Below are 59752 nucleotides of genomic sequence, written 5' to 3'. Positions count from 1 at the left end.
GGCCTGGTCTATACCCACTGTAATTTTGCGGTTTTGGAGGAAGCTTTGGATGTAGTTTACGATTTGACCTTTAAGTCCTATTTTTTTAAGTTTTTGGATTAATCCGTTATGCCATACCATATCAAAGGCTTTAGAGAAGTCCAGAAAGATGCCTGTTGTGTATTGTTTGTTTAGTTGACCGGTTTTAATATCCTGTTCGAGACGAGCGAGGTTATCTAGGGTGGAGCGGCCAGGAGTGAAACCGCTTTGATCTGAGTTTATTATGTTATTTTGAGATAGATAGTGTTGAAGTCTATTTTTGGCCATGGATTCCATTACTTTGCAAAGGTTGGAAGTAAGAGAGATTGGTCTATAAGAGTTAGCTTGGTTGGTTGGTTTACCGGGTTTGGGAATAGGTATGATTAGCGCCTCTTTCCAGGGGGTTGGTACATGGCCTTTTATGTAGATTAGGTTATATAGTTTGAGTAGTGTCTGGAGTAATTTAGGGGGGAGTTTTTTTAATATTTGGTAGGAGGTTAGGTCTAGTCCTGGGGCTGTTCCCTTTTTCCTATTTTGGAGTACATAATTGAGTTCTTCTATTGTGTACGGCTGATTTATTTCTAGGGCGTCATTATTTGGGTCTTGGCTAGGTTTGGTTTCTGTTTTAAGTTTTAGTTGGAATTTGTCACTGAAATTGTTATTACTGCTTGTGGCCGAAAAGTGGTTTGCTAGGTTGTCTGCTTTTTCGCTAGGGGTTGTTGAGTTATTTATGTTAGGTGTCTTTTGGTGACGTTTTAGGCCTCTAACGGCGTGGATTTTACGCCAGACCGTTCTGGCGTCTGTACGGTTGTTTAATCCCTCACAGAATTTTTTCCAGTCTCTAGTTTTTGCTATTTTAACTAGGTTTTGTACCTGGTGGTTTAGTTGGTGAGCTACTGGTATGTGGTTATGGTCGCGTTTGGCTTTGTTGAAGGCTGTTTTACGTTTTTGTCTAGTTAGTTCTATTTCCTCGTTCCACCAGGGTACAGAGGGCCTACCCGATTTATTGGGTTTTTTAAAGGGGATTGCGCTTTTGGCTGCGTTTATTATGAAGTCCGTTAGGTTTTGGCAATATATTTCTGGGTCACTATTTTCTAGTTCTACTAGGTTAGCTTGGTTGCATATGTCTTGGAATTTATCCCAGTTAGCCTGGTTGTAGTTAAATTTAGGTTCTGAACTTTCGGATTGATTTGGGACGTTAGTGTTTCCTATGGTTATGTTTATGGGGAAGTGATCACTTCCTAGGGGGGCGTCGTGAACTTCCCATTGGGTACTTTGAGCTAAGTCTGCTGTACATATGGTTAGGTCGATAGCCGACATGTTTTTATTGTTTTTGTCGTATCTGGTAGGTTGGTTGTTATTTAGTAGTACTAAATTATTTGTTTCTATCCATTCTGATATTAGTTTGCCGTGATTATCTAGTTTATCTCCCGTGCCCCAGGAAGGGTGGTGGGCGTTGAAGTCTCCTAGAAAGATGGTAGATTTGTTGCCTATCTTTGTGAGTATGTTTAGATCCTCCGGTTGGATTTTCTGTTGTTGCCAGTGGTAGATGTTTATGATGTTTATTTTTTGGTTTTTAAGGGTGATTTGGATACCATTGGCTTCTAGGTTTGGGGTGTTTATTTTGATTTCCTCGTAGCTTATGTCTTCTCTAATTAGTATTAGTAGGCCACCTGATGCTCTTATTATTTTGGTTTTGGGTCGATCATGTCTGACTATGTTGTAGTTTGGTAGGTGAAATTTGGATTTATTGGAGAATTTAGTTTCCTGGATGCACGCTATGTGTGGTCCTTGTTTTAGTTTAAATCTAGCTTTTAATTCGTGGCTGTGGGAGTTAAGCCCGGCCGCATTCCACTGAAAGATATTTAGGCCTGTCATTATGTGGGCTTTTAGTGTTTGGAGATTACGATTTTGGTTTGGTTTTTGGTTTATAGTCCTGCGATTGCTAGGTTGTAACTATCGTAGAATTCTTGGTAGGTTTGGGTAGTTAGATTTAGTCTATGTGCTACCTGGTGTAGGTTAGTGGCTTTAAGGTCTGGTTTGATTTCTTTAAGCATGTATACTAGTAGGAGTGTGAAGCTATTTAGTTTGGTGGTTAAAGTTTCGGGTTCAGGTTGAGTTTGGGGTTTGCGTTTGCGATTTTTCAGGGTTTTGGGGGCTGAAAATGTTTTATCATTTATGTTTTGATCAGTTGTGGTTTGGGAGTCATCTAGGTTAATTAGATTGGTTTCCTCACTATCCATGGGAGTTGTGTGGGTGTTTGGTTGTGTTGGAGTAGGTGTACTGGGTATTTCAATGGGTTTAGTAATGTTTAGTTTTTCGTGTGTTGCTTGCTCGTGTGTGGTTGTTGTTGCCCTGGTGGCTGTAGATTGTATGGTGTTGGGGTGAGATATGGTAGGTTTAGTGAGTTTTGGTTTAGGTGCGGGTGTGGATGCGGCGACTGGTTTGGGTGTGGCGAATGTTGGCGGGTAGTGTTGGGTTTGGGTGTTTGTGGCTGATGCTTGTGGTGTTGGCATGAGGACGCCGTCGTACGGGCTCTGTAGGTGTGGTTGGTTGTTTGGTTGTGGTGTGGGTAGTAGGGGTGTTCTTGGATGCTGTGTCAGTTTTCGTGTTTGTAGTTTGGCCGAGTCGATGTTTATGTGTCGGTTGGCCTGTTGGGTGAGTGTGTGTTTGTGGGGGCATTTGTTGGATAGTGAGGAGTGGGTGTTTGTTTTGCAGTGAATGCACCAGGGGGCGCATGGCCCTAGACATTGAGGTTGAGCGCAGTTTCTACATTTAGTTTTTTGATATTTACATCCGTTAGCGGTGTGATTGTATTGGAGGCAGTTTGTGCACTGTTTGACTTGTTTGATATAGGGTTTAACTTCTAATTTAGATGACGCTCCGAAGGAGATGTGTTTAGGGGCTTCTGGATACGTTTCTGATTTTTGGAAGTTTATGATGACTATCGGCGTGTTGGTTATTCTACCGTTCCTATTTGATGTAATTCTTTTAGTGCTGGTTATTTTAGGTTGGGGGAAGGAGCCTGTGTTTAGATTTGCTTCGTTACTGTAGAATTCTAGGTCCTCCTCTGACTCTCTAGGGTTTACTCTAATTACTCCTCTAGTGTATAGTTGCCAGTTTGGGGTTTGGTGGGTTACTGTGTATTGAAATATTTCCGTTATTTTTTTGGCTGCGTTAAGTGATTGTTGGTCCGGAAAGATGATCTGAAATCCTTTGTGGGCTTCCCTGATTTTATCGAAGAGTATTTGTTGTTTTTTAAAGAATGATCCTACTTTATTGGCGGAGAGTACCTTACTTAGGATGTTTATGGGGCCAGCCGCGCAGAAGTAGAGGGCGAAGGTGACTATAGATGCGGGGGTGGAAGGTGATGCAGGTGTTGTGTTTGAAGCATTTATCTTCCGTTTCTTTGGGTTTGTTGTGGTTGCAGGCGAATCCGGAGTTTTGGTGGGAGAAGCGACTGGTTTGCTTTCCGAATTCGTGCGGGATGAGGGTTTCAGGTGTCCGATCGGAGGTGTTGTGGGCCTCCGATGGTGTGGGTGTGTCTGTGCAGTGGATGTCTGCCTGGGTGATAATGCGTGTGTCGGTCATGTCTGTGGTAGTGTAGCTGTTGTAGGTTTGTAGGTTTTGGTTTGGGGGAGGAGAGTGAGCTGGGCTTAAGAGGGGGCTTTGTGTGTAGAGTGGGTGACTGGGTGAGTAGTGTTTGGCTGGCTTCTACGCTATTTGGGTTTTGGCTGGTGAGTTAGTTTGTTTAGCTAGGAGATTTTGGAGAGTTGGTGTTTTAAGTGGGCTTGGGGTGAGTTACCTTTGGCCTAAGTTTGAAAGGGTGTGTTTTGGTAGTAACTAGAGGGTTTGAGGGTTTGGTGTTTTAAGTGGGCTTGTGTGTGAGTGGTTTTAACCTAGATTGTATGGGTGTGTTGTGATAATTACCGATGTGTTGCTCTTGGGCTGGCTATCAGTGGAACTGTGCTGGCTTGGGAGGCTTTGCTGGGTGAGGTTGGCTTGGTGGCTGGATGGCTTGGGTTGCTTCGTAGGCTGGAGAGGTGTTGCTAGCTTGGAGTACAAACTCCTTTGTAATCCGCTAAGAGACGTCCTTTTATTGGATTGTCGCTGGTCGTAGTCGGAGAAATCGCGGATAAGGGAATTCACTCTTACCCCGGATATTATATAATATTGTTTACGTGGTTACCAGAATGGTCAGTCGTGAATGTCTGCGCATCTATTGCGCATCTGCAGCGGTACAGGGAGGTTAACAGCAGGGTGTCGGGGTGTATCAGTTACATGCCAGACCGTAGCGCTGATGGTTTATGATAAACTGTTGGGGAGGGCCGTCCCTCTATTATATGGTCTCTGCCGATACACACAGTTCAATTATTGAGAACCGGCCGACCAAGAGTTACCACCCCTGCACAGGATCGCTGCATTCGACTGTTCCATCTACGTCATCGCAATGCCACAGCTACGGAGACTGCAGGACGCATCCCTGGTTTGAGGAGGATATCGGACCAGACTGTCAGGAACCATCTTCGCGAGGCTGGAATCCGTCCCCGTTTTGTAATACATCCGTCGAACTGGAGACGAGTGTCGTTTAGCGATGAATCACGATTTCTTCTTCACCGGCGAGATGGAAGACAACGTGTTAATCGTTGTCGAAATGAGCGTTTTGCCCCACATTGTGTAGGTGAATTCGACAATTTCGGTGGTGGTTGTGTCATGGTGTGTCTTCAACCTCACCTTCTTCTAATCATTCACCACCAGAGGGAGCTGTTTCAACAGTACAACGCTCCATCGCACACAGCTCGTGTCACGGTAGACCACCTACATAATGCCAACATCAACAATTTGCCCTGGCCATCGAGATCTCCAGATCTCAACCCAATCAAATTCCTCTGGGATGAACTTGAACACCAAAGTCCGAACACGCTGCAGACACTTCCACAACTGGCCAACGCGTTACAAGCAGAGAGGCGCAGAATTCCGCAGGACAGTATTCGTACACTTATCCAGTCAGTACCGAGGAGATGCAGAGCCGTGATTGCTGCCTAGGACGGTCACACGAAATACTGAGTTCAGCGAAACCTTGTGGCCTTATGTGACATGACAATAAACATTTTTCAATGCCTTTGTACAACGACAACATGTGACTATCGGGCTCCAAAATTTCATATTCCTATCTATGATATTAAATCAAATATATCGAGTTTATTAGGTACAATAAATTTACTAAAAATCTACCTGTGAGTTTCTTTTTTTGAAGAATGGGAAAGGGCCTCCCTACATAAACGAGATGTGCAGTAAAGCAAGGCACATGTAAAGGGATTACTGTTTGCTATATTAGATCGCATTGTATTAAGTATAAGGATTTTTGTACCTTAAATGAAAAAATGGAAATAAAAACAAAATGTGTGGCAGACTGATGATGCGGTCGATGCTTGAGAACCAAGACTAGTATTTTTTTTAGCCAATGATGACATCCTTGTTGACGTAGACTCTTGTTGACGTAATGCAGATGCCATTGTTGACATTAAACAGACACCCTTGTTGAAGCAATGCAGACACCATTGTTGACACAGACACGATTGCTGATGTAATTCAGACATCATTTTTACATCATTATGGCACTGCTGACGTAATGGCGTCCTGCTGCATCAGTCAATGCTCAGTTGTAGCGCCCCACTTTATCATTGTTGACATCTTGTTTCACAACACTAGCTCTATAACTGCAATTATATGTTAATGATAGAAAATAAAGATATTTTTACATCCATGTGTGTATATAAATAAAGAATATCACCCACATGTCTTTTGATAAACAAGCCTTGGAGTTTTAAACTTTTATTGACTCGTGTGGATATATTTGATATCAAAAGGGGGAGATTCAATTTATCATCCAACATCATTCTTCCAACTTTTTCCCTTTGTAGACAGTAATATGCAGTGTCTAAGTGTGAAAAGTGCTGCTAACAGCTTCAGTAGCAGAGCCATTAGTGATGTCATTTGATTGTGACGTCATGGTAACCAATGAGCTCACGTTAGTCTGCAAAGCATTGTGATGCAATTTCAAACCATATCTCCTGTGGGAGCCAGTTTTGCATGATACGTAAGTTAATCAAGGAAAGTAATGTATTCTAACATTTCCTGCCCAACTGATACCCCACTGAGGCTAGGTCCTGGGCCCTGTTGCTCAAAGCGATCTTAGCGCTACAATGATCGTAAGCCTATGTTAAAGTATGGGACTTACGATCACCTTAGGGCTAAGATCGCTTTGAGGAACGGGGCCCAAATGCTTGAATACTCCAGACAGCTGTCACAGCCTACTCTGCATCATTGTCCAGTGAGCTCACTTTTCTACAGCAATATCACATCTGCACATCATTGAAACTGTTTTATCTGTTCTACAAACAAGACAAAAAAGAAATTGATGAAGTTAATATTTATTTTTCATGTTTAATCTGCCAATACATGAATGATGGAATGTTTGAGCACAGTGTTAGTTTTTACATGGCATATGAAATATTGTAATCAATTCATTAGAAAATGATTTATAATCACATCAAATCTTAGCACATACACATACATTCACTTGCGCTTTTTTTAATTCCTTGGTTTGTAAACTTTTTCACCTAAACATGGTAAGCGGTACAAGCTTAAAAACATGTTTTAGAAATAGTTGGTTTCTTAAGGTATTGTTGGTCAGATGAAATAAAGAAAAAGTGAAATCAAAGAAAGTGTTTTATTGCAATGGAAATCAAAGTGTAACTTCCATTCCGACACTTTGCATTTTTTCATGACTAAATTAGTTGACAGGCTTCGCATTAGGAAATTCTCAAAATCGTGTGCTTGTGGTAACCAATTAAATAATAATAAAACATCTTCATATATCCAGTGTAACTGCTGGCTTTTGAAACTACCAGTCCTAGTAGACTGGCAACTCCAAAAATTACCAGTGCATTCCAATATTTGTCAGTCCCAACTTTCAACAAATTAAACACTGCATTGCAATGACGTCATCTCCAAAGTAACTTAGTTAGATCTCTAGTCATTCACACAAAGTTCAGTCACAATTTTCTCTTTTAATTCTAAATATTTTGAGACTAAGTCGCTACAAATATATATATTTAACCTTGAAGGAAAGCAAAATGTTATTTCATTGCACTATGAATAGACAAGTAGAAACCCTGATGGTAACAAACATGATGGCTTCGTTAAAAAATATACTTATATGAATATTGCCAATGTTTTTGTCAACAACAAAGATTATACGATACTTTATTTCCCGGTCCACAGGGACTGGCAACCACATGAATTACCGGTCCATGCCTAATTTTACAGGTAAAAAACAGATTTTTACCAGGAAAACGGGAACAGATTCAAACAGTCTGGCACATACACGTTCTCTCTCTATATGGTATGTGTGTATATGTATGTATAATGTATAGAAGTATGTACATGGAAAAGGGACACAAAATGCTGAACTTGTCTCTGCCCATTACCATGCGATATTGTCATATCCATGACATACCGTATTCGAAGTAATAAGCGCCCCGCTATAATAAGCGCCCATGGCGATATTTGCCAATATATTGGCTAGTGAACAATCGAAAATAGCACCCTTCCGACTGATCAATGTACACAATTCGTGTACATTTATTCGTGTATAATACGCACTTGTGTTATATGCATCCTTAATTACGGGCAATTAAATTCTGTAAATTATATCTGTCGTGTATAATACAAACAGAATTTTCTTTTGTATAATTTCAGGCTGTCAGAAGAAACGATCAAAACGAGCCCCTTATTTCTTATTTTGAAAGCGCCCTGGGTGCTTATTACGTCGAATACGGTACCCTTCCTAAGAGCCAACTAAATGGATTCGGTGGCAAGGCTCCCTGACTTGGTTGATTGCATGTCATCTTATCACAGCTATGTGGATCAATGCTAATGATGTCAATCACTGGCTTGTCTGGCCCAGACTCTGATATGGTTATATGGATGTGTTAATGTTCTCAAGGGAGTTGGGGTAACAAACAACAATCAAACAAACAAACAAACACATCAATAATTGGGCACTAACTTGACATGGATTTCAAATTCGATATTCTCCATTCTCTATTTTCAAACAAAAAACAACTGATAGCACGCTTATTAAATCTCTATGTATGTTTGATAAAAAGAAGCATCTATTGTCATGAAATCGTCTGTCAGTAAAAGTTGTAATTGATTGTTTGTTTGCTGTTTAATACCCTTACATTCCAGTAATATGATGGCAGCCTGTAAATAATTGATTCTGGACCAGACAAACCAGTGGTTGATGTCATGAGCAACAATTCAGCCATCAGGTACCACGACACGCAATCATCTAAATAACGAGCCTGACCGCCAATCCATTATGTTGCCTCTGTGACCAGCATAGGTTTCTGGTCTTCTCTTAACCCTGAAATGGCAGCCTGATCTAGAATTAGAAAAAAGACTAGCAATAATTAAAATCAAAATATGATGGCAGCCTGTAAATAATAGATTCTGGACCAGACAAACCAGTGGTTGATGTCATGAGCAACCATTCAGCCATCAGGTACTATGACACGCAATCATCTAAATCACGAGCCTGACCACCAATCCATTATGGTGCCTCTGTGACCAGCAAGAGGTCTTCTCTAAACCCTGACATGGCAGCAAAAATTAAAATCAAAATCATTTATTATTTATCCTTTATTGTATTATTGTCTGCTAGGATATATATTTTATGGAAGCCATCTCTGGGTTGAAAACATGTAACAAGGAAACAAACATTTAAACATTTAAATATTTTAACGAAACAGATATAAAGCACAAATGTGGTAAAGGGGGATTGTGAAATCAAGTAAGTACAGGGATTCACATAGTACATCTATAATACAGACAATGACAGATCCAGAGTTATAATTCAACTTAATTCCGTCCATATGTTTTGTTCTTCCCCTTTTTAAAAATCCTTGATCAATCTATTGAATACAGTTATTGTACATGCGGCAATGCAATTAAATGGCAGCTTGACAAAACCAACTGCTATTGTGCATGAATGAAAGAGATTCCATGCTGTATCAGAGTTCCAGCTCTGTTGGAGGGAGCTTAGCTCTGCAGCGTACTGTACAATACTACACCAGATCAGTTTTGAAAAAAATTTAAGTTGATGGATTCTAGTAACTGAATGTGAGGCCACAATTCCAGCTTTGTCAAGAAGGCTTTGTAATCAATCCAATCTGGACCAAACAAAGCAGTGGGGTAGTGGTTAACTATACATACAGAGTGAGTGAGTCACTCGAGTTGTTGTTTAATGCTGCATCAGAATATTTGATTGATGATGAATATGAAATATAAGTAGAACCTTTATATCAGTACAACTTTGTATCAGATGTTATCAAGCATAATGATGTAGAGTCCGATGGATATGAGGTGATATCAGTATATCTGTATAAATCCGAGGCATATGGGGGTGATATCAGTATATCTGTATAAATCCTAGGCATATGGGGTGTTAGCAGTATATCTGCAGGATGGAAAGAGAGAGGATGTCCTGCTGCTAGTGAAGTCTGTTCCTGGTGGTCGAAAGTCGTACCCGTGACCCCGAGGTCTGCTGTAGAGGGTTGTACTTGTGCTGCTCTTCCTGCATACAGAAACAGTGTTTTGTCAGACCACCTGTAACCATGGGAACAGTGTTTCCTCAGCCCACCTGTAACCATGGAAACAGCGTTTCCTCAGACCACCTGTAACCATGGAAACAGCGCTTTGTCAGACTACCTGTAACCATGGGAACTATTTAGTCAGATCACACGTAACCATGGAAACAGTATTTAGTCAGACCACCTGTAACCATGGAAACAGACACAATAATGGCATGTTTGGCAGGAGATGCAAGGCTACCACTAGTAACCTACCTTAACCAGCACATGGTATAACAACAACACAACAACAGTTTTATCCATGTAAACATGTGGAATGGCAGTCTGATGACAAGCTACAATTAACTCACACATCTACATTTTCATCTCCTCTGAAACATATGCATACATTATGCGTTGTCCTAAACTATTGCAATTTAAATAACTGAGAACAAAATTGGCTATGTATGTTGTTAGTTTCAGAGAGTAATGCTTATAAAAGACTAAAGTGTTCTAATAACGTGTATCATGGTGATTATAAGTACAGGTTAGATATGTGAGCATGTGCAGGTGTAGATGCCTTATTTTACATTGTCACATGTCAGCAGGTGTGGATGCCTTATTTTACATTGTCACATGTCAGCAGGTGTGTGTACTTTAATTTACAACATTGTCACATGTCAGAAGGTGTGGATGCCTTATTTTACATTGTCACATGTCAGCAGGTGTGGATGCCTTATTTCACATTGTCACATGTCAGCAGCTGTGGATGCCTTATTTTATATTGTCACATGTCAGCAAGTGTGGGTGCCATATTTTATATTGTCACATGTCAGCGGTATTTTACAACATTGCTACTAATGAGTTAGGTAATTAAGGGCTCATAACATGAATGATTATATCTATGATATTTCTTCATAAATTAGTTCATTATAAAAGTAAAAGCCTACTTACACTAACACTACTAACACTAAAACCTAGGGGACCTATTCTAATTCAGTTTGCCACAGGGACACAAGCACAAGTTGCGGGGGACCTATTCTAACCCAGTTTCCCACAGGGAGACAAGCACATGCTGCTGGGGACCTATTCTAACCCAGTTTCCCACAGGGAGACAAGCACAAGTTACTGGGGACCTATTCTAATCCAGTTTCCCACAGGGAGACAAGCACAAGTTGCGGGGGACCTATTCCAATCCAGTTTCCCACAGGGAGACAAGCACAAGTTGCAGGGGACCTATTCTATCCCAGTTTCCCACAGGGAGATTAGCGCAGGTTGCTGGGGACCTATTCTAACCCAGTTTCCCACAGGGAGACAAGCACAGGCTGCTGGGGACCTATTCTAACCCATTTTCCCACAGGGAGACAAGCACAGGCTGCTGGGGACCTATTCTATCCCAGTTCCCACAGGGAGACAAGCACATGCTGCTGGGGACCTATTCTAACCCATTTTCCCACAGTGACACAAGCACAGGCTGCTGGGGACCTATTCTAACACAGTTTCCCACAGGGAGAAAAGCGCAGGTTGCTGGGGACCTATTCTATCCCAGTTTCCCACAGGGAGACAAGCACAGGCTGCTGGGGACCTATTCTAACCCATTTTCCCACAGGGAGACAAGCACAGGCTGCTGGGGACCTATTCTATCCCAGTTCCCACAGTGACACAAGCACAGGCTGCTGGGGACCTATTCTAACCAAGTTTACCACAGGGAGACAAGCACAAGTTGCTGGGGATCTATTCCAACCCAGTTTCCTATAGGGAGACAAGCACATGTTGCTGGGGACCTATTCTAACCCAGTGTCCCACAGGCAGACAAGCACAAGTTTCTGGGGACCTATTCTAACCCAGTTCCCACAGGGAGACAAGCAAAAGTTGCTTGGGACCTATTCTAACCTCAGTTTCCCACAGGGAGACAAGCACAAGTTGCTGGCCGGGAACCTATTCTAACCCAGTGTCCCACAGGGAGACAAGCACAAGTTGTTAGGGACCTATTCCAACCCAGTTTCCCACAGGGAGACAAGCACAAGTTGCCGGGGACCTATTCCAACCCAGTTTCCCACAGGGAGACAAGCACATGTTGCAAGGGACCTATTCTAACCCAGTTCCCACAGGGAGACAAGCACAAGTTGCTAGGGACCTATTCTAACCCAGTTTCCCACAGGGAGACAAGCACAAGTTGCAAGGGACCTATTCTAACCCAGTTACCACAGGGAGACAAGCACAGGCTGCTAGGGACCTATTCTAACCCAGTTTCCCACAGGGAGACAAGCACAGGCTGCTGGGGACCTATTCTAACCCAATTTCCACAGGCAGACAATCACATGCTGCTGGGGACCTATTCTAACCCAGTTTCCACAGGGAGACAAGCACATGCTGCTGAGGACCTATTCTAACCCAGTTTCCCACAGGGAGACAAGCACAAGTTTCTGGGGACCTATTCTAACCCAGTTTCCCACAGGGAGAGAAGCAAAAGTTTCTGGGGACCTATTCTAACCCAGTTCCCACAGGGAGACAAGCACATGCTGCTGGGGACCTATTCTAACCCATTTTCCCTCAGGGAGACAAGCACAAGATCCTGGGGACCTATTCTAACCCAGTTTCCACAGGGAGACAAGCACAGGCTGCTGGGGACCTATTCTAACCCAGTTTCCACAGGGAGACAAGCACAAGTTGCTAGGGGCCTATTCCAACCCAGTTCCCACAGGGAGACAAGCACAAGTTGCTAGGGACCTATTCCAACCCAGTTTCCACAGGCAGACAAGCACAAGTTGCTGGGGACCTATTCTAACACAGTTTCCCACAGGGAGACAAGCAAAAGTTGCTGGCCAGGGACCTTTTCCAACCCAGTTCCCACAGGGAGACAAGCACAAGTTGCTAGGGTCCTATTCCAACCCAGTTCCAACAGGGAGACAAGCACAAGTTGCCCGGGACCTATTCTAACCCAGTTCCCACAGGGAGACAAGCACAAGTTGCTAGGGACCTATTCCAACCCAGTTCCCACAGGGAGACAAGCACAAGTTGCTAAGCACCTATTTTAACCCAGTTTCCACAGGGAGACAAGCACAAGATCCCTGGGACCTATTCTAACCCAGTTCCCACAGGGAGACAAGCACATGTTGCCGGGGACCTATTCTAACCGGGTTCACAACCAAGATGTAGTGCCGGACCGCCTGATCCATTCGGCACCTCTTACAAGAAGCACAGGTTGCTGGGGTCCTATTCTAACCTGCAGTCGTCACAGGGAACAGTCATTTGAAATACTGAGTGTTGTGAATGTTTGTTGTGAGATGAAGCTGTTAGAGTCCCTTTGTGAATTAGCATTGTTCAGCCTGAAGGATGATGTTAGCAAAGTTTATAGTGGCACTAAATGAGTCTGGAATATCTCCTCACCTCTCACTCTCCCAAATGTTCCTGCTAAAAGTAAGGAGAGCATTGCATACCCTTTTCTGTCAGGTTTGTTTGTTTGTTTGTTGTTTAATGCTGCACTCAGCAATATTCCAGCTATATCACAGAAGTCTGTAAATAATCGAGTCTGGACCAGACAATCCAGTGATTGACATCATGAGCATCTATCCACGCAATTGGGATACACTGACCATGTCAGCTAGCCTGACCACCCAATCCCTTCAGTCGCCTCTTAGAACAAGCATAGTCGTCTTTTATGGCAAGCATAGGTTGCTGAAGACCTATTCCTCCCCGCATTTTTTTCTGTCATGTACTACGGGATAACAATACAATGTTGTATCAAGTACAAGGGGGTAACCATACAACATTGTATCATCGTACTGGGAAGTAATGAAACAACATTGTATCATGTACTAGAGGGTCAACAGTACAATATTACATCAAGTAATAACATTGTATCAAGTATCAACACAGGCTCATATAATACAGTGTATATCCTGATATATATTTATGATACGAATGTACATTTGGCCAATAACCTCAATGTACAGTACTGTATCAAGTACTCTATTGTATCAAGTATTTGGGGGTAACTTCACAATATTGTATTCTCAAAGTAGGGTAACAATATGGTATATCATGGTTCTGAGTAATTATTACATCTCATGCCGTGAGACAGTACTGTGTAATGTATTCAGGAGGTAACAATCAATTTACAAAGCTTGCGTCATGAGCCCTTATGACTCAAAATAGAACTTTCTTTGTATTCATGCTGCAAGAGAACTAAAATAAGTACATATATAAGGCCAGGCGTTGTATATTTTTCGGAATACGGACCCGCCAACTCTAATTTTTGAGAAAATTAAAAAAATATATCAGATTTCCATTTCCGTAGTCAGTTAAATTATTTTAAATGTTATCATCACCTTTTAGTAAAAAACATATGAATTTACCGTTGTAAACTAGTAAAGAGATACATAATTGATCTTTGTTGATCTCAAAGCCAAACATGAATAGCCTCCCTTGACAATTGTCCATGTTGTAAGTGGTAGAATTTTAATTGTTACAAGGAGCCTTATCGTCACAAATGGCGGCCTTTTGAGCACAGAATATGTTCATAAAGTATGCCAGAGGGGTTCTGCATTTTAAAAAATTCATCTGGCTTTATTTTATTTTTTTTCCCCTCCTCTAACCCTGGACTTTGGGCTGAAAAATCCGTAATCCTAAAAATAAAAAAAGCCTGGCCTATTTTACAAGAAAATCTAGTGCAAAACCATGGAATAATAAAGAGATACAATTTAGGTGTATACTAAAATTGAATACATTGTATCAACATGACGCTCCCTCGTTAATATGGCGTGAGTAGTATAGACAATGGAGGTTTAGTTTAATCGGCTTCTGTTGATCATTACAAATAGTTCTAATCTTGCTCAAGTCACAAATGTATAACAACTTAATGACCAACTGACTCCCTATTTGTTTGTTGTTAAATGCCACACTCAGCAATATTCCAGCTACATGACAACGGTCTGTAAATAATCAAGTCTGGACCAGGCAATCCAGTGACTAACATCATGAGCATCAATCTAGGCAAGTGGGATACAGTGACATGCATCAACCAAGTCAGCTAGCCTGACCACTTGATCCTGTGAGCTGCACATTATGACAAGCATGGGATGCTGAAGACCAACTCTAACCTCGATCTTCACGGGGCAATCCCTGTTAATATCTGAAGTAGAGCTGGAGTGTATTGAGGGAGATGTCAACGTACCTGGTTCTGAATGAGCCTCTGGTAGGACTGGGGGGGCACCTGTGGGGGCACCTGGGGGAGGGGTCTCCCTGCCATTCTTGACTGCCCTGACTCTCGCTGTACTGTGTAATTCCGAGGAGGGAGTCCCGGGCTTGAGGCGCCACTCTGTCTCTGCATATCATAATCTTAAGCTTAACATCCACTTCACAGTTTTGAACTCTGTGGGCAATTTCCTGTTCTGTGATATATCCACTGTCATTTTAGGCAAAACAAAATGACCTCTGAAAATGAGGTATATCGGAAATTTCGCCATTTTTGATACATTACAAAATCACCATTCACAGCGTTATTTGATGTATGTTTAGAAATACATTAGATATTTATTCAAAGAATTAAATTTCAAAAACATGAACACCGAAGTGTACTTTCCGCCATATTGGATATAATCACGTTTCACTTATGCCGGTTATGAGGCTCCCATTAGATCATGTATATTACAAACTCAGATGCAATACATACATCCATGAATTCCTCATACATTTTAGAATCAAACGACAATTGGTCTTTTGTCACCAATACAAATTATCTAGATGAAATCAAGTAAAATAGATTAGGTGTTAAAACGAACGCTGTGCTTGGAAAACTCTACTTGTTTGTAATGTAAACAAAACAAAATTCAGATTTTACACACTGTAGAATTTTCACTTATATTGAGAGATCCACTCGTCTAATTGTTGCACAGATTGGCTCACATATTCGAGAATTCTCATGGGAAGAGTATCGTACGTATCACAAATATATTGTATTAAAATTATATATACATTACAATGATCAGGTAAATTCAACAGAAATCGTAAAAGTCTCCGTCCTTGTGACACCACGACTGACGCCATGTCACACACAACGAAGACACTAGTAACTGCCGTAATAAGCGCCCCGCTCTAATAAGCACCCACGGCGATATTTGCTAATATATTGGCTAGTGAACAATCCCCATTAGCACCCCTTCCGATTGATTAATGTGCACAAGACTTATTTATTCGTGTATAATACACACTCGTGTGTTATATGCACCCTTAATTATGGGCAGTTAAGTCTGGAAAAATATATATGTCGTGTATAATACGCAAAGACTTTTCTTTTGTATTATTTCAGACTGTCAGCATCAACCACAAAATTTACGATCTTTCAACTCTGTTTTTTTTCCACCAAAATGTTATTCTAATAAGAATCCCCTATTTGTAATTTTGAGAGCGCCCTGGGCGTTTATTACGTCGAATACGGTAATTCTCTTTGTTACAAAGGAAACATAAAACCAACTAATAGTACACAGATTGTCTGATTGTTTCTGATTGCTGACATGACACATTTATCAATTAACCAAAAATCCTGCGTACTGTTGTCTGGTGAGTGAGCATGCTATTTTGTAAAAGCAGGTCACCAGGAGTGATGTCATACGGGAGTAAGCGTTGTACATATTTTAGGTGAGAATTTATTAACTCCAGCACGTTCTTTGATCTTATCTAACTTTCATTATCATCGTCACCTTGATAACCCAGAGACATGGCGAAAACCTTTTCGTGTAGCGTCACATTATTTATGAGTGGATGACGTCACTCATAACCGTTATATTATGTATTAATGCGCCACTGCAATCATGAGAATGAGATTTTAGAGTGTGTAATAAACAGATTACTGTAGTTGTGCCTTTCAGATACCATTTATCTCACTTACAACTTATTTTGTCAAAGCTTATCTAACTCACTTTCAACGTTAATTACCGTATTCGACGTAATAAGCGCCCAGGTCTCTCTCAAAATTAGAAATGGGGGCTATTATTAGAATATTATTTTGGTTAAAAAAAACAGAGTTGAAAGATAAATTTTGTGGTTTATAAAATTATGCTGTCTGACAGTAATGTTTATGATTAATTGCCCATAATTAAAGGTGCATATAACACACGAGTGCGTATTATATACGCGAATAAATAAGTCTTGTGTACATTGATCAATCGGAAGGGATGCTAATTGGGATTGTTCACTAGCCAATATATTAGCAAATATCGCCGTGGGCGCTTATTAGAGTGGGGCGCTTATTACGTCGAATACGGTAGATACATTTTGAAACAACTCGTAAGATAAATGGTATCTGACGGACACTTGTGTATTAATCTATATGTATCCAATGCTAGGCTCTATTAATATATGCAATGTATGTAAGGATAAATTTATTACAATCAGTTATTGAGTGCTCAAGACGGACACCAGTGGAGTGTGACTGACAGAGTACCTACCGATGTCCCTGATGTGCTGGCTGAAGGGTCAAGGATGAAGTACATGCGGCTGGACTCGTCGACGAGGTCCATGTAGTCACAGTCACCGCTCTGTAAAACAGCATAATCAGGGTTGGAGGGGGAGAGCTAGAGGGGGGAATGGATGGGGAGGTGGGTAAGATGGGAGGGAACACAACATTTAGTATAGCATAACCAGAGTACCACAGGTACTGAAGCTCACCTTTACGATGACATAAAACTTGAGTGTTTGTTTGTTTGTTTGTTTGTTTGATGTTTAACGCCACTCAGCAATATTCCAGCTATATGACGGCGGTCTGTAAATAATCACGTCTGGACCAGACAATCCAGTGACTGATATCATGAGCATCGATCTACGCAAATGGGATACAATGACATGCATCAGCCAAGTCAGAGAGCCTGACCACCCGATCCCATTAGTTGCCTTACAAGCATATTATTAGGATTAGCTAAACCAGCTGTTTTGTCAAAAAATATAAAAAAAGTCTTCTTAGTTTGTTGAAACAATATTTGTTCTTAATGTTATTATCTATACAAATAAAACACATATCTCATGTATGCATAAATTCAATGTAGGTAAATTAAATAAAAATGGTTTAAACTACCAGGTAAGTACCCCGGTACTGCTACTAATAATTAATGGAAAACAAACGGGTAGGTCATTACATAACAGAATTATGATTACGAAACAGCACCGAAAGATAATTTTTAAAAAATCAATAAAGATTCTTATACATATTATTCAACATTTCATTTGAACATAAGTGATCTTGTGTGGGTTTTTTCATTTCACCTAATTGTCAAAACGATGCTTTTCTTTTTAATTTCAGGGTATATTTCTTGTCGGTAGGTCCCCTAAACCAACTAAAAACTAACATAAGGCCTCAATTATCATCTGTTTGGTAGGCATGTTACTCCATAGTTTCCTTTCAAGTTTGTTTTAATCGATACTTTTAGTAAGTTTTCAGTAATGAAATGCATGTTGACGAAGTCAGCATCCATGCACTGAACGCTCTCAGATAGATGTATCACAAGAAAGCAAGTGTTTACATCATTTTTATAGAATAGAACACATTCTAAGGGATGCCCAAGGGATGCAACCTTCCACAGCGAAATGTGGCACCTTATACGACAGGTCCACCCGTGCCCCCATGAAAGGAAGGATGGAAGTACAGGCAACTGATAAAAGAAGTAATGGATACTTGTTCCACACATTGCATTCTCTCAGCTGACAAGATATATCAGCAATATCAGCATATAACAACTCATCAGTAGCTATGTTATCAACAAGGATGCGTATCTTTTTAGAAGATGATAAATTACTGATAGGGAGGACACTGTACACTATCTTAGGTTCAGGAAAGTGATGAACAAACTCATAATCTGTTGCCATGGCAACTTAGCCATGTAAATCCATCCTGACATTAGTTTGTTGTGGTACTGGCAACATTCACTAGATTTGAGCAGTCTTAATTTTCAAAAGTGAAATTCATATAATGTCTCACATTACCTTCAAAGTACTGAATAAGCAAACAAACAAAATATGCAGAAACAACCCATATAATTTGAAACATTGTCAGAACATCAAGTAACAAGAAAATAATAAAGTTTGTTGATTTCTTTAAATGGACTGGTTCTCGTCCTTAATAATCACCTGTCCGCATGGTTCTGTCAGAAGCCCCTTCCAGTTGGAGATGTGATGCTGCAATATATGAGCAGGGTTTAATATGGGCCTCCGTCATCATCATATCACATGGCCCTCCATCACACTACCATCTTATCACATGGCCCTCCATCACACTACCATCATACTACTTTGCCCTCCATCACAGTACCATCATATCACATGGCCCTCCATCACACTGCCACCATATCACATGGCCCTCCATCACACTACCATCTTATCACATTGCCCTCCATCACACTACCATCATATTACATGGCCAACTATCACACTACCATCATATCAAATGGCCCTCCATCACACTACCATCTTATCACATGTCCTCCATCACACTACCATCATATCACATGTCCTCCATCAAACTAACATCTTATCACATGGCCCTCCATACACTACCATATTATCACATGCCCTCCATCAGACTATCATCTTATCACATGTCCTCCATCACAGTACCATCTTATCACATGGCCCACTATCACACTACCATCATATCACATGGCCCTCCATCACACTACCATCTTATCATATGTCCCTCCATCACACTACCATCTTATCACATTGCCCTCCATCACAGTACCATCATATTACATGGCCAACTATCACACTACCATCATATCAAATGGCCCTCAATCACACTACCATCTTATCACATGTCCTCCTTCACACTACCATCATATCACATGTCCTCCATCAAACTAACATCTTATCACATGGCCCTCTGTCACACTACAATCATACATTACATACACCCAATTAAACTAGCATCAAATTACATGGCCCCTATCACACATTCACGCAACTGTCAAATCACATGATGGGGTGTACATGCAAAACAATGTCACACAGACATGTAGTTCCTGCCAATAATGGTAACAATTCCAGTCAGGACAAACTTGCACACATCTTTCCATGTACATGTACAATAGTTGTTGGGCAAAGAGTACTCACTGTTTTATGGTACTCGATTATGTCATGGAGTGACCGATGAACTTTGCTTTCTCCAAGAATGATAAACTTTCCATTTCTTATCTGGTCAATCATATAGTGGCGTGACCTGTCTTCCGCTCTGTCAACAAACAATATGTTACTGATTTCACTTGTAGCCAGTACCATCTTGATTTGAAGAGTGAGTGAGTTGGGTTTAACTTTGCTTTTAACAGTATTCTAAGTAATATCAAAGCATATCAGCTTGATGTCAGAGGAAAGACCAAAGTGAGGCAGGTCTTAGACTTTTACCATTTTGATGCCCTCTATCACACTACCATGGGTATGGTGCTGACAAACCTAGAAAAATAACCAGGGATTATTTGACCATTAAGGTTTCTGAAGCCCAGGGGATGCAACTCTGCACAGCGAATTGCGACGCCGTAGACGACTGGGCTACCCATGCTTCTTATGTGGTTTTACGCCGCTTTTAGCAACATTTCAGTAATATCACATCAGAGGACACCAGCAATGGGCTTCACACATTGTACCCATGTCAGGAATCTAACCCAGGTCTTCGGCGTGACGAGCGAACAGTTTAACCACTAGGCTACCCGACCGCCCCCTTACGTGAAGAGAGTGAGGGCAGCGGGAAGAATGCCCTAGTGCCTGGACCACACAGTTTTACCATGGACCATATCAGTCATGCTGTCACATTCAGACAACTTGTTACCAGGTTACTTGCAATATGAAACACAGTCAGCATAACCATGGTTACAGGTACACACAAGTATGTTAGAAGCTCACCTGAATGACAGGGTGTAGCCGAACCGGCTCTCACTGACTCGGATGAGGTAACAGCCAACTGGCATCCCTTTCAACAAAACCTCTGACTGCCTGTGAAAGAAATATGACACCTTACTGAAACGGTACATCAACACAGATTATGTTAGGCTTAAAAAAATAAAAGAATTGGTTCTTAGGCAATGACTTTTGAAAATATATCATGGTCGGGCGGTGTTTTTTTTTTGCTTGTTCAAACTACTATGTAACCAAATAAATAGTTGTGTACCATCAACCTAGGAAAGGGCCTCCCTAAATAAACAAGCATACAAATTCCTATTGCTGCCATGACCATAACACAAGATGTGCAGTAAAGCAGTGCGCATGTAAAAGGAAGTAACTGCGTGCTATATTTGATTGCATTGTTTTTAAGTATAAGGACTTTTTATTTTTCTTGAAAATGGAAATAAAAACGAAACATGCAGCAGACATTATGATGATGGAGGCGGTGCCTCAGAACCAAGATTATTATTTTTTTTAGCCTTACCAGGAAAGCAGATTATGTGGCAAGGAGTGAGTATGGTTTAATGATGCTTTGTATAGTGTTTCAAGTGGGAGGAAAGCCCAAAATGATGCAGGTCCACACAGGTATTGATGCTACAACCTAGAGTCAGGGTGAATTTGGGGCACATTGTTTGAAGGTGAACAGTGGCAGTTGGCTCCATGGTGGCCACTTCCCACTGAGGTCCTGATGCTAGCAAGAATAGTGTCATGTGTGACACTGAGACATCGTATCATGAGGGGATTGTCTTGAGTTAGCAGAGAAAAGTTGGTTTTGATCAAAGAAATCCCCCTTCAAGTGTGAGTGATAGCACAAGCCTTACTTCCTGGATATGATGCCGTGAAACCACTGGGCGAACTTCCCCGACTGTGGCTCCACGACGTTCTCTGTCTGGGTGGACTGGAACCAAATGGTTGTTGCCTTCCGCCCAGGGGCACCAAACTTGTTGCGATTAGAGGCATCAGCTTTGAAGTCATCCTCCATGACTTCATCGTCAGCATCATCGTCATCATCATCCATCTGGAAATGAATTGACCAGCCTGTAGATATGTGCTTAGTTTTACTACATCTACTCTTTATTTCAGAACATATACTCTTGGTTTTAGCAGATCTAATCTTGGTTTCAACAGATCTATTCTTTGGGTTCAACAGATCTACTCTTGCTTTCAACAGGTCTACTCTCACTTTCAGAAGGTCTACTCTCACTTTCAACAGATTAACTCTTGGTTTCACCAGATCTACTCTTGGTTTCAACAGATCAACTCTTGGTTTCAACAGATCTACTCTTGGTTTCACCAGATCTACTCTTGGTTTCAACAGATTTACTCTTCGTTTCACCAGATCTACTCTTGGTTTCAACAGATCTACTCTTGGTTTCAACATATTTACTCTTGGTTTCACCAGATCTACTTTTGGTTTCAACAGATATACTCTTGGTTTCAACAGATCTACTCTTGGTTTAACAGATTTATTCTTCGTTCCAACAGATCTACTCTTGGTTTCAACAGATCTACTCTAGATTATACCAAACAAAGCTGTGTTGGAGACTTGGTGCAGATAACTGGCATGGCCTAGATAAATCCTTGCATGTAACCTTTTCTTCCTACCAAATCTGTCCATCCACTTTTCCTATGGCCAATACTCCAATATACCCTTCCATCTGTCCACCCCATGCACTTGGCCTACACTTGACCCACCAGTCACCCATCCACCCTTTCACTCTCCTCCCTGACTTACCCCTGTCCTGCATGACACTGTGTGGGCCTGTGGCTTGAGGTAGCCTGACTTGACCTACCCCTCCGACATGACACTGTGTGGGCCTGTGGCTGGAGGTAGCCCTACTCGACCTACCCCTGTCCCGCATGACACTGTGTGTGTCTGTGGCTTGAGGTAGCCCTACTCCACCTACCCCTGTCCCGCATGACACTGTGTGTGTCTGTGGCTTGAGGTAGCCCTACTTGACCTACCCCTGTTCCACATGACACTGTGTTGGCCTGTGGCTTGAGGTAGCCCTACATCGACCTACCCCTGTCCCACATGACACTGTGTGGGCCTCTGGCTTGAGGTAGCCCTACATCGACCTACCCCTGTTCCACATGACACTGTGTGGGCCTGTGGCTTGAGGTAGCCCTATATCAACCTACCCCTGTTCCACATGACACTGTGTGGGCCTGTGGCTTGAGGTAGCCCTACTCGACCTACCCCTGTTCCACATGACACTGTGTGGGCCTGTGGCTTGAGGTAGCCCTATATCGACCTACCCCTGTTCCACATGACACTGTGTGGGCCTGTGGCTTGAGGTAGCCCTACTCGACCTACCCCTGTTCCACATGACACTGTGTGGGCCTCTGGCTTGAGGTAGCCCTATGTCGACCTACCCCTGTTCCACATGACACTGTGTGGGCCTGTGGCTTGAGGTAGCCCTATATCGACCTACCCCTGTCCCGCATGACACTGTGTGGGCCTGTGGCTTGAGGTAGCTGGTGATGGAGCCAGTTGGAGAGTGAAGTGGCACAGCAGGTGGCTGAAGTTGATCTGTCTTATTCTTGTCTGAAACACAAATGTCAAGGTCATAGGAGCATCTTGTGACTTTATCTCTTGGTCAAAATATTTAGCAGAAAAGACCAAAATTGTTAACGAGCTGATGATAAAGCTGATTTCATGCAGAGGATAACAACCGGTAGGAACTTATTACCAATCTTATTACAGAATCATACTGCCTTGTAACAGAATCATATTTCACATCTACCTCATAACAGAATCATACTACCTTATAACAGAATCATACTCCATGCCTTTTTTAATACAGAATCATATTCTACACCAACAACCAACAACAAAATGATACTTCCTTGTAACAGAATCATATTCCACACCTTCGTTAATACAGAATCATACTCCATACCTTCGTTAATACAGAATCATACTGCACACCTTCTTTAATACAGAATCATACTCCACACCTTCGTTAATACAGAATCACTCCACACCTTCGTTAATACAGAATCATACTCCACACCTTCGTTAATACAGAATCATACTCCACACCTTCGTTAATACAGAATCATACTCCACACCTTCGTTAATACAGAATCATACTGCACACCTTCTTTAATACAGAATCATACTCCACACCTTCTTTAATACAGAATCATACTCCACACCTTCGTTAATACAGAATCATACTGCACACCTTCTTTAATACAGAATCATACTGCACACCTTCTTTAATACAGAATCATACTGCACACCTTCTTTAATACAGAATCATACTGCACACCTTCGTTAATACAGAATCATACTCCACACCTTCGTTAATACAGAATCATACTGCACACCTTCGTTAATACAGAATCATACTCCACACCTTCGTTAATACAGAATCATACTGCACACCTTCGTTAATACAGAATCATACTCCACACCTTCGTTAATACAGAATCATACTCCACACCTTCGTTCATACAGAATCATACTCCACACCTTCGTTAATACAGAATCATACTGCACACCTTCGTTAATACAGAATCATACTCCACACCAACCTTTTGGCTTCTTGACATCCTCCTGCCTGATGCGGTCGTGATTAAGGCTGCAGGTCACACAAAGCTGCTCGATCTGCTGCAGAAGTCCCTCCACCAGATGGCGCTGCTCAACCGCCGCCTGACGTAGACGAGCAACACGACGACGTGCAACAAACCCTCGTGCAACTGTAGACATACAATCATAATATTGAGACAACAGGTTGAAGCACAGTTGAAGACTTGACCGGTGAGAGATAGTCATTTCATATCTTCTGAGTATTTTTCTGCAACCTTTTCCTGATATACATACAATTATGAGGAGATTCTCCTTCAATCCTGTTTCATTCACAATACTAATAATATTTGGCTATGCAGAGATTAAATGGCGGTGCCTTTATAACAATGTATGCTACTGAAGTTCGAAACAACTCAGGCTATGTCGAACAGATGAGCTTCGCAAAATTATGCCAATTATAACAAATAACACCTTAGACCTCTGTGCCTGTACAGTGTATATTTAGAAGAAGGTGAGGTGAGGTGAAATGGGGTTTAAAGTCGCGTCCAAGATTATTGCACTTATATAGCGACGTGCATGTACGTGTGTGTGTTTGTGTGGCTGCTTGTTCTAGTCCGGACTGATGCCGATTTATAGTGCTAGCTCACTGAGATACCATGCCGCAGTTTAACATGAATACCCCACTCAGACACAGTATACTGACTCCGAGCCGACCAGTCCTTGTTTTACCCAGACAGGGTAACAACAAGTACCATCTTTTAACGTCTTTTGATATGATACGGTCGGGGATCGAACCCCGGACCTTCCGCTCTATGGGCAGATGCTCTACCACTAGACCACGGAGGCGGTCATATTTAGAAGAACATCAAACCACAACACATATACAGAAGTTCCCCAAGGTGTTCTGCTCACGTTTCTGCAGCACCCGTGCTGACTTTCCAATGCGTTCCAGGATGTCGGCCAGCTGTTCAATGTGCCAGTACTTTAGGAACACCTTTGTTTTCCTGAACAAATTAATATCCAGTCTCATTCAGGTGCTTCCATAAAGGGCTACTCATAACGCAAGTCTCACGCAACAAGTGTATCAATAGTAATAACAATAATCTGTCCACTCCTATATTGCCCGGCACAATACAAGCATGCTAAACGTTACCTTGGTCAAAGAATCAGCAAGCTTTTGGTGTTGTGGGTATTTTACCCATGCATTTTAAAATCATTGGGTATCAGTAATTCTATCTGGGTATATCAAATTTCTGTTACCCACTAGTTTTTACACATGTGGGTATTTAAGTTAAATATTTAAAAACACTATTCATCTAGTCCCTGCAAACTGGTGTCGTGTGGGTTCGAGAGCTTTATAGGACTCAAAAATACCATGATACTTCCACAAGAAAGTGTGATGGCAAATGATCATGATGTAACTGTCATCGTGGAGTTGGGCAAGGTTGACTGAATGCCCGTTTATAATTTCAAAATAAGTTGCTGATTAGCTAATCGAATATGCAGGGTTACTTCACAATATTTTGATGATACGCACAAGTTTTATTTTTGTAGCGTATCTGTAATGTTCGTTGCGTATTTGATACGCTTGGATTTTATTTTACTGCGTATTTCTGCATTTCTGATGCGTATTTTACGCAGATACGCAGCTTATCTGGAGCTCTGATGCATTGCCAGTTCCCTGGAGATGATACAACACTAGCTGCCTGTTCAGCACTAAAAGGGACTTAAACACAGTGAATTTAGCAATGAATTTACCCTCCAATACTACAAACACAACAAATACAGTGTTTATTAACCAAGATGGGGGTGAGGTAAAATGGGGTTTAACATCCAAGATTATTGCATTTATAAAGCGACATGCATGCATGTGTTTGCGGCTGCTTGTACTAGTCCAGACTGATGCTGAGTTATAGTGCTAGCACACTGAGATACCATGCCGCAGTTTAACATGAATACCACACTAAGACACAGTATACTGAAACTCCGAGCAGACCAGTCCTTGTTTTAGCCCCTTAATGCCGAGTGCCAGACAGGGTAACAACAAGTCCCATCTTTGAACGTCTTTTGGTATGATGCGTCCAGGGATCAAACTCTGGACAGTCTACCACTAGACCACAGAGGAGGTCTTAACCAACATGGCATGGAAAATAATCTCCATACAATACAATGGCCAGAAAGGTTCTTGTGTGAGCTGGATGATCTCGTACTTGCTGAGAGTTGCGAAATATTCAGGTTTAGAGGAAAGTTAGCTGTGAGTACATGTGTACTGACCCAATGTGCCAGCCACTGAGGCCGCTAGCCTTGAGAATCTTCTTGCAGTTGTCAGAGGACCCCTTCAGTTTGTGCTGACACAGCAGAATCTTGTACCTATAAACGCAAGGGTTAACTGTACTGACTCCTGTCATTGAAAACATCCACTCTAATCTGTCATATGCATTTGTTCATTAAATATATTACAATGGTATACAGGAAAAAGGAAAGAGATAAAATATATACACTAAACGTTGTCATGAGAAAGAGGTAGAAGCATACTTGTCAACAAAGTCCTGGAACAAAGGTCTCACTGCAAAGCCCTCCCGGCGGATCTTTGTTGTCTCCAACATGCCAGTGTACAGCAGCTACAACATGCACAGCAAATGCATCACCACTACATGCACAACACATGCACACACATGCATCACTACAACACATGCATTGCTACAACACATGCACAACACATGCATTGCTACAACACATGCACACACATACATCACTACAACACATGCATCGCTACAACACATGCATCACCACTACATGCACAACACATGCATTGCTACAACACATGCATCGCCACAACACAACATCACCACTACATGCACAACACATGCATCGCTACAACACATGCATCGCTACAACACATGCATCACCACTACATGCACAACACATGCATTGCTACAACACATGCATCGCCACAACACAACATCACCACTACATGCACAACACATGCATTGCTACAACACATGCATCGCCACAACACAACATCACCACTACATGCACAACACATGCATTGCTACAACACATGCATCGCCACAACACAACATCACCACTACATGCACAACACATGCATTGCTACAACACATGCATCGCTACAACACATGCATCGCTACAACACATGCACAACACATGCATTGCTACAACACATGCACACACATGCATCGCTACAACACATGCATCACCACTACATGCACAACACATGCATTGCTACAACACATGCATCGCCACAACACAACATCACCACTACATGCACAACACATGCATCGCTACAACACATGCACAACACATGCATCGCTACAACACATGCATCGCCACAACACAACATCACCACTACATGCACAACACATGCATTGCTACAACACATGCACAACACATGCATTGCTACAACACATGCACAACACATGCATCGCCACAACACAACATCACCACTACATGCACAACACATGCATTGCTACAACACATGCACACACATGCATCACTACAACACATGCATTGCTAAAACACATGCATCACCACTACATGCACAACACATGCATAACTACAACACATGCATCGCTACAACACATGCACAACACATGCATTGCTACAACACATGCACAACACATGCATCGCCACAACACAACATCACCACTACATGCACAACACATGCATTGCTACAACACATGCACACACATGCATCACTACAACACATGCATCGCTAAAACACATGCATCACCACTACATGCACAACACATGCATCGCCACAACACATGCATCGCCACAACACATGCATTGCTACAACACTCCATGCTCCATAACTGAGTTACTTCCCTTTAATTATGCAACTCATGACAGATGACAGAGCAAACAGATACATCCACTCAATCTTTATTCAAGACATACACGTTTTAAAAAATCTGTCATGGAAGTTTGAACTTTACCACATTTTGAGGTTTGAATTTTAAACAATAATTCCAAATTGTCCAGATCGCCTGTGTTCTCGTAATACTTCTCAGAAATCATTAACGGGCACATTACGACTTGTCATGTCACACAACCAAAGATATAATGCATCTTCCAGCTTCTGGTGTTTTGCTACACGGGATCCTGATTGGTCATGTGAATTTTCCGGGAGATTTAGCCACTTCTGTTTGTCTTTTAAAATGTCACCAATTGTCGATTTTCCTATGGTATGTCCAAATTCAGTGCCATAATGCTTACTGATGGTTTCTAAACTTGCTGACGGGTGTTTTTCTTTAAACAGACAAATTTCCCTTTTTTCTCGTGCTGTAACTGCGTGTCGCTTACGTTTAGCTGGTCGACAGGCCATACTCAGTTTGAAGTAACAACTTTGACCTCTGACCTCCACAGACGCCATATTTATCGAATGGGATTACATGTACAATAAACAAGCTCGTATCAAACGTAACTCAGTGTCACTTGGTTAATTGACTTCTCACGAATCAAAGGATTACCACCAGCGGAAGTGTATTGTCGGGGTAAGTGAGACAATTTTATGTGCATTTCAGTGTTTTGTGTATGAAAATGACCATCCGGTTCCGGAAACTGAATTTCCGTATATACGGGTAAATTTATATAGTAATTATTTCGTTTTGAATGATAATCATCCGGGAACTGAGGTTTCCGGATATCTGAAGTCCGTATAAGCGGGGCATGACTGCATGTATTAGCGACTTGTAGTGAAAAACTTAGCTATAGTGAGTTTTTGTCATGTGACAAACCATGGGTCGGGGTATGTCCTGGTTGGTACCCGGGTCCTACTCGGGACCCACCCGACCCAAGTACCCGAGTTCCCTGTCCCAGCCCTAGTGTATGCATACCTCGGCCATGATGTACCACAATAGTAACATGTTATAACTGTCATGTCTGCCTACCTCGGCCATGATGTACCACAATAGTTACATGTTATAACTGTCATGTCTGCCTACCTCGGCCATGATGTACCACAATAGTTACATGTTATAACTGTCATGTCTGCCTACCTAGGCCATGATGTAACACAATAGTTACATGTTATAACTGTCATGTCTGCCTACCTGGGCCATGTCATGTACCACAATAGTAACATGTTATAACTGTCATGTCTGCCTACCTGGGCCATGATGTAACACAATAGTTACATGTTATAACTGTCATGTCTGCCTACCTGGGCCATGTCATGTACCACAATAGTAACATGTTATAACTATCATGTCTGCCTACCTAGGCCATGATGTAACACAATAGTTACATGTTATAACTGTCATGTCTGCCTACCTGGGCCATGTCATGTACCACAATAGTAACATGTTATAACGGTCATGTCTGCCTACCTGGGCCATGTCGTGTACCACAATAGTAACATGTTATAACGGTCATGTCTGCCTACCTGGGCCAGAATGTATTCATCCATGAACATCTCAGGCTTCTTGACATGGTTGGGTTTGAGACAGCGGACAAACACCGGTGTGGCTGACTGCATCCGCTCCATCAGGATGTTCAGGGAGGTCTGCAGCAGAATGAGACAACCATGTTGAATACCTGTGTTTCAGTCGTTGACATTATCCTGCTCCCATAACACGGCCATGTCACAGTAGGAATCAGGAATGAGCTACAATGGTCTCAAATACAATCACTTGTACCATGGTGATGACAGGAATCGCTTGTCTCTGTCCTGAGTGTCACAACTATTTCATCAGTGCCATTATAGATCTTTGAGAAGACCAAACCCAAAATATTTCCAACTCCTTACATCTCAAAAACAAGTCTGTGCAACTATCCAAAAGTTGTATGTTCTACCAACATTGCAAACAACATATTTGCTGTTTTAAAGCTTAACAAGATATATTAATTAAAGGAGAAGGTCATACAAAAACGTCAAGTATTTGGTGAGGGTCTTCTAACATGCTTTTGATGAGGTGTAACTTACTCAACACAATCTCCTCATCGCCCACCTCAATATCCGACCAGTAGTTACCGTATTCGACTTAATAAGCGCCCAGGGCGCTCTCAAAATTAGGATAGGGGGCTCTTATTAGAATATTATTCTGGTGAAAAAAGAGAGTTGAAAGATAAATTTCATGGTTTCTGCTGACACACTGAAATGTTTATATGGGACAGATACATTTTTCCAGAATTTAATTGCCCATAATTAAGAATGCATATAACACACGCGTGCGTATTATACGCGAATAAATAAGTCTTGTGTACGTTGATCAATCGGAAGGAGTGCTAATTGGGATTGTTCACTAGCCAATATATTAGCAAATATCGCCCTGGGCGCTTATTAGAGCGGGGCGCTTATTACGTCGAATACGGTATGCTGCTTACCTTGAACTGTGCTCCCACTGTCACCTTCCGCTTGGCTCGGATCTTGTCAGGATTTACTTTCCTCAACTGGAAACAAGTTGACTTTATAATAGGAACCCTATCAATATGTCCTGCTTGTGAATTTTCAGTGGCTTTATAATACTATCTATATGTCTAGCTTGTCAAAAAGGATTTAATGTCTTGATGAGATTCAATATGTTACAAATGTCATTTCATGTCAAGGGACATTTCAAAATACTTGGAGGTCACTATATGTCAGTTTTTATATCATACCCCACATCAACCCCAAAACCAGATATCAGCTTTTATCACATGCAATATTATCAAATTGTAAATTGCAAGTGAATGTGATACATTTTCACCTTGTTTGGAAAACAGTGTCTCTTGGAAACTAGCTGAGGTGACAAACAGACAACGCAGTATGGGACCTAACTCAAATTTTGCCTATTCAAAATGCACCAACAAGCCATATCAGCCCGGCAGAGGGTTTAATACGGGTCTGTTAACTGCACCCCCTGTGATATGACCGTCTACATGTTGGCTCTATGGCACATGCAAAATACCTCATATCATTGATAGGCATATGATACACAGGTCTATGACACATACTGATAAAGGCATGCATCTACAGCTATCCTGCTCAATATACTGGTGTACAGAGAAGGAGTGGTACGGTGATAAACACAGATTTTAACCTTATTCCACTCATATAAAGGTGATCACTCTTTCTTGTGGGAAGAGACCCAAACAGATACAGGTTTCAATGATTCATATCTTCTCCACACCTACAAAGGTTAAGACACGGGTGTGATTGTCCTTGATTCATGTCCACATATACAGGTCAAGTCAGGTATCTGAGTGTCCCTTGATTAAGATGTGCAAGTGATATCATCTCACCCTGGATGACTTCCTCAACGTCCGTCCTTGTAGAGACAAGCTGCCAGTCCTGGTGATCTGAGCTGGAGAAGATAAGATGGCAGATTTTCAATTTTGATATATTACAAGGTCACCATACATTTAAGCTTGACAGAACAGCTGGGGCAGCACACAGTGTTTGACATGGATGATTGTCTGTCATGAACTAAACACATTTATTAAATATTTCCATTATAGATTAGGTAGATTAACCACACTCTTACAGAGTCCAAACATCATTAACTGCTTACCTCTGAAGATGGTCTTGACCAGTGATGTGTTGCTGGATGTGAGGATCTCCATGATGCCAGATGGCAGTGTGTCTCGGTTCTTCTCCAACCACCGGGTAGCATCATACTCCACCTACATCAACATACAGCAACCAAAACATGTCATCATTGTACTGAGGAGATAGAAAGAGTATTGTGAGTGACATCACACCGTGCCAGCATAGTGGTTGGAAGAGTTATCTCACCTTGCCAGCATAGTGGTTGAAAGAGTTATCTCACCTTGCCAGCATAGCGGTTGGAAGAGTTATCTCACCTTGCCAGCATAGTGGTTGGAAGAGTTATCTCACCGTGCCAGCATAGTGGTTGGAAGAGTTATCTCACCTTGTCAGCATAGTGGTTGAAAGAATTATCTCACCTGGTCAGCATAGTGGTTGACAGAGTAATTTCACCTTGTCAGCATAGTGGTTGACAAGGTTATTTCACCTTGCCAGTATAGCGGTTGAAAGAGTTATCTCACCTTGCCAGCATAGTGGTTGGAAGAGTTATCTCACCTTGCCAGCACAGTGGTTGACAGAGTTATCTCACCTTGCCAGCATAGTGGCTGACAGAGTTATCTCACCTTGCCAGCATAGTGGTTGACAGAGAAGTTGACACTCCGAGTCTGCTGTGATGCCCCAAAGTACTGGTTCTTCTTGAAGTGCGATGTAATCTTCTCTACATATGTCTGGTCAGTGGCCTGTCAGAGAGACAGTGAGTAAGTAATTGTTTACATGTGCCTTTTTCAGTATTTCATTAAAATGTTCACATGTTATTTTTAATGCAGAAGTTGGGATTTCTGTTTGGGACCACATAGTTTCTTTTCCAAAATATATCACCCAGCATTTCCAGTAAACGAATTCGTCATTTTGTCATAGTGACTGATTTACGACACCCATTGTCTGAAGAACATTTAATTGCAAAGGCTCGTTACCCTGGAGCCATGACATCTATATGCCTTGAAACACTTAATTGCTGTTATTTATAAGATGCTAACCCTAATTGTTAATCCCCATTTTTGTGTACATCAACTGTCTGCCATCCTGAACGAGATGTGCAAGTATGTCACTGGTGAATTACTGTTTATATTTATATTTATTACTTACCAAATGTTAGGTGACCTTGGCTGTATAAGCCTTGGTCCAGAGAGATAGAAGAAGAAGAAAAGAAAGGTCTTACCCTTAGCCTAGCTAGGGTTAGGCTGGGTGCTCCGGGGCACCTAGACAACAACCACTACCCTTATGTGCTGACCTGGCACATAGTGTCTTTTGTATGTATATATCTACATGTATAAAGTAAAACTGTATATACCCGAAGCCATCGTCTCCAAGTTGTCACTTCCTACTGAGAACCATACGTCGGCCCCTTGCATATACGAGTATGCAAATTATTCATTAATCAAAGTCTAGACCACACGCGTTGTTAATTTTGTAAAACCCAAGGAAAAATTGCTTGTTTCCTGCATTTTCGGGAACAGGTTATTTTTTTTCCAAAAACCCAGGCCCTTTGAATTCCCTTCCCTATCAATCAGGCTTTCTATTCATGTAGCTGTAGAGCTGAGAGGACAAGTAGGGCAATATATCATTGTGACACTGAGAAGTAGTTGGGCGGCTTCACTCCTAGCGTGTTTCCTTGATGTGCCACATACACATGTCCAAAGTGAAACTAGAACAGGTCAAGTGGTTTACAATTTGAAAACCACTAACTGAAGAGATATCTGAACTGCTAATTCCTAATCCACAACAGTGTAGAAATACCACTTCTCAACAGTTACACAGTTATGTTCTTGAGACAATGTAGATTGAATTAACATAGTATGTAGAACCCTCTCCAATATGACATGTCTTCAGCACATATGTGTATTGGGCTGATGGACTCCTCACATTCCTTGAATAAACAACTGAAATGTCTATACTGGGTTGGATTGTCACGTAAACTTGGGCTCAAGAGTTACCTTGGGGAACATGCTTTCTTCGTCCAAGAGAGCCAGGAGTCCTATAGGCTTTGTCAGAAACATATCCTGAAATACAAGTTTTTCAGATTTAATAAAAGGCATTTCTAGCTAAATCAATAACTCATTGAAAGACATGTAAGTTCCTGACTGATCTATGTACATCTGTGTACATACCAGAAGGGGCTTGTTGTCCACAAACTTGATCTCCTTCCAGTCAATGCCTTCTCTAATGTATTCCTCTTGCTCCATTTTGAAGATGTGCTGTGGTAAGACAACAGAGAGTCTTTTAGTGGACAGACAACACACTGCCTATTAGTAGACAGACAACAGACAGGCTTCTAGTGGACAGAGGACAGATGGACTATAGGAGACAGAACAGACAGACAAAGGAGGGCATACAAAAAGACAGACAATGGGGGACAGAGAACAGACGGACAATAGGGGACAGAACAGACAGACAAAGGAGGACATACAAAAAGATGGACAATGGGGGACAGAGAACAGAAGGACAATAGGGGACAGAACAGACGGACAAAGGAGGACATACAAAAAGACGGACAATTGGGGACAGAGAACAGACGGACAATAGGATACAGAACAAACAGACAAAGGAGGACGTACAAAAAGACGGACAATGGGGGACAGAGAACAGAAGGACAATAGGGGACAGAAGCGACAGACAAAGGAGGACGTACAAAAAGACAGACAATAGGGGACAGAACAGACAGACAAAGGAGGACATACAAAAAGACGGACAATGGGGGACAGAGAACAGACAGACAATAGGGGACAGAACAGACAGACAAAGGAGGACATACAAAAAGACGGACAATGGGGGACAGAGAACAGAAGGACAATAGGAGACAGAACAGACAGACAAAGGAGGACGTACAAAAAGATGGACAATGGGGGACAGAGAACAGTTGGACAATAGGGGACAGAACAGACAGACAAAGGAGGACATACAAAAAGACGGACAATAGGGGACAGCGAACAGACACAAAATGGAGGACAGACAGAAAGAGACAATGGAGGACAGGCAACATGCAGATTATTCGGAAGAGATAACAGACACAGATAACGGACAGACAAAGAAAGACAAACATATCAATGGACAGACAACAGCTGGAACAGACAACAGACACACTTGGGGACAATCACCAGACAGACAATTAGGAACAGACATGAGAGAGACAAATTGAAGACAGACAACAGACAGACAAAAAGGGGACAGACAAAAGACAGACAATTAGGAACAGACACGAGAGAGACAAATGGGGAACAGACAACAGGCATTAGAGACTGAACTACAGTGGAAGGAGTTACCTCATTGAAGAAGAACTGCAGCTGCTCATTGGCTAGGTTGATACATGCCTGCTCAAAACTGTTTAGCTCAAAATGCTCAAACCCAAATATGTCCAGAATCCCTGAAATGAACACACAATATTATATCTCAACTTTCAGTTCAGATATTTGTCTAAGACTTATAGTAAGCTTATTATAAGTATTACACAATATACTCACACACTGCATTGTTCTAGAAAACTTACCAATCTCCCGGACTTCATCAGGTGGAATGTCTTCCTCTGGTGCAAGCAAACAGTTGATCTTGTTGACTATCCAGCCAAACAGACGTCCATAGAGTGTCTTGGCCATGGCATCCCTGGCATCTGACAACAGAGAACACAGCTGTAAGGCATGGATAGATGGGGATGTGCTGCAGCCCTTTACATCCCCACAGTCACAAATCCCATCCACAAAGTCACCTGACAATTCTCAGTCACTAGCGCCATCCTTACACATGCTTACAGTTATCGAACCAAATCAACCATCCAATCCTTGAATCACCATCCTCTTGTTGTTCACCCCATTCCCCATCCCCATCTCACCTCACTCACCCCATCCCCCTCACTCATCACATTGTCACTCACCCCATCCCATTTCACTCACCCATCCCTGTCACTCACCCCATCCCATTGTCACTCATCCCATCCCATTTACTCACCCCATCTCAGTGTCACTCACCCCATCCCATTGTCACTAATCCCATCCCATTTAACTCACCCCATCCCTGTCACTCACCCCATCCCATTGTCACTCATACCATCCCATTTCACTCACCCCATCCCTGTCACTCACCCCATCCCATTGTCACTCACCACATCCCTGTCACTCACCCCATCCAATTTCACTCACCCCATCCCTGTCACTCACCCCATCTCAGTGTCACTCACCCCATCCCCCTCACTCATCCCCTTCCCCCGTCACTCACCTCTTCCCCCATCACTCACCCCATCCCCCATCACTCACCCCGCCCCCCTCACTCACCCCTTCCCCCAGTCACTTCCCCCATCCCCCCTCACTCACCCCATCCCCCTCACTCATCCCCTTCCCCCGTCACTCACCTCTTCCCCCTCACTCACCCCATCCCCCAGTCACTTCCCCCATCCCCTGTCCCCATCCACGGTGCAACTCACCCTCTGCCTGCTGTTTACTGTAGAGCTGCTTCACATACTCCCCCTTGATGACCGTCACCATGGATGTCAGACATGCCTCCACCTCCTCCGGGTCCACTTGCAACAGCATCTACACAAACATCACATCCGTTATCCTGCAAATCTCTGCTCATCTGTATACTTCAAAGAGTGAGTTGGGTTGAGAGACCCTTTGAACAGTATTTCATTTCCATGTGTGTCAGCTTAATGTTGCTTAAGAAAGCCTGAAGTGATGCAAGAATTAGACATTTACCACTTAGAATGGTGCTGCCAAACAAATCAGGTGAACCTGGGATTTTGTGATCATGCAACCGTGGAGAGCAAATAGTGCCTCTTTTAGAAAACTAGATCCCCATTCCCCTGCTATGTTCAAGATGAGGACTTGTCCCTATCTCTGGCTAATGCGATCTTCGTGTTGCACACAAACTTACTGATGCCACTTTCACAGCTCCATTGGGGTCCATGAGGACTGCTGCATCCTGCTCATTGGAGTCAAACCGGATGTTACCAAGGTGCAGCACGCTGGCTATCACAGTGAACACTTCTAGTTGTTCCTGAAACACACAGAAAAGTCTTGACCTAACTCCAAAGTTGTATGTACCGTAATCATTGTAATAACTGCTTTGTGTTCTGAGGAAATTGACATATTGGGGTGCTTATGCCATAAACAACAGCATATATTTTCAGAGAGTGAGAGGTGGTGAACAAACAGTTCAAACGTCAATGAAACTAAAACTTTTCGATAATAGTTACTGAACAATAAAATACCCAAATCAGCGCTTTGGTTTTATGAAAAAAAATACTTTTATATAAACAAGAAAATAGAGTCGGTCATTACATTTTCAGCCTTTGTAGGGACTGCTTATAACAATTACTTTCAGATTGGTTTAGAAGTTGGTCGGGGGCGTTTATTGGAGCAGGGCATATAATATGTCAAATACGGTATATTGTTTATTCTAATGTTTTCAGTGACAACTCTTGTCAAATGTCAACTTATCGTACCTCATCTGTGAAGCCGACCAGATCCATGGCATTACACAGTTCCTCGTATCTCCCCTTCAAAATGCCACCCTTCTTTTGCAGCACCTTTGCACCATTGGACAGATACCTGGAAGAATGACATCAGGTTATTCTCTAGCTGGTAAGTAAAGTCTGACAGGGTAAATTCTCCAGTTGGTAAGTAAGATCAGACAGGGTATATTCTTTAGGTGGTAAATAAGGTCAGACAGGATATATTCCCTATTTGGTAAACAAGACCATATTCTCAACTACACACAAAAATAGCCCAAGGGAGAATACTGCCTTCATTCTAATCCGTTTATTTATCATGAACCAGCTGACTTTCATTACATCAATGGCATATTGCATTAATTTCCAGAATTCCTGATATGTGAAGTGTAAAGCCATATTATCAACGTAATTCTTTTTGAAGTACGGCCACAGCTTAAGAACCACAGACTACTCAAAACAAGAACTATATAACATAAAAAGGTAAAAGGAATTAATTCAAATTCATGCTCAACTGGTATGCATCATGGCATTGATCCTATGACCTTCACCCTGGTGACATTATCCTGACCTACCTGAACTTGGCCACGTCCCTGAGAACGAATTTGTCCTGCTGTTCAGGGGAGAGTCCGGCAAACAAGTAGTGAAAGATGTGGAAGTTCTCCTCCCCCGGACTCTGCCGTACGACCCGCGACTTCTCCAGCAGGTACTCTGAGATCTTGGCACCCATCACTGGCCGGAGGAATGGAGGTTAGTATGACACACACAGGTCAGTATATCAGTATATCAATCTTAGGCTTCCCTGAGACAAGACTCAGTGTAAGACATAGAAACACACAGGTCAGTATATCATCCTAAGGCTTCCCTAAGACATTAGATTCAGTGCCAGACATAGACACACACAGGTCAGTATATCATCCTAAGGCTTCCCTAAGACATTAGATTCAGTGCCAGACATGGACACACACAGGTCAGTATATCATCCTAAGGCTTCCCTAAGACATTAGATTCAGTGCCAGACATATACACACACAGGTCAGTATATCATCCTAAGGCTTCCCTAAGACATTAGATTCAGTGCCAGACATAGACACACACAGGTCAGTATATCATCCTAAGGCTTCCCTAAGACATTAGGATCAGTGTCAAGACATAGAGACACACAGGTCAGTAGTTGGTTTGAATCTAAAAAACACTCAAATATAATAATAGAATGCATGTTGTATCACAGGCAACATGACAAGACTCACCAAGGCCTTTCCTGAACTTGAGCTGGATGTACTTGCCAAAGCGACTGGAGTTGTCGTTCATGTTGGTCTGGGCATTGCCGAATGCCTCCAGCAGTGGGTTCACCTGGTGGTCAGCAAGAACAGGGCATCACAAATACTCAGTGAGTGAGTGAGTGAGTGAGTGAGTGAGTGAGTGAGTGAGTGAGTGAGTGAGTGAGTGAGTGAGTGAGTGAGTGAGTGAGTGAGTGAGTGAGTGAGTGAGTGAGTGAGTGAGTGAGTGAGTGAGTGAGTGAGTGAGTGAGTGAGTGAGTGAGTGAGTGAGTGAGTGAGTGAGTGAGTGAGTGAGTGAGTGAGTGAGTGAGTGAGTGAGTGAGTGAGTGAGTGAGTGAGTGAGTGAGTGAGTGAGTGAGTGAGTGAGTGAGTGAGTGAGTGAGTGAGTGAGTGAGTGAGTGAGTGAGTGAGTGAGTGAGTGAGTGAGTGAGTGAGTGAGTGAGTGAGTGAGTGAGTGAGTGAGTGAGTGAGTGAGTGAGTGAGTGAGTGAGTGAGTGAGTGAGTGAGTGAGTGAGTGAGTGAGTGAGTGAGTGAGTGAGTGAGTGAGTGAGTGAGTGAGTGAGTGAGTGAGTGAGTGAGTGAGTGAGTGAGTGAGTGAGTGAGTGAGTGAGTGAGTGAGTGAGTGAGTGAGTGAGTGAGTGAGTGAGTGAGTGAGTGAGTGAGTGAGTGAGTGAGTGAGTGAGTGAGTGAGTGAGTGAGTGAGTGAGTGAGTGAGTGAGTGAGTGAGTGAGTGAGTGAGGCTTAATACCGCTTTGTACAGTATTTCAGCTATATCACAGTGTGTCAGCCCGAAATGACACAGATTGTAGATGCTTTCAAATTTGGTAGATTAAGTCATAGAGGTGTGGTTATATTTTTTTATAAGTTGGAACATAAAATATAGTGTTTTTTTCAAAACCATTAATCATGTAAATACAGAAATAGAATAACAAGTCATGTGTTTAGCGTGTTCCATTGAAATAGTCAGTAGTTAAAAAAACCCAGAAAAACGCATGTCGGGTTGTTATTGAATGACAAGAAATACATTGACTTTCTTTACAGTTATTATGAACCTGTCTTGAAGCTGAAAAATTGAAAAAAAATTGAAGAATTAAAAAAAAGGACTAAAATTGATGCCAGATAAACATTTGGATGAACCAAACCATAATCCAAAGACACAACTGATAGTTATACCTGGTCTTGGTTGGACTGAAGCTGTATAAAAATTAAGGGTGAAACGATCTACCGATATTCCAATGCATCGCGATACTTGACCAACGATACACGATACACATTGGTCTATTTATCGATACGCCACGATACGGAATGCACATCTTAGTACAATGTTCTCTTGTATTGCATCCTTCAATATAGCACTAGCTCTGTTTATTGAGCACAGTAACACATGGCTCCCAAAACTTACTTACATTTTAAAAAGCGCAAGTTTCTTTACTTACACGATGTTTTTCCCAATCACAAAAGAAAACATTAACAGCGCGAGCAGGGAACACTGGAAATACTAGTCAATAAATACAAACTCAAGTACGCAATTCAATCCAATTATTATACTATCTGATTATAAAAACGTGTTCAATGTATATCTGGACTTATGTTTGTAATTTAACAGTAATAACACTTGCGCATAACACTCGATAAATATGTTTTTTTACACTATGAATCATAAACAACTATTATTTTAATCCTTTGTCAAACTCTGAAGCGTACATCGTAGATCGTGTTAGGTAGGCAGAACATGTACTGTTGTGTTGGTCATCTACCCCCTACGACTCCAACTCTGTTAAGAGAGGGTATCACTTTCCCTTGACAAGGTTGATATTTTTTTTTCTGAAAAAGAACCTGAAGTTAAAGTATTCAGACTGTGAAGTGCATTGATTATTTTCTGGTGTTTGAACTTTGACTGTTTTGAAATTTGACATGTTTTGACGGAAAGTGAGAGAAAGTTCCACTTAACATGTAGTCTTGTTATTATAAAATATTTTTGACTGTTCCAAAAACATGAAAGGTCAAAGCCTGACATGCTTGAAGCCTTGAAATTTAATAAATGCTGGAGTACTCTTTTTTTTATCGTTGCGTATCGAGATACGTATTGTATCGTGACCAGAATTTCGAGATATTTATCGTGTCGTGACCTTCCTGTATCGTTGCAGCCCTAATAAAAATGTTAAATTTTGTGTGTATTGCATTTTGTTTGTTGGATTGTGTGAGGTATTGTGAGACTGTATTCAGTAAGAGGAAGATGCTCTAGTCTTGGTGGGTACCTGTAGAATCTGCTGCTCCAGCTGGGCAGTGGATGACTGGACGTTGCCCCCGCACAGACTGATCAGCTGTTTAATGATGAGCTTCGTGCTCTCGGTCTTCCCTGCCCCACTCTCCCCGCTGATGAGGATGCACTGGTTGCTCGGTAGACGACCTCCCTGACCCAACAGCGATTGGTAGGTAGCATCAGCAATGGCAAAGATGTGGGGTGGGTTGTTGCTCTTCTTGCCTCCTCTGTACTTCTTGGCCTCCTGCAATGACACATTGATGCATGATGCAGTGAGCACAGTGACACATTTACATTACACTGACATAATGATGTCACAGTGATACAGCGACAAGACAGTGACACAATGATACGACAGAGACACAATGATACAGTGACACAATAATAGTAATACTATGACACAATGATACAGTGATCACAGTTACACCATGACACAGCATCAGTGAGAACAAGATCTGCTCCAGAATTGAGCACTACCACCATTTTCAAAGCCATTGCCATGGAAAAAACTCGAAAAAAAAAAAAAAATTCAAAAATCCCAAACTATCAAAAGGCAACAGTTCACCACAAGACCTATCTATGTGCCAAGGTGGGTTAAAATATCTCTCATGGTTTTTGCGTTTTGCTCCGGAAACGAAACATAATGGACAGAAGGACCCATTCCTATATCCACCTTCCACTTCATGGCGGGGGATAATAATACAGTGACACAATGTCATGATAGTGATACAATGACAGTGACACAATGATACAGTAACACAGTGTCACAATGACTGACACAGTGACACATTATGGCGGTAAGAAAAATACAGTGACACAGTGTCACAATAGTGACACAATGACAGTGAAACAATGACTGTAACACAATGACAATGACAGGGACACAACGATAGTGAGAAAAATACAGTGACACAATGTCACAATAGTGACACAATGACAGTGACACAGTAACAATGATATGGTGATACTGAGTGAGTGAGTGAGTGAGTATGGTTTTACGCTGTTTTAGCAATATTCTATCACTATCACGGTGGGGGACACCAGAATGGGCTTCACACATTGTACCCATGTGGGGAATCAAACCCGGCCTTTGGTGTGACAAGCAAACACTTAAACCACTATGCTACCCCACCACCCCTGATGATAATGAAAGGGAGGCAGCGAGCTGGAACATCAAACGGAGACATCGGACATCTGACCCAACCTGTAGGCCATGGGTTGTACATCAATTACATCGAATAGTTCATGCATCTCAATCATAATTAGCTCTTTCATATTACCGTTTAGTATCCAAGTCCTAAATCTGGTATTACTAAACTTGTTCATGTAAGATCACAAATATTGTGAAAACATGCAGGTCAGAAGAGAACAATATAGAATAGGGCCAAAACATGGTGTAATTATTAGAAAACTAAGTGAAAATTTGAGAAAAAGAAATGAGCAATGATGAATAGCTAGTTTGAGAAACAACGGGATTTACATGTAGTTGGAACCCAAAGGGAGTAATGTCCATTTAGTTATGGCAGAGCCCCTGGATCTGTGAAATCCTGACAATACAAACGTTCTGATTGTGCACAGTTTTGTATGACTAATATGAGCACATAAGACAGGCTAAATTAAATTCAGCCAGTACATTGGTCATGACATTTCTGTCTGTGGTCTTGAGTAACATTATATCATAGATAGATTACAGAAAGGTCAACACTCACATTTTTGCCATAAATCCCAATATCCTTGTATGGGTTGACTGCTATCAGGATATCTCCAACATACGTCTGAAATAAAAACAACATTGACATTGTTTGATCTTTTGTCAACTACACTGTGGACAAGGCTACCGGTATGTACACGACCCCGATTTGGTGACCCTGTCCCCATCTCATCCTGGGGCATATACACTGGGGTATTCCTGGTGTCAGGGGTATTTACACTGGGGTATTCCTGGTGTCAGGGTTATATACACTGGGGTATTCCTGGTGTCAGAGGTATTCCTGGTGTCAGGAGTATAAACACTGGGGTATTCCTGGTGTCCGATGTATTCCTGGTGTCAGGGGTATATACACTGGGGTATTCCTGGTGTCAGGGGTATATACACTGGGGTATTCCTGGTGTCAGGAGTATATACACTGGGATATTCCTGGTGTCAGGGGTATATACACTGGGGTGTTCCTGGTGTCAGGGGTATATACACTGGGGTATATCTGGTGTCAGGGGTATATACACTGGGGTATTCCTGGTGTAAGGGGTATATACACTGGGGTATTCCTGGTGTCAGGGGTATATACACTTGGGTGTTCCTGGTGTCATGGGTATATACACTGGGGTATTCCTGGAGTCAGGTGTATATATACTGGGATATTCCTGGTGTCAGGGGTATATACACTGGGGTATTCCTGGTGTCAGGGGTATATACACTGGGGTGTTCCTGGTGTAAGGGGTATATACACTGGGGTATTCCTGGTGTCAGGGGTATATACACTGGGGTGTTCCTGGTGTCAGGGGTATATATGCTGGGGTATTCCTGGAGTCAGGTGTATATATACTGGGATATTCCTGGTGTCAGGGGTATATACACTTTGGTATTCCTGGTGTCAGGGGTATATATACTTGGGTATTTCTGGTGTCAGGGGTATATACACTTGGGTATTCCTGGTGTCAGGGGTATATATACTGGGGTATTCCTGGTGTCAGGGGTTTATACACTTTGGTATTCCTGGTGTCAGGGGTATACATACTTGGGTATTTCTGGTGTCAGGGGTATATACACTGGGGTATTCCTGGTGTCAGGGGTATATATACTGGGGTATTCCTGGTGTCAGGGGTATATACACTGGGGTATTCCTGGTGTCAGGGGTATATACACTTGGGTATTACTGGTGTCAGGGGTATATACACTGGGGTATTCCTGGTGTCAGGGGTATATACACTTGGGTATTACTGGTGTCAGGGGTATATACACTGGGGTATTCCTGGTGTCAGGGGTATATACACTTGGGTATTACTGGTGTCAGGGGTATATACACTGGGGTATTCCTGGTGTCCAAGGTATTCCTGGTGTCAGGGGTATATACACTGGGGTATTCCTGGTGTCCAAAGTATTCCTGGTGTCAGGGGTATATACACTGTGGTATTCCTGGTGTCCAAGGTATTCCTGGTGTCAGGAATATATGCACAGGGGTATTCCTAGTGTCAGGGGTATAAACACAGAGGTATATACACTGGGGTATTCCTGGTGTCCAAGGTATTCCTGGTGTCCAAGGTATTCCTGGTGTCAGGGGTATATACACTTGGGTATTCCTGGTGTCAGGGGTATATACACTGGGGTATTCCTGGTGTCCAAGGTATTCCTGGTGTCAGGGGTATATACACTGGGGTACTCCTGGTGTCAGGGGACACTGGTGTATTCCTGGTGTCTGATGTATTCCTGGTGCTAGGTGTGTATAAACACTTGGGCACTTCTGGGGTCAGGGGTATTACTGGTGACAGGGGTATATACACTGGGGTATTCATGGTGTCAGGGGTATTCCTTGTGTCTGGGGTATTCCTGGTGTCAGGGGTATAAACACTTGGGTACTCCTGGTGTCAGGGGTATTCCTGGTGTCTGGGGTATTCCTGGTGTTAGGTGTGTATATACATTGGGGCATTCCTGTAATGTTGTGTTGCTTAGTGCCTTTATTTCACTTAACTGGTGTTCTTTGTAACCGTTAATGTAATTACAAATATATTCATTTATCATATAATGAGTAAGTTTCTCGGCAGGATAAAGCCAACGGATAAAAACGATATCCGTTGGGGTCATATGCGGATAGAGATGCAAATATCAAAGGTCAAGTAGGGACTACTTTCACTGTTTATAAACAAACATGGCGTCGCCCTCGTCATTCGGCGATCGAGTCAGAATTAACCATCGGGAAAATGGATAAACTACAGGGATAATTGCTATCATTATCAAAAGAACAGTCTAATATACAGAAAATCAGTGTCTAACTGTGACGTAGCGAATGCATTTTATAAGTTTTGGCAACTTTAGAGATATAAATTTCGAAACAATTTTGCGAGAGCACGAGGCCTAGCCAAGCGGGATCAGTAGCCATATCTGTGCTTGTAGATCTCTGCCGCTTGAAACCTTCTCCACAAATTAAAATAGTTGGATTTGGCCGAAATATGTTTGAATTGTTACCTTGTTTCGGTTTGTCGCTGTGTGTACATCTGACTACACTTCTTAACGTTATGACAGGACAGACCGGCTGTCAACAACGTCTGACCGTGGCCGTGACGTCTCATAGACTAGGGTTAGAATAGCTTCCCTTTGACAAAGGGCAGTTACTCTAGCGGACAGACCGATGGATTGCCGCGAAAGGCAAATAAAAACAATTGTTGTTTTGCGTGTTGTATGCTGCTTCGCCACTGTATAAGAAAACAGATTTCAGTTGGAACTATAATGCCTGCTGTCACTGTACGACTGACACATCACTTACCCTGTGACGTAATGAATATTAATGCGCGCATTCCAGGAAAACTCGCAACGTTTCGGTAATGTATGTGAGAGAGGGAAATTGATTTTGAAGCACAGAATTAAAGAATAACATTATATGATAAAGAGGTTATCACGCTTGTGTGTTTGGGGATGGTAAATATCCTGTATTAGGAATAAACACTATGTATTTAGCTTGCCAAGGCTCGCTAAATACAATGTTTATTCCTAATGCAGGATATTTACCATCCCCAAACACACTCGCGTGATAACCTCTATGTATTCATCATTAATCTTTTCTTTTTTTAAACACATATACAAATATATTTTTAAATATTTGTAATATTCAAAACACTAAATTCATATTTAACTTAATAATGTATATACAATGTTGTGCTTTCCACAGAGTGCAACCAGGTAAACAAAGGCAAGTTAACAGTGACATGTGACAACTAGCTTTGTTTGAGACAACCATCAATCATCACCAGGACAGGGCGACAGTGAGGCTTGATAATGATGACATATACAACCCCCCTGCAGTATGACCCCATCAACCTTCCAGATATGTCATGCCAGTTGTCAAACTCACCCTCACAAAAATATCCATGTATCACCAAGATTGCCCCCATACAAACTCTCACTTCTATCTGATATTTTCTGCTTTAGATGGAATTTGTCTTTTATATATCAAAACAAAATGACCTTCAAAAAAAACTTTCACAAGATTATAACTTTTTTATTGTTAAAGTATGAACATATTGTACAGAGCTATAAGCATGATAAGAATCAGTATTTATTCAACAGTAAAGAAGAAGTATGATTAATACATTGTACATACATGAACTTTGTCTGGTGCATTACCATATTTTTCCCCACTGACCCATATCGCAGACAATACACCGAGATCACTGTATGCGTCAAACCTCATGAAACGTTATAACCACTTCTTCTACCACGCCGACCTGAATATACTTCCTAGTTGGGGGATAACGTGTCAACCGTATCTGTCATATCAATGACGTATAATAATAAATATCATGTGTTGACTTATTAGAACAATGTACACACAGCATACGATAAACGACATTTCTTGATAATTACGGTTACGTGTCTAACACGAGCACTATGTTCTGCTATCAGCTCGCCCGTCAATATGTACAGGACACTTGATAAGACGACGCCCCAGCACAAGACTTAGTGTACGCGGGGCAACCAGAATGCTACCCGTTCCAGTCAATGACTTGGCGGCTCGCAAATGTCTAAAGACGAACACAACAGCTTTCAACTCACGTATATTCGGCCTCTCCTGTATCTTTCACGTAGTTCTCCCAATAGAATTTGCTCGTCAAGTTTGGCTAAAGTGGCCAGATCGTCAACGTCTCCTACGGGCGGTCTGTCCATGTTTACTTCTGCACTGAAAGTAAAGTTTAGATGATCGAAGTGGGCAGGGCAGCTGGGACGGATCGCTGGCAAGGCTAAATATAGTAACAATACTCTTAAGCCAACACGAGGCGTGACGTCACTGTTGATATTATCATACACACCGCAACTATATATGTGTGTTTTCGCGTTAAGTCATTTACGTAGATAAATGAAGATCTAAATACCTTAACGCACATGTGTCGAGTCATGTATCGCGTTAAGTCATTTACGTAGAAAAATGAAGATCTAAATACGTTAAAGCACATGTGTCGCGTCATGTATCGTGAGTGTGAGTGTATATTCTGGTTAAACATTTATTGAAAGGGAGGTGAGATTTACATGCACAGTCATGAGTTCATCTCACCTGTAAACACGCGACAGTCTCTAAGTGTAGGAGGGGTGGTCGTGGGATGACTGTCGAACGTCAAGTAATCTATTATTGGAAAATCAAAATGTCAGCATACAATTATTTGTATAGTTTTACTCTTTTCTTTTTGACATTGTGCGACTATTAGTGGACCGAACGATGATTAATTCTTTTTAGATTCCTATAATATCAACAAAATATGAATATTTAGTTAATGTTTCGTGGAGGAAACATTTATTTATTTCCGCTTATTGATTTGTATAGTGTCTCGTGGACGTTAATCACATACTATCATGAAAACCATTATTTTAATTACAAATGCCCATTCATAGGTTATAAACCCAAACTGATATTTAAATGTGAAAGTTTCACAACAAACGTTCATCGCCCGTCTATCTCTATCTCTCTCTCTCTCTATATATATATATATATACCTTACTATTGTATCTGTCTGTGTCATATCTTAACAGATATTCGCTATGATACTGTTTACATGTGCAACTTTCAATAGAAATAATAATTTAGTGTACTTTTCGATAAATTGCTAAAGGCGACTATGCTTGTCGTAAGAGGCGACTAACGGGATCGGGTGATCGGGCTCGCTGACTTGGTTGATGCATGTCATTGATCCCAATTACGTGGGTCGATGCTCACGATATCAATCACTGGATTGGCTGGTCTAGACTCGATTATTTACAGACCGCCGTCATATAGCTGGAATATTGCTGAGTGCGGCGTTAAACAATAAAACAACCAACCAACGATAAATTGCTTTGAATCTTTGGTATTAAGATGTCCATATGATACCTCCAATATGTCACTGAACGGCGTTTGTGAAGGTAACTACAATACATATGGGGTTTTATAACAAGATGCCGTATATATAATGATGGTTTCGTCAAGCTATATTCAAACGACCGTGAAATGTTGATGTTGAGTATGAATTGACTCAAATGTCAACATTCAAGCCATGTCTCGGCGGGTTGGCACTGAAAATGGGCTTGTGGGGATAATTCCATGTGGGGAATCGAACTTCCGCCACGACTTTAGCTACTAGGCAACGCCATCGCCATGTCGGGTAATTAAAACAGAGGGAGCAACACTGAACGCTATAGCTCTGGCGTCGTCAAGGAAAATCTACCACGTTGACGGGTTCTTTATGAAGTGGATTTGGTATTTATGTCTGTGCGATCAATACCACAACCGTTATGAGCACTGCATAAATATAATTCATTATGGCGGCGGACTTAATCTCGTGTTTGGCAATGGCGAGAGACGAGGCGAGTGTAGGTTCTGTGTGTTCGTGTGTGTGCGTGTGTGTGTGCGTGGGTGCGTCTGTGGCTATTATATCTCCATAGGTCAGCGTCCGTTGTCTACGGGATAGAGCACCTGTCAGGGGAGCGGAAAGTTGGTGGTTCGATCCCCGGCCGCGGCACACCAAAAGAAATTAAAAGATGGTACGTGTTGTTACCCTGCCTGGCGCTCGGTATTCGTCTTAGGATTGTACCATTGTATATAGCATTTTTCATGCACCCTCCCCAAGTACATGTGGCATTTTTCCATGACCCCCCCATATAGTTGTGGTACATTTTGAAGACCCGCTCTTTTGCTGTGTCATCGTTTCATTCAGTATCTCAGTGGGTAAGCACTATAAATCGGCATCAGTCCGGACTAGTACAAGCAGTCACACACAAACACACACACACACACGTGCATGCATGTCGCTGAAAAAGTGCAATAATCTTGGACACGACGTTAACCCCATTTCACCTCACCCCACCTCTTCCATTAAATATGTCTAAATATGATCAGGTAGACAGGCCCTTTGACTGGGTTGGCTGGTTGTCATCTAACGTAACGGCTTGAGACGTTGCTCCTAATATCATCCACTGATCTGTCTGGGTCAGTCTCAATATTGCCATGTAGCTGTCATATTACTGAAAATAACCAAAGACATAAACCACAGTGTCAGAAGAAGACTTAATATTTTAGCAAATTCGTAAACAGGTAACTTTCCGAGCTTGTGTTTCCAATTCCGATAGTCCAAACAGTGGTATTTCTAAAACGAGGACTAACGAAGACTGAATGTCTTAAAAATTATCGGATATTAACTTGGCATTATGACATGATACACTACGGTACAGAGGGCACACAGACATTGACTTGACATTATATGATGTCATTCTGCGTATGTACCGTAGTGTATCATATAATGTCAGGTCAATGACTATGCGTGCTCTGCCCCAATTTGTATCATGTCATAATTCTGTTTAGGTGGTGTTTAGTCTGTGAGGCGATGGCTAATTTCATACCGTTTAGGATTGAAACACATTCCCAAACATATCTTGTATGTGTTTACATTCTCAACACATTTTTCACAGTGTGGTTTAAGTGGTGAATTATACTAATTTCATAAGTAAATTTTTACTAAATTCGCTGTTTACTAACCTTCTGGTCGCTGTTACTAATTAAGTTAGTAGAATTTACTAGGCTTTTTTCTCAGTGTGGGCGGACGGATGACATACGCTCACATGACCGGAACGTGTTTGCGTTGTTGGTAGAAGCAGTCGGTAATGTCGATTCTGGACAGGCAGTCTTGTTATAGCAGGAGCTCTTATCAACGTCACTGGGACACAACAACATTCAGGTCACAAGCATGCCGCTGCATGCAGTTTGTTTCTTTGTTTGTTAACGCCGCACTCAGCAATATTCAGCGGTCTGTAAATAATCGAGTCTGGACCAGACAATCTAGTTACTGACATCATCAGCATCGATCGACGCAAGTGGGATCGATGACGCGCATCAACCAAGTCAGCGAGCCGAAACACCCGATCCCATTAGTCGCTTCTTATGACATGCATTCTACTTCGAATCTTCACGGGTATGGAAAGAGCGTCTGCCCGGAGAACGGAAGGGCGATCCCCTGGCCGCGTCACACCAAAAGACGTGTTGGGGTCCTCAAAATGTATCACAACTATATGGGGAGGTGGGTCATGGAAAAATGCCACTTAGTTGGGGTGGGTGCATGGAAAATGCTATACACAATGGTAAAGGCACCCGTTCGTTCATATATTGTTTCATATCAGCGTTCCTATACTTCATCGTTTATGTCGTATAAGTTTTGATCTCGCTTCCATCCAACCATGACATTGTGTTATACTCTGCAAGTAAACCTTGATTCGCACGCTCGCGAATTGAAATTATTATACCGTATTTCCTCTGATAGACGCAGGCATCGTAACATTTGCCGAATAGAGACCGGATCCCTAATTGATGCCGGTTATAGTGCAACAAATTAAATGAATGATAACGATTTGCAAACCCCATACGGTGAAGAAATACAGTCCGTACCAATACATTCCGATGCGTCTTTTACGGGAAATATGGTATATGATCCTTTTTTCTGGGAATGCGGTAAAATCAAGTTTATGTCATTGTACTCGCGGTCACTTAAGTTCGGCGTTTCGGTTTTATTCCAAATAGCAACGCTTCGGTATATTACATATTAACTGTTTGAAATATTCACACAGTACGTAATGTATCCCGATACAGTATAATACATACATAAATATCAAACAGTAACGTGTTGTCTAGTGTTTTACAAAAGCTTCTTAACGACTCTCTTCCGCATTTTCTGGCCAAACCGGTCTTGCCCAACAAAAGGGTAGTCTGTACAGACATTCAATATCTAGGCAATCTTTTCCCTAGTTCCAAAGCATTCTTTAAGTTATGCTAATGCGCGTTGTAAACATGTAACGTGATCCTTTCTGCGCTCAGCTTAAATTTACGGCAATAAAGTCAAACAAGGAATTTGGGGTCAGTGTTGAAGGAAGTATTTTTATTTGAGGTCATTACTTGTATGAAGCCTATGTCATTTGCATCGAATCTATTTGCGGCAACCACAGTTTCACGGATACGAAGATCTAAGACATATCATATATGGATAACATTTTATGGATAACTTCTTTTATTCTTTGTCACTGCGTTTCAGGGGTATACTTCTTGTTCCTTCATCAGGCGAATGTTCGGGTGAACGACGAATTGGCAATACGTATCTCTGAAACGTCGTGACATAGATCTATATAGAACTCTATCCCACCATGTCAACCTAAGCTACGATTTCATAAATAGTTAATGTCTTGAGCTTGAGGCTGCTTGTTACGGCAAACACGGCAAAGCTTCTTTGCAGCGCCGTTAGGAGGCGCTCCAAAAAGAGCACTGTTTATAAGCTTGCGGACCCACTGCAGCGCCGCCAGGTGTCGTTCCCACTACGCTGACTAGTAGTCAGGCACTGCGAAGGAGTTTGGAACTCATCGTCAAGGAATATTTCAAAATGGCGGACCAACCAAAACATAATGCACCACACGGAATGGAACCGTACGATTTGGGTAAAAATTCGGATCTTGGTGCCCTCAGCGCAGAGCAACAGGAGAGACTAAACAAGTTTAAGGTTATGTATTGATAGAAATAACGTTTTATTCAGTGAAATGAATAAGCGTGTTGATTTTCAGAAAATGTTCGGTTTTCGATCAAAACAAAGCTGCCAAATTCGTTGGTTGCGAAGGTCCCCTTTACATGTTTGTTGAAATAATTAAGCATAATTGTCCAGACAAATGTATTTATTGCAATGACATGTATGAGTACTGGTCACCGACCAGTTCTCGATATTTTGTTTATTCGTGTTAATTCTGAAATGAAAAGCTCTGCATCGATGTCATTGTCAGAGATCAAAATGTGAATATGGAATAGTGTTAGACGATCTTAGAACAAAGCGTACACAGATAAATGTTACTATAAATACTATACTCTGGCTTCAAACAAGGTTTTAATTGAAGCACTGGTATAATTTCAACAGCATTGTCAGAAGGTACGTTCTTTGGGAATATGTCAAATGGGCCAAATGTCAAAAGAATCTAAGACAGCATAGTCAATATGGTTAAATCAAAAAGTCAAAATGGTCGCAAACCGAAGTTATAATGACAACATGAGAAAGTCAAAACAACCACATTTAACAGTCAAAATGATAACATGAAGAAATAGTGTTGTTTTCTGTTTGTTTGCTGTATTTATTTCATTAATCCAAAGGATTTAAGTATACTTAAACAGGGGTAGAAACTAACATATTTAGTCCACTAGTCCTTATAATGATAACATATAGCAAAACCCTTAAAAATGGCAAATTTCTACTAGTCCTTATGATACCTTAACTATTGGGCAGTTTGGCAAGGACTACGGGACTAGTGCCAATTTCTAACGCTGCCTAAAAACTGTGTTGATTGACCTTTGATCATTATTGACTTTTGTAATACATACTTTGAAAAGGCTCATCATGCCTGCTAATTGTACCAACATGTACCAAAACTGTTTGCAATTGCTTGAGCCACTCCAGTTTGATAACGGTGTAAGAATCTACATTGAAATGTTGCTATATGTAATACACCAGAAGTTGTTATCCATACAGTTGTATGTTTTATTACTTGTTCGCAACTGAGTGTTTTGATATGTACATGATGTTAGTAAACTTGTTTAATTTGGCATGGAAAGTTGATTGATTGTTTAGCTATTCCTAGTTGAGTGGTTTGTTTTTTTAAAGACAACTTGAAGTCTCAACAAAGACGGACATCTTAGTCCAGTTGAATTGCTATCCATTTGAATCTGAATGTTTTTTTTGTCACAGTGATGACTTAAATTAAATCTAAAATGGAACAGTCTTAGTGCTGCACAAATGATGATGATGATGCCTAATCTGCTCTCAAAGATATTTGTTTTGAAATACATAAAGCTATAAAACATGTGAAATGTTTACTTTTATATCGTGAACAATGTGTTTGTGGCTGTTTCGAGGTGTGGCCCTTTTGACCATTTGTTGACTACGATCTGTTTCTTTGTCCAAAAACAAAATATTTTCCCATATAGGCCTATTGTCATTACTGGTGCTTTGTTCTGTTCAAAGGAGTTCTACAATTATTCAATGCTTTGGGAGGGAAGTCTGTATTACTGGACATAAATACAGTTAAAACATAAATTGTTTTTTGTGCAGGTGCAGACAAGGATGGCAAATGAGAAGTATCTGCGCGACCACCCGGAGGTTGAGTGCCTGCTAGCTGGCTTCCTGGGGTAAGGACGTTATCCTGCTTCAATGTCACAGCTTCATGATCTTCACTGTCAGTGCATTGATTCCCCCATGCATATTTCTGAGAAAGCATAAGTCCCATGTTTCCATGGTTATGCATGCTTATCACATAGTGTTCATGGTGTCTGTGATAACATGTCCTGATTGTGTGGATTGTTCCTCCTGCTGTCAACCAATAAGTGGTTGGCTTGAGCTGATTCATTATAGGCCATGTGGCAAAGATAGATATTATTAACTGTAGCATAACACAACATTCACTCACTCGCTGCAGTGATTAAGTTAAGACACTTCATTGAACTATTGATAGGTACATTTGGTGATGTTAAACTATACTCCTGGACTTAAGACTTTCGTAGCTGTTGCATTATCATGTTCTCTCTCTCGCGAGATTTATCCATCTCCCAATGAAACAAAAACAGAATGTTCCTAAGTTTTACAACTGAATGTCTGAATTTATCCTGATATAAAGAACATACTCAAATCATTTGTCACAGTTGACTGTAGTGAAGGTGTTCCCAGTGAATGTATCGTGTTAATAAATGCTAGATCTGATTCTTTGTTTCTAGTGATGTTCTGAAGAAGAGGCCTGACAATATCCGGGAATTTGCTGCAGGTGAGAGATGTAAAGAGTGAAGGAAACAGTTGAGAGGAGAGAAATCTAAAACACAACTGACCCTGAGATCCAATGGCTAAAGCTATAAATGAAAGGGAGATGAGTGTGCATGTGACTCAGTGTCGGAAACACACACTCTTTAGTTTTTATATAACGAAATTAATGTGAAAAATGCATCCCTTGTGAGTGTCCCTTGCTCTCATTTATACACTGACACATTTTTAACAGGTCATGCTGGTGTCACTGTACATACTGTAAACCATGACCTTAAATCAGTGAGTGAGTTGGGTTTAACGGCGCTTTTAACAGTATTCCAATTATATCACGGCGTGTCAGCTTAATGTGGGAGGAAATCCCGAAGTGATGCAGGTCTCAGACGTTTACCACTTCAGTGAAACCCACGAGCACGGGTATGGTGCTGACAAACCTAGAAACATAATTGGGGAGAACCGGGATTCGAACCCACAATCATAGGTTTCTGGCGTGCCCAAGGGACGCAACTCTGCACAGCGAATCGCGGCGCCTTAGACGACTAGGCCACCCGTGCCCCCTGACCTTAAATCAGCACTTGACTGGGTACATTGTCATATCTGGTCACAGTTGGTTGATATAAGTTGAACAAGCAGTAATGACAGTCAACAACCCTGTATGCAGCATCTTCTTAGCAGTTTTGTCAAAAAGACCTCTGCTCTTTGAGACTGCCCTGAACAGTTGCAGCATTTGTGGTGAAAACATGGCGAAATAACATTTATATTTCCGTCCAAATAGAAATGTTAGAAATGTGTAGACCCCTGATGATGTGTGTATGTACTTTATATGTAGTCCCCTTTATGATGTGTGTACTTCATTTGTAGACTACTTTACGGAACCAGGACTTCCTGACAAAGTTCAGACACAAATGGAGGAGAGACAGGCCAAGATCAAACAGAACCGAATACTGCAGAAGATATAGCCTACTGCGTGACTGTGGCTGGCATCTGGTAGTTGGAGGAGAGCGATGTGGACCAATGTTCTGTCATTTATCTCAAACTGTGTTCATCAAATGTCAATCATTTAAAAACATAAGTTTGTCAATCATAAAGCCTAATGTTTAAGATGCAACCAGGGCCTTTGTAGCAGTAACCATGGTAACACCTATCAACAGTACTTGCCCAAGAGCTTCCCCTGTTTCATCATTTTTTGTATTCTGCCAATGGTATTAACTTGTTAAGTGTAGGAGTTTGAAGGTCTCATAATTTCCTTTTGCTATGTGGAGTTGAAATGTTGTCCATCAATGTCAGCATGACTGTTGAGCTCCAGGGCTGTGTTTGTGTGTTGGGCCACACAAACAAGATGGCGACTGTGTGCAGGCCTTGTTTGTTGTGATATAATAAATGGGAAATGTTTGTAAAGCATCCAGCATGTCCTTCTAGTGCCTGTTTGTATGGGCGGGAGGGTTGTCATCCTTGTCATATCTCAGGCAGTAAATTACCTTTTTGTGCATAATCCTTTTGTAGCATTTACCTCTGTTATTTACCACATGTATTTTTATTTTGATAGTTTGACACTTTCAGTTTTCTTTCTCCTGTATGTCTGGTCTACCTGGATGATGTTGGTATTGTAGGGTCAGCAGTGGATGAACAGGTGACAGGGGGTTTCGTGGAAGGGGAGACAAATCTTGCTGTCTTAAAGTGTCAGGCAGGTTATCCCTCTGAGTGGGTGTTGAGTAGTTTTGACATTCATAACAGCAGTATACATCTTTAACCACTAGTCTTGTCAAATGTCTTTGAGTCTACAAAGGTCAGTTCAAAATAGTCCATAAATTTAATAAAATCCCTTACAAAGGGATTCCAAGAGATGGTTTCAGGCAAGAAGAAAAGTATTTTGCAAACACTGTATTAACTAACTGTCACTGTGCTCTGACCTTTTGGAAGGAAGGAAGATTCATCACATACAATATTTCATATACAGTAAACTACGGTTACAACAAACTCAAAGGGACCACCAATTTTAGTTCGTTATAACAGTACTTCGTTATAAGCATATATACAGCAAATGGACTCAAAAACAGTTCTTTATATCTGTAAGTTTGTTGTAGCTGTGTTTGCTACAACCATAGTTTACTGTATCTAGAGAGCAGTTTCTTGCTGGAATAGAATTATGTAAAGCATGTTATGTTTCATATACATGGTAGAGTCATTCCTGTTGGAATTAATGTATGATTTAGACCATTCCCTTGTGGTGTTATCAGGAGGGTGAAGGTGCCACTCCACCAGTGCCTATATGTGATGCAGAGCATCCTCTATCCCCCCTCTGAAGCTTTTGTCTCACTTCATTGAAAGCCATGGGCAAGAGAGTCAACAGAGTGATATCTTTATAACATAGTTTTGTGATATGTGTTATTCTTGTTGCTTTTAATTTATACAAAATTGAATAAAATACTGGTACTTGTGCATTGTTGTTCGGGGGTTTCATTCTGTTTGTTTGTCTGTTTGTTTGTTTTTGTTGTTTAATGCCACATTCAGCAATAATCCAGCTATATGACTGCGGTGTTTTCATCTGCCAGACATTAGCTGATAGTGGTAATGGTAATCATTGCTACATGTGACCCGTGAAGACGCGGGGTAGAATTGGTCTTCAGCTACCCTTGCTTGCCTACGAGGCGACTCTGCTTGTCGTAAGAGGCAACTAACAGATTGAGAAGCCAGGCTCACTGACTTGGTCCATGCATGTCATCATATCCCAATTACGTAGATCGATGCTCATGATGTCAATCACTGGATTGTTAAGTCCAGAGTTGATTATTTACAGACCGCCGTCATATAGCTGGAATATTGCTGAGTGCGGCATTAAACAACAAACAAACAACAACATTGCCACATGCTGAGTACATAAACATAGTGGCCCCTCTGTGTACCGCAGCAGGAGATCCAGAGCAGACTATCCCCCCATTACATCATATTCATGATACTTTTTGTAAGAGTCGGTGGTATGCTGGCTGATTGTTGTCGTGGATACCCAGTGGTGTAGATCGATGTTCATGCTGTCAAACATTTGTTTCCCTGTCTCAGACACATTATTTCCAGGACGTAGTGTGCTATAGCTGAAATATTGCTGTCTACTCTGTAAAACAACACTTCTTTACTAAATGCAAGTGAGAATTCTACTTCTCTGTAGCACCCCAATATTCACATGTTTGGTTATGGACCGTCCATTTTGATCTGAGGAAGGATGAGACAAATATGTTTTTTTCAGAAAATCCTTTATGTTACAATGATTTGTTAGTTTAGCAGGTCATGACAATCGGTATTGTCTGTCGTCACCAATCGATCTCTTTTCTACCTGTCAAGATCCATGTTAGAATTGGTCTTAAGCAACCTATACTTGTCCTAAGAGTCGACTTATGGGTGGGCAGACCCACTGACTAGGTTTATGCATGTCATTGTATCCCAAATGCATAGCTCGATGACCATGATGTCAGTCACAGGATTGTCTGGTCCAGGCTCGATTATTTAGTGGAGGAACTGGAGTCTGTATTCTAAACTTGTACAGCATCTTTGAAACCACAATTCATGACCAATGAAGCTGAAATTGAATATATGATAAAAAAATGCTGTGTCTGAATGCATTGATCATGCATTTAGCTGCCGTGGCAGCCATGTTAGGATGTCCTCTAGATAAGTTTTTGGGCCTATGAGTGCAAGTATTTACTCACAAGTTATAATACACCATTGAGTATTGATTGGTTTTTTTTGGTATTAAATATGTTTTTACTGCCTTGGGTCCAGTTTAATGTGTATTTTTACTCCAACATTTGTTAGATGTGATCTCAAAATTGAAAGGCTAATCTAGAAATCTGATTTCTTCAAAACCCTGTACAAGTATCACTTGTCCCCAACTTGTTTTTTCATGATTTCAAATAAAACTGTTTGCTATAATAAAAAAAAATCAAGGGGGGGAGGCAACTGCCCCGACACCCGGGCTACGGAACTGAAATGTGACCGTGACCCCAACATTACAGATACTGATTACACAATAATCACTTGTTAGGCAATGAGGGCAACGAACACTTGCAAAAGTAGCTTTGAACAATGTAGAATTTTCAACACATTTTATTCAGATCCCGAATGAGCCTCAGTTGCTGTTACGCGGTGGTTTCTAAATTGCAACACAAAAGTTAACCAAGAAATCGGTTCGTACAAAAATAAGTTGTGAAATCAGTAAATGACGACACGAGATTAATAATAGATCGACAAATTATATCAAACAAAGTTTCGTGTTTCCAATAAAAATGGATTTCAGTGGTTCAAATAAGTGGCAGCAGCAATAAGTCACATGGTTTTTACTTTATTAAGTGTAAGTCTAGAAAGAGGGTTGTAATTCATAATCTGGATAAGCGCTTGTTCCAATCCGTACTTGGAAAGTAAATAAGACGCAACTCAGGTTAAAAGGGTCCGCTCATATATGGATATTGTCAGCAGTGCCGTAGCCAGCCGCCGGGGGAGGGGTGTTTTTTTTATTTTATAGAAAACAGTTTATTCCCCCCCCCCCCCCCCCCCCCCCCCCACACACACACACACACACAAAGTTCACTACGGCCTTGGTCAGCCACCTGAAAACTCTAAATTCCAGTCACTCGTTGCCGCCGACAGCAGGCAACATTTTAGTAGAGCTTCAATCATTTTCCGCCACTGACAGTCACTGCAAGTCAACTAACAACAATCTCAGCTGCAATATATGGCGCATTCTGCTTAAAATGATGTTTCAGATTACATCTAATTTGTGTCTATTCGTGTATTGCCCCAAGTGTGTTTATGTGTCGCATAAACAGGGAAATACATTGTACATGGCTACTTAAAAACGTGAAGGTACGGGGTAGGATAGGTCTTCGGCAACCCATGCTTTCCGTAAGAGTGACTTTCGGGATCGGGTGGTCAGACTCGCTGACATGGTTGATGCATGTCATCCTATCTCAAATGCGTAGATCGATGCTCATGATGTCAATCAGTGGATTGTCTGGTCCATTCTCGATTATTATATAGCTTATTATATAGCTGGAATATTGTTGAGTGCGGCGTTAAACAACAAACAGAACACCAACATATCTGTTTCACAACAAACGAGTTCGTGAGATGCCAACATTCAAGCAGTAAATAATGGTATGTAAATAAATAAACGTACGCAATTTGAAAAGGCTACATTGGGAAATTCAAGTGTTATACTACTGAGGTTTTGAAGGTTTTCATGCGAATTTGTGCGCAAGCTTCTCACAATTAGTTCGGTAATGGTGATGTATTTTGCATATTTTACGCAGTGACGGCAGCTTATCTGTCATCTTCCCCTTCACTCGGACGTTCTGCTTGTATCATTAAGAAATGTGAGATGTAGTTAGTCTATGCAAAGCTGGATACTATAAGATGTTTTGGGATGTTTTGATGGTATCATCCAGCTTTACAAATCTTTGCAAACCCCCATTCATCTTTATGTACAACATGTTCAACATCTCGGCGAAACTCTGGAATATCATCCTAGCAATGGTGTCTCCAAAACATGCTCACAGAAGTCTGAGCTTTGCCTTTTTGTCAATGTCATTTGTTGTCAATTTCTCTGGTTCTGTCATAAAATATGATTTTGGACCAAGCTTCTGTACTTGCTGTTAATTGCCGACATATTGAAAATTTCATGTGCCATACTCTCAGTATCATGTCATATTCTGCTGTCGTTGTATTGTGAGACTTGGTACAACCTGTGACCCCCTTGCACCAATGTGGCTGCTAAAGTACCACGGTGACATGAAAACAATGAAAGTTTGGTCCTCTAGTGAGTTATGCATGTCTCTGTGTGTAGTGTATTGACTTTGCTGCAACTTCTTTATACCCTTTGCTTCAAGTGTGGCCATGTGGCTCTTTTTTCACAAAGAGAAATGATGAAAATAGTTTGTAAAATGTTATTACAGGGTCTGATGACTCTAGTCCCTGCAATGTAGGTATGCGAACACTGAGTCTAGAGGCACTGGGGACATTTCAATATATCTATAATTCCAAACACATCGCCTCCGCATACCTGTCAGAAAGTGCTGACACACGAAAAACAGCATCCATGGCGTTCCATTCAGAAGGCT

General features: G+C 41.5%; 2 protein-coding genes across 7 annotated transcripts; one reads left to right on the top strand and one right to left on the bottom strand.

Moving 5' to 3' along the window:
- Positions 1 to 6436: 6436 nt before the first annotated feature.
- Positions 6437 to 49472, bottom strand: LOC124149489 (myosin-IIIb-like). Of its 6 annotated transcripts, none has more exons than XM_048394191.1 (30): positions 49355 to 49472; positions 46408 to 46531; positions 42353 to 42418; positions 40639 to 40887; positions 38351 to 38453; positions 37676 to 37832; positions 37095 to 37200; positions 36524 to 36646; positions 36075 to 36183; positions 35148 to 35267; positions 34924 to 35024; positions 33772 to 33858; positions 33598 to 33663; positions 32227 to 32343; positions 31629 to 31740; positions 31360 to 31421; positions 30463 to 30528; positions 29522 to 29641; positions 26653 to 26738; positions 26392 to 26487; positions 25030 to 25121; positions 24123 to 24287; positions 23015 to 23127; positions 21401 to 21597; positions 20541 to 20630; positions 19758 to 19875; positions 18777 to 18824; positions 17105 to 17230; positions 14833 to 14982; positions 6437 to 9661 (listed from the first exon to the last, which is right to left on the bottom strand). In XM_048394191.1, the coding sequence occupies exons 2-30, from the start codon at positions 46516 to 46518 to the stop codon at positions 9578 to 9580; spliced, it is 3240 nt and encodes a 1079-aa protein (XP_048250148.1). In that variant the 5' UTR covers positions 46519 to 46531; positions 49355 to 49472; the 3' UTR covers positions 6437 to 9577. The 6 variants fall into 6 exon arrangements, with proteins under 6 accessions (XP_048250148.1, XP_048250143.1, XP_048250153.1 ...); XM_048394186.1 differs by lacking the exon at positions 49355 to 49472 and adding an exon at positions 46904 to 46922; XM_048394196.1 differs by lacking the exon at positions 49355 to 49472 and adding an exon at positions 13047 to 13070 and having other exon boundaries at positions 46408 to 46607.
- A 1673-nt stretch (positions 49473 to 51145) lies between these two features.
- LOC124149488 (RIIa domain-containing protein 1-like) lies at positions 51146 to 56084 on the top strand. The gene is made up of 4 exons (XM_046521112.2): positions 51146 to 51356; positions 52947 to 53023; positions 53606 to 53652; positions 54507 to 56084. Exons 1-4 carry the CDS (start codon positions 51240 to 51242, stop codon positions 54602 to 54604), a joined length of 339 nt encoding a protein of 112 aa, XP_046377068.1. The 5' UTR covers positions 51146 to 51239; the 3' UTR covers positions 54605 to 56084.
- The last annotated feature ends 3668 nt before the right edge of the window (positions 56085 to 59752 follow it).

Source organism: Haliotis rufescens, unplaced genomic scaffold (assembly GCF_023055435.1).
Source record: "Haliotis rufescens isolate VD_foot unplaced genomic scaffold, xgHalRufe1.0.p SCAF_1, whole genome shotgun sequence".
In the NCBI taxonomy this organism is placed as follows: Eukaryota; Metazoa; Mollusca; class Gastropoda; order Lepetellida; family Haliotidae; genus Haliotis; species Haliotis rufescens.
Note: the sequence above shows the minus strand (reverse complement) of the source record. Positions and strands in the feature narration are given on the sequence as shown.

What these genes read in the sequence shown, in the direction of transcription:
- LOC124149489 (XM_048394191.1), bottom strand. Translation starts at nt 46,518, where the DNA reads ATGGACAGACCGCCCGTAGGAGACGTTGACGATCTGGCCACTTTAGCC. An exon ending in GGCTACACCCTGTCATTCAG is followed by an intron (nt 19,876 to 20,540) that starts GTGAGCTTCTAA and finishes GTTTGTTGACAG; the next exon opens with AGCGGAAGACAGGTCACGCC. An exon ending in TAATCGAGTACCATAAAACA is followed by an intron (nt 18,825 to 19,757) that starts GTGAGTACTCTT and finishes CATATATTGCAG; the next exon opens with CATCACATCTCCAACTGGAA.
- LOC124149488 (XM_046521112.2), top strand. Translation starts at nt 51,240, where the DNA reads ATGGCGGACCAACCAAAACATAATGCACCACACGGAATGGAACCGTAC. An exon ending in AGAGACTAAACAAGTTTAAG is followed by an intron (nt 51,357 to 52,946) that starts GTTATGTATTGA and finishes TTTTTTGTGCAG; the next exon opens with GTGCAGACAAGGATGGCAAA. An exon ending in TATCCGGGAATTTGCTGCAG is followed by an intron (nt 53,653 to 54,506) that starts GTGAGAGATGTA and finishes CTTCATTTGTAG; the next exon opens with ACTACTTTACGGAACCAGGA.